The sequence below is a fragment of the Papio anubis genome, chromosome 6, assembly GCF_008728515.1.
Source record: "Papio anubis isolate 15944 chromosome 6, Panubis1.0, whole genome shotgun sequence".
NCBI classification, from domain to species: domain Eukaryota; kingdom Metazoa; phylum Chordata; class Mammalia; order Primates; family Cercopithecidae; genus Papio; species Papio anubis.
Window position 1 is genome coordinate 112,406,366 of NC_044981.1, and position 67,460 is coordinate 112,473,825.

The 67,460-nt window shown below is 48.7% G+C and overlaps 2 protein-coding genes, 2 long non-coding RNA genes and 1 pseudogene across 4 annotated transcripts; 4 read left to right on the forward strand and 1 right to left on the reverse strand.

Moving 5' to 3' along the window:
- Window positions 1-15,786: 15,786 nt before the first annotated feature.
- Window positions 15,787-31,170, reverse strand: LOC110743144 (annotated as a pseudogene).
- LOC103883946 lies at window positions 15,975-21,758 on the forward strand. Its single transcript, XR_646345.4, has 3 exons — window positions 15,975-16,087; window positions 18,309-18,435; window positions 20,430-21,758. It is a non-coding gene; the product is annotated as an uncharacterized LOC103883946 (long non-coding RNA).
- On the forward strand, window positions 30,426-33,249 carry LOC101018783 (UL16-binding protein 6-like). Its single transcript, XM_021937732.2, has 4 exons — window positions 30,426-30,918; window positions 31,148-31,429; window positions 32,087-32,297; window positions 32,980-33,249. The coding sequence occupies exons 1-3, from the start codon at window positions 30,426-30,428 to the stop codon at window positions 32,287-32,289; spliced, it is 978 nt and encodes a 325-aa protein (XP_021793424.2). The 3' UTR covers window positions 32,290-32,297; window positions 32,980-33,249.
- A 9,418-nt stretch (window positions 33,250-42,667) lies between these two features.
- LOC110740452 (UL16-binding protein 3-like) lies at window positions 42,668-47,018 on the forward strand. The gene is made up of 3 exons (XM_031667718.1): window positions 42,668-42,803; window positions 46,056-46,316; window positions 46,542-47,018. The coding sequence occupies exons 1-3, from the start codon at window positions 42,716-42,718 to the stop codon at window positions 46,895-46,897; spliced, it is 705 nt and encodes a 234-aa protein (XP_031523578.1). The 5' UTR covers window positions 42,668-42,715; the 3' UTR covers window positions 46,898-47,018.
- A 56-nt stretch (window positions 47,019-47,074) lies between these two features.
- LOC103883950 lies at window positions 47,075-50,198 on the forward strand. Its single transcript, XR_001902064.3, has 3 exons — window positions 47,075-48,890; window positions 49,178-49,273; window positions 49,537-50,198. It is a non-coding gene; the product is annotated as an uncharacterized LOC103883950 (long non-coding RNA).
- Window positions 50,199-67,460: the final 17,262 nt, after the last annotated feature.

Consider the following 67,460-nt stretch of genomic DNA (forward strand, 5'->3'; position numbering starts at 1 on the left):
CCAGGGAGGAGAGCGCGGAACCAGAAGGTACGCGGCGGGACAGAACTGAAACCCCCCGGAACTAACTTTCCACGCAAGTGTTTTGCGGTTGAAATCCGGGGACGCCGAGGCGCGCAAGAGGCAAAAGGCAAAAATGACCGTAGAGCGACTCCGACCCGATTTCACCACCCACAGACACACGAAAACGAACACCACAGAGAAAGTACAAAACTCAAGCCCTGCTCTTTGTGAAACACGCATTTAAGAACATAAAGAAGCAGCGCGCAAGTGGAAGAAAAGATTTGCAAAACGAAGTGAAATGATCTCCTGGGAAGAACGGGAAGCAGGAGACAGGCGGAGTGAAACGTCGGGGCGTTTCTCTGAGCTGCGGTTCCCCCCGGGTGACCAAAGCCCCGGACGGCTCAGCGGGAGGCGCCGACATTTCCTCCGCGCGGTGAACAGCGGTGTCCTCGGCATTCCGTTGCAAGGTCCGGGTCCCAAAGGAGCTGACTGAGGGCCCCACGTTCCTTCATTACGTTCTGGCTCTGCCTCTGCTGCGGGACTGTTCCTGGACCACGCGGGCCGGTGAGTTCCAGGATTGGGTCGGAGAAAGAGGAGAGGGCGTCGGGGAGGAAGGCCTTTCTGACTGCGCCTGTGCCCTTCTCCATTCCCCACGCAGGGGCTCCTTCTGGCCACGTCGCGTCCCTGGGGTTGCTTCTCCCCGCTTGAGAAAACACAGTGGCAGAAACGAGGCCAGAAAGGAACGGCAGTAAAACAGCTCGTTGTCTGGGATAAATGCCAAGATTCTTGATCTGGCCGCCAAGGAAATCAAGGATGGGGACGTGCATCACCTAGTGAGATTGGAGCAGGAGTTTCATAGGCGAAAGGAAAGAAGAGCTGTCTGTCACAGAGAGGGGTCCCGAACGATTTGCCAGGTTATAGAAACAAACGTCAGGGTTTTTATAAATGGGCTAAGTAGGAGGGGGTGTCTTATCTCCATAGGGCCTGAAGAACCGGTTAGGACCAGGTGTGCCATCTGCATAGGGCAGAGTCTCTAGCAGTCCCCACCCCATTCGTTGATCATGCAGGCAGGCTCTTAGTTTGTGCTGCTCTGCGCTACTTACCTGCCTGTGATAAAAGGGGATGGTGAGTTTCTGTGCCTGTTCCCAGGCTCTTTCTTGAAGCTGGAGGCATCCCCACCCCATGCACGCTTCCGACTTCCCTATCTCAGTGTGCCTAAAGAAACGGACAGGGGCCAGGCGCAGTGGTTCATGTCTGTAATCCCAGCACTTTGGGAGGCCGAGGCGGATGGATCACCTGAGGTCAAAAGTTCCAAATCAGCCTGGCCAACATGGCGAAACCAGTCTCTACTAAAAATACAAAAATTAGCTGGGTGTGGCGGTGGGCGCCTGTCATCTCAGCTACTTGGGAGGCTGAGGTGGGAGGATTGAACCTGGGAGGCAGATGTGGCAGTCAGCCTAGATTGAGCCACTGCACTCCAGCGTGTGCGACAGAGCAAGACTCTGATTCAAAAAAACAAAAACAGAAACAAAAACGTGTTTAGGTGTTACAAAATCCAGGCCAGACAAATCTAAACTTTAATCTCACACCCAGTTCCTAGATTAGTCCCTTCTCCAGCTCAAGTTCAACCTAAACCTAAGGGGTCTTTAGCTGAGGGGGCAGGCACCATCTGCTCCCTTCTCCATCTTGGTTCCTCATTTTTCTGTGCTGGCTTCTCTGGGGTAGGATGCGTTAAAAAGTAAGGACAGGCTAAAGGTCTTTGGCTTTTTCGTTCTGTTGATGAATGAGTTCCAAATACTAGCTTTCTCTTGTATGATATTTCATTTATTTATTTGTTAAAAATATTCATTTAGAACACACCATTCATGTGCCAGACACTGTCCCAGGGACTGAGGATAGGGTGATAAATGAGATAAACAAAAATACCTGCCCACGTTAAGCTCCTATTCTAGGGAAGACAAAGAAGAAAGAAAACACACGTGTACTTAGTAAAATAGAAGGTTCCAAGTACTGAAAAGAAAAATAAAGCAGGCGGGGCTCAGTGACTCACATCTGTAATCCCAGCAATTTGGGAGGCCGAGGTGGGTGGAATGCTTGGGCCCAGGAGTTCAAGACCAGCCCGGGCAACACAGCAAAACCCTATCTCTACAGGAAAAAAAAAAAAAAAAAAAATTTACCTGGGTGTGGTGGCATGCACCTGTGGTCCCAGCCACTGGGGAGGCTGAGGTGGGAGGATTGCTTGAGCCAGGGACTCAGAGATTGCAGTAAGCCAAGATCGCACCATTGCATTCCAGCCTGGGTGACAGAGCCAGACCCTGTCTCAAAAAATAAAATAAAAATAAAAAATAAAAAAGCGGAGATGGGGGCAAGCGGCTGGGTATGCAAGCTTCCCTGAGCTCCCACAGTTCTTTGCTGCCCCTCTCCTGTCTCACTGGGCACAGGCCACCTGGGGCTTGTGGTTGTTTTGTGCCAACCTAATATCTTGTTCTTCCCAACTGTTGAAGGCCAGTTGAGGCTTCTCTGTCCTCCACAGGGAACAGCATTGGCCTAAACCTGCAGACACCAACCATTGATTGCAAAGGGAAGTCAGCTCAGGTGAACCTGCTGGTGAAGAATGATTCCAGCGTGGGGACACAGAGGCTGACATTTCTTGCTGTAGGTGATTTAATATTGTCCCTCAATATTTCATTCTCCCTGTAAGAGTGTGACACAGCCATATCCTTGCTAGGGCCCAAGGGAGGGTGGATAGACTTACCCATCCCACAGGGCATTTCTTGTGGCTGGGTGACTTTCTTATGCCAATGAGATTTTCATAGACACGGCACAAGCAGAAGCCTGGAATGTGTCAGCGCTGCCAGGTCTGCCCTCTAATGCTCTTGATTTTTCCCACAAGATGAGCGTGCCCCAGGAAACTGCGGCTCCAACTGCAGGATGAGAGGCATGTGGAGAACACATGGTTACAACCTCAGCCTGGAGTCAAGCCCAGACTAGATCAGCCTAAGCCCAGCCAAGCCATGGGTGCAGGAGTGAAAAACAAATGCTAACTGTCCATGACATTGACTTTCAAAGGGGCGTGTCATGTTATGCAGCTCATCCCAGCAACAATGAAGATATTTCTCTATCAGTCAGTCAGTAAATAATTATTGACAAACAATGTGCTAGGAAGGTAGAGTGATTTGAGTTGATTTGGTCCCTAATCTCACAGAGCTTACTTTCTAGAAGGGAAGACAGATGATGGATGAATAAATATAAATTATTCTATTAGGTTGGTGCAGCAGTAATCCCAGTTTTTGCCATTAAAAGTAATGGCAATAAAAAGTGGGAAGGAGCTGGTGCTGCAGTTCATTAAAAGTAATGGCAAAAGCTAAGATGACTTCTGCACCAACCTGATGGAATAATTCCGAGTGTACAAAATGCTGCAATGGGAAAGTTCCAAGTGCTAGGATAGCATCTAGCTACCTGGAGTCAAGAGATAGGCGGTCAACCTAACCAAGGTTAAATCCAAGTGATGGGGGCGGGCAGGGAGCAATATTTCAGTGGAGAGTCTAAAGATGAATGGTAATTAGAAAAGTGAACCCAGATGGTGAGAGGGGAAAGTGTTTCAGGCACAGAGAGCAGCATGGGCAAAGGCCTATATGGGGAGGACATCGTATGTTCATTGATCTGAGGGGCGACCAGCAGGCTGGAGCTGAGCAGGTTGAGAAGAGGATGGGGGCCAGGGCAAGGGACCTCATGCAGAGGGTACAGAGGGTACAGCAGAGGCAAAGACCTGGAGTCAGGCCTGCGCCTGTGTGGTTTGAGGAACTGACAAAGGCCTGTCTGGCAGGAAAGTAACAGCAGAGGGGAGACCGTAAGGCCAGGGCAGCGGGCAGGGCTGTGCTGGGCACTGTGGGCTGTGGATGGGAGCTGGCACTTATGCTCAGGTGGTGGGAACATGTTAGAAGATTTTAAGGAGAGCAGTAACATTTGTGGATAATATGTATTCTGGGAACCTCAACAAACTGAATTCATAGTTTGAATGTTCATAAGACTTCTGCACAGGCAGAGAGAAATAAGATCATTTCTACAACTGTGAAATGATATAATATTTTAAAATTCCTAAGTTTTTTACATTTTTATTTATTTGAGACAGAGTCTCGCTCTGTCACCCAGGCTTGAGTACAGTGGTGCCATCTCGGTTCGCTGCAAGCTCTGCCTCCTGGCTTCACGCCATTCTTCTGCCTCAGCCTCCCGAGTAGCTGGGACTACAGGCACCCGCCACCACGCCTTGCTAATTTTTTTGTATTTTTAGTAGAGACGGAGTTTCACCATGTTAGCCAGGATGGTCTTGATCTCCTGACCTCATGATCCACCTGCCTCAGCCTCCCAAAGTGCTGGGATTACAGGCGTGAGCCACCGCACCTGGCAAAAATTACTAAGTTTTTAAAGGTCATTTCAAATGGTCGATTTCTATCTTACATTTGAACATAAGTAGATTGCAAGGTTGGGGAAAGTAGAAAAGTTTCCTGACTTGTGTGAACATAAAAGAAATATCAATTTGAAAGCAAAACATGTATTCATTCACTTCCTCTGCAGTTTTCTTGACTGCTCAACTTCATAAGAAGGGATTGTTCATGAAGGTCATGGAGCTGGGGACCTGGGGAGGACTGGTGTTCTAGTTTGAGGGTCATGGAGCTGGAGACTCGGGGAGGAGCTGGTGCTACTATTCTAGTCTGAGGTGCTGCTGTTCTAGCCCCAGGAGCCCTGGGAAGGAACCAGTGCTGCCACTGATGTATTAGGGTCTTGGAGCTGGAGATCTGGATGGAGCTGGTGCTGCTGTTCTAGTTTGAGGGTTGAGGAGCTGGAAACCCAGGGAGGAGCTGGTGCCACTGCTGTTCAAATCTGAGGGTGATGGAGCTGGTGGAGCCTTGGGGAGGCGTGGTGCTGCCTTTCAAGTCTGAGAGTCACTGAACTGGGGGTCCAGGGAGGAGCTTATGCTGCTGTTGTAGTTTGAGGGTTGTGGAGCTGGAGACCCAGGGAGGAGCTGGTGATGCTGTTTTAGTTTGAGGATTGTGGAGCTGAAGATCTAGGGAGGAGCCGATGCTGCCGTTCAAGTCTGAGGGTCCTGAAGCTGGAGGCCTGGGGAGGAGCTGGTGGTGGTGTTCTAGTTTAAGTGTCATGGAGCTGGAGCCCTGGGGAGGAGCTGGTGCTGCCACTGATGTCTTAGGGTCGTGGAGCTGAAGATCCGGGAGGAGCTGCTGCTGCGATTCTAGTTTGAGGGTCATGGAGCTGGAGACCCAGATAGGAGCTGGTGCTACCGCTGTTCAAATCTGAGGGTGTTGGAGCTGGAGTCTTGGGGAGGAGCTCAGGCTGCCTTTCAAGTCTGAGAGTCGTTGAGCTAAAGGTCCAGGGAGGAGCTGGTGCTGTTGTTCTAGTTTAAGGGTCATGGAGCTGGAAACCTGGGGAGGAGCCAGTGTTGATCTCCTTTGAGGATCATGGAGCTGGAGATCCCAGGAGGAGCTGGTGTTCTTCTAGTTTGAGGGTCGTGGAGCCGGAGACCTGGGGAGGAGCTGGTGCTGTTGTTCTGGTTTGAGTGTCGTGAAGTTGGAGACCTGGGGAGGAGCCAGTTTTGTTCTAGTTTGAGGGTCATGGAGCTGGAGACCCGGGGAGCTCCGCTGTTTTTTTAGTTTGAGGGTCGTGAAGCTGCAGACCCAGGGAGGAGCGCTGTTGTTCTAGTTTAAGGATCGTGGAGCTGGAAACTTGGGGAGGAGCCAGTGTTGTACTAGTTTTCAGGTGGTGGACCTGGAGACCTGGTGAGGAGTGGTATTGTTCTTGTTTTAAGGTCATGGAGCTGGAGACCCAGGGAGGAGCCGTTGTTTTTTGTAGTTTTAGAGTCGCGGAGCTGGAGACCCAGGGAGGAGCCGGTGTTATTCCAGTTATAGAGTCGTGGAGCTGGAGACTTGAGGAGGAGCTTGTGTTGTACTAGTTTGAATGTTATGGAGCTGGAGATCCTGGGAGGAGCTGTGTTGCCCTTGTTTAAGGGTTGTGGAGCTGCAGACCCAAGAAGGAGCAGTGTGGTTCTAGTTTGAGGATTGTAGAGCTGAAGAACCAGGGAGAAGCTGGTGGTGTTCTAGTTTGAGGATTGTGGAGCTGGAGACCTGGGAAGGAGCTGGTGTTTTTGTTCTACTTTGGAGTTCATGGAGCTGGAAACCTGGGGAGGAGCTGGTGCTGCTGTTGTAGTGTGAGGTGAATGGAGTGGAGACCTAGAAACGAGCATTATTGTTTTAGTTTGAGAGTCGTGGAGCTGGAGACCCAAGGAAGAGCTGGTGGTGTTGTTTAAATTTTAGTTTATGGAACTGGAGAACTGGGGACGAGCCGGTGCTGCTGTTCTAGTGTGAGGGTCATGGAGCTGGAGACCCGGTGAGGAGCTGGTGCTTCTGTTGTTTAATTCAAAGGGTGGTGGAGGTGTAGAACAAGGGAGGGGCCGGTGGTGTTGTTCTAGTTTGAGGCTCGTGGAGCTGGAGACTCAGGAGGAGCTGGTGCTTCTGTTCCAGTGTGAGGGTTGTGGAGGTGAAGACCAGGGAGGAACTTTGCTGTTCTAGTTTGAGGGTTGTGGAGCTCGAGACCCAGGAGGAACTGGTGCTTTTGTGGTTTAAGGCTGAGGGTCATGGAACTGGAGACCCAGGGAGGAGCTGCTGCTGCTGTTCAAGTCTGGGGGTCGTGAGCTGGAGAGCGGGGAGGAGCTAGTTCTGGTGTTCTAGTGTGAGGATCGTGGAGCTGTAGACCCAGGGAGGAGCCACTGTTGCTGTGTAGTTTGAGGATCGTGGAGCTGGAGACCTAAGGAGGAGCCGATGCTGCTGTGTAGTTTGAGGGTCGTGGAGCTGGAGACCTAGGGAGGAGCTGGTGCTACCACTGTTTAAGTCAGGGGGTCATGGATCTGGAGGTTGTGGGAGGAGTCCATGCTGCTCTTCATCTGTGGGTAGGATCCGGTGCTTCAGTTGAAATTTGAGGGTTTGGGAGCTGGAGATCCAGGAAGGAGCTGGTGATGCTGTTCTATTTTTAGGGTCGTGGAGTTGGAGACCGGGGGAGGAGCTGGTGCTGCTGCTGTTCATGTTTGGGGGTTGTATAGCTGGAAACCCAGGGAGAAGCCAGTACTACTGCTTTTAAATTTTGAGGGTCGTGGAGCCTGAGACCCGGGGAGAAGCCAGCGCTGCTGTTCAAATGGCTCCTCCTTGGGTCTCCATTTCCCTGACCTTCAAACTAGAACAGCAGCAGCAGCTCCTCCCCAGGTCTCCAGTTCCATGACCCACACTAGAACAGCAGCACTGGCTGCACCTTGGGTCTCCAGATCCACCACCCTCAAACTAGAAGAGCAGCAGCAGCTCCTCTCTGGGTCTCCAGATCCATGACCCTCTAACTAGAACAGCAGCACTGGCTCCTCCCCGGGTCTCTAGCTCTTCCACCCTCAGACTTGAGGACCTGGAGACTCAGGGAGGAGCCAGTGCTGCTATTCTACTTTGAGGGTTGTGGAGCTGGAGACCCAGCGTGCAGCTGCTACTGCTGTTCTAGTTTGAGGGTCTTGGAGCTGGAGCCTTTGTGAGGAGCTGGTGCTGCCTTTCAAGTCCGAGAGTCGTTGAGCTGGAGATCCAGGAAGGAACTGGTGTTGCTGTTGTTGTCTGAGGGTTGTGGAGCTGGAGGCCCGGGGAGAGGCTGGTGCTGCTGTTCATGGCTAAGGGTCATGGAGCTGGAGATCTGGGGAAGAGCTGTTGCTGCCGTTCAAATCTGTGAGTCCTGGAGCTGGAGCCCTGGGGAGGAGCCTGTGCTGCCATTCATGTCTTAGGTTCATGGAGCTGGAAACCCAGGGAGGAGGCGGTGCTGCTGTTCTAGTTTAAGGATCATGGAGCTGAAGACCCGGACAGGAGCTGGTGCTAACCGCTGTTTAAATCTGAAGGTCATGGAGCTGGAGCCTTGGGGAGGTGCTGGTGCTGCCTCTCAAGTCTGAGAGTCACTGAGCTGGAGATCTAGGGAAGAGCCACTGCTGCTGTCATAGTTTGAGGATCTTGGAGCTGGAGACTGGGGAGGAGCTGGTGCTGCAGTTCAAGTTTTATGGTTGTGGAGCTAGAGACCTAGGGAGGAGCTGGTGCTACCACCATGTAAGTCTGAGGGTGGTGGAGCTACTGGCCCTGGGCAGGAGCCAGTGCTACAGTTGAGGTTTGAGGGTCAGGGAGTTGGAGACTTAGGGAGTAGCCGGTGCTGCTGTTCTAGTTTGAGGGTCTTGAAGCTGGAGCCTTGGGGAGGAGCCACTGCTGCCTCTCAAGTCTGAGAATCATTGAGCTGGAGGGGGGGAGCTGGTGTTGCTGTTGTAGTTTGAGGATAGTGGAGCTGGAGACCCGAGGAGGAGCTGGTGCTGCAGTTGAAGTTTGAGGGCTGGGGAGCTGGGGAGCTGGAGATCTTGGGAGGAGCCAGTACTGCTGTTTAAGTCGGAGGGTCATGGAGCTAAACATGGAGCCAAATTTGGGGAAGTAGAGAGAGAGAGGATCACAGGATGCCACTTGAAACTTTAGATGTAGCTGTACCCCAAGCAAGTTAAGCTTGGGAGCTTCTCAATTCCAGTGATTAATACATTCTTTTTCCTCTTACACAGTTTGGATTTGTTTTCTGTCTCATGAGACAGAAAGACAATGATTAATACCCTTAGGGTAGGAATCAAAAAGCTTAAAAAAACTAAATGATGTTGGTAATAATAATAATAGAAATTAAACCATCATTATCCTGACTGACAGAGACAAAATTACACACACACTATATATATTTTTTCAATCAGTTATTAAAATTAAAAATGAATTGAAAAATAGACCCAAGCAAAGCTGTAAAATCTTGTTTCATGGAGAAGCAATGGAGGACAGAGATTAATCTGAGAGTTGCTGTTAATGGAGAAACTGAGAACTTACCATTTTTCCTGTGAGGTTTTGGTGCAGAATGATATTCTATGTGTTCTGGCAGCTGAGTCACTTTGCATGGCCTGGTGATGCAGTAGGTGTCACAGAAGGACCCTGTCCCAGCTGATCCTGCCTCTCTGCTATGATGAGTGTGGCCTCTGATCCCCGACAACTGACCAACTGACCGTGTCTTGAGAGGAGACCAGGCCCATGAGCACAAGGGTACCCATGATGAGGTTCCATGGATGGAACACTATGGATGTTCCTGATGTTCCTTCCTGATGTGGATCTGCCATCTTGCTATTTAATGGATCTTGTTTATTACTGTCTTCTAAATACTGAATAGAAAAATGTATTTGTATAATATGGATAAGGTATAAAGAATATTGACGTGTTGGACACCCAGGACCTCCACCAAGTTTAGGGAATAGAATCTGAAGAGACTTAACTTTGGATGCTCCCTAGAGGCCCCTCCTGAATCCCAGTCCCTTCCCTTCTACAGAGGGAATCATTTTCTGCTTTAGTCTTTATTATTCCGGTACTTTTCTTCATAGTACGTCTCTTTCACCATGTATGTGTACATCCCTAAACAATATGCCATTTAGTTTTTGAACTTTCTGTTGTCTTTGAGACAGGGTCTTGCTCTGTTGCCTCGGCTGCAGTTTTTGAACTTTGATATGAAGGAATTCTTTTGTGTGAATGCATTGGGTCTGAGCATTTGCTCGATGTCTATTTTTGTCCTCCATTCTCTTCCTGAGACCCATCAACATTGACGTGATTCATTTTCATTGCTGCGTGATCTCCTGTGCTATGAGGGGAACATGGGAAATGTCTATTTTCCTGTTGATGAGTGTTTGGCCAGGTTGGGGCCCTTAGGACTGTGTTGCTAGAATGTTCTTCAGCATTTGTTTTATACACAAGTGCAAGTTTCTTCTGGTCAGTAACTTTCAATTTTTAAAATTTCCTCCCTGGTAATAAATGTAATTTTCCTCATAACCCACAACACACATCCTTTCATATACAAGAATACAACAACAACAAAAAATTCTTAACCATTCTTAGCAGGGGCTGAATGTTCTTGTTGCTTTTCATTCTCCCCAACCATTTCATTTACTGGGTTATGGGATTTTTCCAGTTTGGTGGGTGTCATGTGATACCTCATCCTGTTAGGCTGAGACCCTCTTCATGTTTTTATTGGTCATTTCTTCACATTTCCTCTTCTATGAAGGGCTGGTTCAATTCTATTGCCCATTTTCCCTTTAGTTGTCTGAATTTTTGTCTTTTTCTTTTATTATTATGATTTGAGACGAAGTCTCACTCTGTCACCCAGGCTGAAGTGCAACGGCACGATCTCAGCTTACTGCCACCTGTGCCTTCCAGGTTCAAGCAATTGTCCTGCCTCAGCTTCCAGAGTAGCTGGGATTACAGGTGTGCACCCAAACTCTCCTGACAGCCTGTCCGTCACCCACTCCTCATTTCTAGATCACCAGGAATTCAAGACTTAGCAAATCCAGAGGCCTCCAGCAGATCAAGATGATGCCATAGAATCAGCATCTCATGAGATTTAATCCCTTTGACAATAATCCTGTCGCTGGAATTTCTTAAAATGCTTTGCCATTTTCTCTTGTGCTACCTGATGGAAGAATCCCTGCACTTAAAGTTTTAACTTAGTGAAAAAGAAATCTCAACCAAAAGAACATTTTCTGTCATCTTCTTTGGTTGTGGAAAAACAGATGCTTCTCTAAACTATGATTTTGTTCTTCTAAAGTATTGCCACTAAAATACCATGGCTGACTTCAGAACACCAGGGATTCTTTACATGTCCTGAATCAGAATTTTCTAATTTGTTCATAAGAAAATATAAAGCCATGATTCTTTCCTTTAGTAATTTATCTGCTACTGATATTTAGTTAAAAATCTCTATTTTTTTGTTTTTTTGAGGGACAGAGTCTCGTTCTGTAGCCCAGCCTGGAATGCTGTGGAGTGATCTGGGCTCGCTGCAAGCCTCCTGTGTTCCTGCCATTCTCCTGCCTCAGCCTCCCGAGTAGCTGTGACTGCAAGCGCCTGCCACCACGCCCTGCTAATTTTTTTTTGTATTTTTAGTAGAGACAGGGTTTCACCATGTTAGCCAGGATGGTCTCGATCTCCTTGATCTCATGATCCGCCTGCCTCTGCCTCCCAAAGTGCTGGGATTACAGGTGTGAGCTACCGCACCTGGCCAAAAATCCCATTTCCTAAAATATTTATTGGGTTTCAAATTTCGTGTTATAATCCAGTAGAGAATTAATGGAATTTCATTCTTTCCTCATGTGATCGAGTAATGAACTAGAGATTCCGCTAGACTATTTGGGAAGAAGGTAACCTAATGATACTTCCAAACTAGAGATTCTGCTAGACTGTTTGGGAAGAAGATAACGTTACTTCTAAATTACAGGTCCTCTGACCGTCAGTCTTGAACATTGTACTGATACCCTGGACAGACATCAATGTTCCTATTCTTAAAAAACATGACTGGCTGGGCACAATGGATCACGCCTGTAATCCTAGCACTTTGGGAGGCCAAGGTGGGTGGATCACCTGAGGTTGGGAGTTTGCGACCAGCCTGACCAACATGGAGAAACCCCGTCTCTACTAAAAATACAAAATTAGCCAGGCATGGTGGTGGGCACCTGTAGTCCCAGCTCTCCAGCTACTTGGGAGGCTAAGGCAGGAGACTCGCTTGAACCCCGGAGGCAGAGGTTGCAGTGAGCCGAGATCACACCACTGCACTCCTGCCTGGGCAACAAAACTCTATCTCAAAAAAAACAAAAACAAAAACAAAAAACTGACTTATACTGGTTTGGCTCCAGCATACTACAGCCTGGGCAGTGACGTTCCTTGTCATTCCTCAGCCCTGACCACACCTACTTCTTTTAGAAGTAATCCCCACATCAGATTAATCTCTCTTTTTAAGAGTTGTTTTATTCCCCTGTGGACAAAAGATCAGATTTGGAATGTATAAAAAACTGCCACAAATAAATAAGAATATATCTAATTCTCCTAAGATTGGGCAAATGCCATGAGCAGTTCAGAGATTCTGAAGAAGCCCATGAAAGATTTGACATGTCCCACATAATCAAGATAACACCCATGAAAGAACAATGGAATGCCCTCTCACACCCATTCTACTGACAAGTGTTTAAATCTGTCTACACCAGGTGGTGGGCGGGAAGTGGAGAGACCTCTTCCATTGTGGGTAGGAGTCTTTATTAAATCATTCCTTTGACATAGACTCAGGTGGTATTCAGGACAGTGGACGCTGTACTCATTTCACTACTCGGCAATCTGAGTCACTTCCAGGCTCCAAGGACGTTCTAGAAAGCATGAAGATATTTGGTTGTTTACTTTACTGTTGTTTTCATAATAAAAAGTTAGCAATAAAACATTCCACTGAAGTACAGCATGTTTTCTCATGTTGGTGTTCGATTTCTCTTTCTATGCCAGACTAGAACATCTGAACTAGCAAAAAATTAAGCAACCAAAATGCTGGATAAAAAGATGTTAAATCTTTCAAATATATTAATGAGGACTTCTGAGTGACACACAATAAGAAGTACTGCATCAATCCAAATCTCTCCTCGTATTTCCAGGAATACAGAGGTCAAATAATGGGGCAAATAAAACACCGTGATCTATATTTTCAGTAAAATAAGTAGATAAGAAATGCCTAAATCCATCAGATCCTTGCCTGTAAAACAGATAATCAAAACAACTGGTGAATTTTGAGTGATGTCTGAGCATGAGATGGATGTAATGTAGGGATGTGTGAAATCTGTTTTGGTGATTGTATTGTGCTTATTAGGAGAGTGTCGTGGTTTGTAGGAAGAACACTAAAGTATGGGGCATGAGGTGGTGTCATTAAAGATGAGGAATCAGCGTGGCAGCTCGCTCTCAAGTGGTGCAGGCAGAGAAGTTCTCTGGATTCTGCTTGCAAATACTTTGCAATTCTTGCTTGTTTCAAATTGTTTTGTTTTGTTTTGTGTTTTTACTAGTTGAAAATAGAAACTTAAGAAAAATGTACTTTTCAGAAACTGACGTAAAGATATACATACCTCAATAAATCCACTATGGTTTCTTCTCCTCCTCCGAAGCCAGGGCCCCCAGGTGTTTCCCTCTCACCCTCTGTTCTCTGCTTTAGGAAGCTTCTTCTGCCTTCTCCTCTCCTGCAGGCAACTCCTAGGTCCTTCTAGAGCCTGAAGCAGCTCAGCCCAAAACAGGAGCTGGGATCATTCAGGTTCACAGGCCTTGACCCTCACTTAAATGCAGAAGCTGGCAAGAAGTGAGTCAGAGAAAAGGCTTAACAGCTATTCTGAGATTAGATCAGCTGTCTTAACTGCCTAGGTGTGTGCATGTGTGTGCACTATATGTGTGCATGTGTGTCTGTATCTGTTTATGTGTGTATGTATGTTTCCATGGATTTTCTGCCTGGAACTCATGACTGTAATAGGAATTTCCCGCACATCCTCCCTGTCCCTTCTCCCTTCCTGACATCTCTTCCTCTCTGATCCTCTATGGTAAAACCCTCCTGGCCTACTCCTGGTCCTATCTTCTTGCCTCCAGGCTTTCTGTTCTGGCGCATCCTCTGGAGAGAGAGAGAGAGAGAGAGAGAGAGAGAGAGATTATTAGAAATTGCCTATCACCAGTATGCAACCGGCAAGCCAACAATCTGCAGTGTGGGCCACCCGGCTGGAGACCCAGGAGAGCTGATGGGGCACGTGCAGTCTGCTGGAGAATTTTTCTTTTTTGGAGAGGTCAATCTTTTAGATGTTTTCAAGACTTCCACTAATTAGATTCAAACTGACCTCTCTTATAGGGGTAATCTGCTTTACTCAGCATTCACCAATTTCAATGTCAATCTCATCCAAATCACCTTCCAGGTTGACACATGACATCACACCTCCCCAGGCTAAATTATTTCCCCCTCTTGTGTCCTGAACCCACAGTGAGAGGATTTCACTGTGTGAGATTGGATTAAATGAAGAAAATGTGGTCCACATACACCATGAAAATCTATGCAGCCATGAAAGACAACAAAATGAAGTTCTTTCCAGCATCATGGATGGACCTGGAGGCCATTATCATAAGCGACCTAACACAGAAGTAGAAAACCACATGCTGCATGTTCCCATTTACAAGTGGGAGCTAAACATTGAATACACATGAATGTAAAGATGGAGACACTGGAGATCACTAGACGGGAGTGGGGAGGGGAACACAGGCTGAAGAACCACCTGTTGGGTACCATGCTTACTGGCTGAGTGATGGGATCACTGGGGCCCCAAGCCTCAGCCTCCCACAATTGACCCATGTGACAAACCTGCATGTGTACCCTTTACAATAAGAATTGAAATCAAAAATGAATAAATAATTAAAATGACATGCGGCCAAAAAAGTAATTAAGTGACAGGAGCGAGAGAGCACTGCACTATGAATTCTATGCCTGCTCTAAAAATACACACTCTAGTCATTTAAAATACTTCTAAGGTGTATGATCATAATTTTATAAAACTTACATATGATTGCACCAAAATCCTAACATTGAACACTGCGTGATGGAATTTCAGATGATTTCCACCTTGTTCTTTATACCTTTCTTTTTTGTCATATTTTCCGGTGATATTGTTTATCCTCCGAAAGTCATTGCTTCCAAACGTCCCCTTCTGCACCCACCCCCTCCTTTTCTACTGTCCACATCAGCCCTTCCTCTGACCTGGGACTGTGGCTTCCTTGGCAATGAAGGCACAGGAGCTGCATTCAGCCTCGGGAGAGAGGAGGACGCAGGGCAGGTTATACAGATGGTCTCGGCATCGCAGAGGAACCTAACAGCACCCAGTCTCTGGTGCAGAGAGCTGCGTTTCTCCACCATGTTAGCTACAACCAAGCCAACCTTGCCCCTTTCCTGATTGGTTTTTTTCCTCACTCTTCCCAACTCCTACTTGAAAATTCATATGCTTCCACCTAACATTTCTTTCTACTTCTTGTTTTCACAATATATTCTGACTTACTGTGCCCAGAAAACGCTGGTCCCACCATGTCCCAAGTTACCATCTAAAGTGTAGTGAGTGAATGAGCAAGAAAGAGGCCCCTGCCCCAATCACTGCCTCTCATTTATTCACTCGCAGGGTAAGTACAGCCTCAGAACCAACAATGGACTGTGCTACAGATGCTTCCCTGAGGAAAACAGATAAAATCCCTGCTGCAGAGAAGACAGCAGGTGAACGTAATGAGCATTGCATCGGACGTAGGAAGGTGACAGATGATTCAGGAGGCAGGGAACAAGGTTGTGGGGAGGAAGACTGGGAGGGGAGCCCCCAGCTCCTCAGCAGCCTGAACAGGAAGGTCTCCCAAGAAGGTGATCTGTGAGTCCTGGCTTCAAGGAGGTGAGCATTCCCGCAGGAGGCAGAGCCCGTGAATATGGCCTGGAGTGGTCCAGGGAAAATCCAGAAGGTGCCTCCATAAGATTTTCAAGACAACCTTAAAAGAAAGTCTGGGTGTGGTGGCTCACATCTGTAATCCCAGCACTTTGGGAGGCCAAGGTGAGTGGATCACAAGGTCAGGAGATCAAGACCATCCTGGCCAACATGGTGAAACCCTGTCTTTACTAAAAGTACAAAAATTAGCTGAGCATGGTGAGGCGTTCCTGTAGTCACACTCAAGAGGCTGAGGCAGGAAAATCACTTGAATCCAGGAGATAGAGGTTGCACTGAGCCGAGATTGTGCCACTGCACTCCAACCTGGGGACAGAGCGAGACTCTCTCAAAAAAGCAAAATAAAATAAACAAAAAAGAAATACTGGAGAACATATTTTGTAAGCAATTAGGACCAAACAATCTATCACCAAGCAGTTTAATCATGATTTAAGAAAATATTTCACATGAATTGAAAAAGTGGTATGTTTATTTCATTTTTTTTAATTTTTGAGCTGAAAGGGCCAGGGGTCATTAATTGACAACAGTTTATACACATTTGCATTTGTTTCCTTCCCACAGTTGTTTCCTTCCCAGAGCAGGCACAGAGTCCTTGAGAAGGGCAGTCTCTGAACGAGGGAGCCAAGAACTCAAGTCGGACATATGCTTGGCAGCACATCTAGCCCCAACAGTACACAGTCCTTCAAGATGGAATTCCGTTGGGTATGTGAAAGGGACCAAGGTGGGGGATAGAAAGGAAGTCTTCGACAAGACTCACATCTCAGTCCAGGCCTCTTCACTGTCTGAGTCCATCCAAGTTTTAGGACCCTGGGGGGCAACAATCAGGCCCACCCACCTCAACAGGGGCAGATTCTTCCATCTGTGTCCAGTTCACACACACCCGCTTCTACTGGTTGCACAGTTCGAGAGAATCGGCCTTACAGTAAGAGAGGGACCACATCCTTTCTGCCCCTCCCCAGCATCTCTCTTCAGCAGCATCTGTGCAGGAACCACTGGGAAGATGGAGGCCTGCCTTCTCAGTTCAGCCACGTGTGCCCTCGTCTGCAAATCTTCCATCAGCAACAGGATGGAGGCCACACGTGGGCCCAGGCGGACACCTGTGTTCCCCAGTCCATCACCCACTGTCCTGCCCTGGCTGTGTGCTGCCAACTGCTGGTACCCAGGCCAGAGCTCCAGCAGGCCCTGAATTGGGACCTAAAGTCAGTTTGCATAGGCACTTGGCAATTTTTGGTAGGGAGATAGATGAAAAAGTGATGGATGTGAGAAGAATGAGTTTCATTTGATAGACTAATTAGAGATCTGAAGTGATTTTACCTTTATTTTCTTCACTTTAAGCCAATCATGAAATTTCACAGTGATTTCCAGGGAAGAGGTAGAAGGAAGGCAGTGTTAAGAATCATCGGGTCGGTGGCCCAGTTGACCCAGGGAGGCGCAGGCAGGGTGGGCCCTCACTGGGGCAGCTGGAGGAGCACGGACTGCGCTGCTGGCAGGTAGGTGATGTTCCAAGAGAGTGAGAGCTGGTACGCGGTGTCCTCCACAGCTTCCAGCTTACACAGTTCCATCAGGCCATCCCCTGCGGTGGCCAGTGAGTTGGCAATCAGCTCAGCTTCCTTGGAGTCACCCTCTACAGAGATGATGGCCACCTTTTTCTGCTGCTCAGCCTTTCCCACCACAAATCTGGCCCTCTCTGCTTCCTACTGAGCCACAAGTTTGGCTTCCACTGCTTCTGTGAACTCCTTCCCGAAGGTCAGATGGGTCCAGGACACTTCATCCAGGATGAGCCCAAAGATGACTGCTCACTCTGTATGGTCATCACTCACCTGCCTGGAGACCAGCTCTCTCTGGGTGATTAGTTCAGGAACAAAGTGAGCCACCACTAACTTGAGGATCTCGGTCCTGATGGACAGCAGCACAAGCTTATCATAGTCCTCTCTGATGCTGGTGAAGATGGGAGGAAGCTGGCTAGCAATGGGCCAGAAGAGGATGTGCAGTGTGATGTTGACATTCTGTAAATGTTTGCTACCAGTGATGACTGGCATAGTACATGGTCGAAAATGGCAGTCAAAGATCACTGGTTTCTGTACCCATGGGAGGAGAAAGTGAGTCCTTTCCCTACCACAACGTCCTGTACTCCATGGAATGGGTCAAAGATGACAGCTCTGTGCCCAGCATCCACATTATATAAGGCAGAGTTCACCACAACTCCTGCAACAGCCAAGGCCAGGCCAAACTTGCCAATGGGCTCGAACCCTTTGGCAGCCATATTTTCTTCTGCTGGACCCTCTCACACCTGTTTCCACTCTGACCTCCACATGAATTGCCCCTATTTCATTCTTAAATAAGCACAAGTGTTTACTAATGGACATGTGTGTCTGTTGGGCATTGAGCAACTTCTCAAACCTTGGAAGTAGATTGGGCACAGCCACCATCATTTCTTATTTCATACCAATTTTTGCAAGGGTTCATTTTTTTTTTTATCACAGCAACTGTTGAAATCACAGATTGTAAAAATACCATGGCATCTAAAGCAATGTTGCATAGTCTAATGTTGAAACTATAAAATACCTTGGAGTAGTACTTCCTAGCAGTGTCCAGAAGATAGCACTTCTCATCTTTCAAATAGTTCGGTAAGCCCAGAGGGATTGCTTACAGTGAATTTGTGCCCTGAGCTCCTTGGCACACAGCTTGGGATCCACAGCAAAGGGCTACAGAGAAGACAAAACTGACGTTGACATCATGGTGGAAGAGGGGTCAATAAATAGTTCCTTTTTAGGGGTTGGGGCAGTTCCTCCCACCCTGCAGATCAAGATGCTCTGACAGCAAAGAGCAGAGGGGTGTGCTCTGGTGGCCCAGGAGTTCTGCCCAAGGGGAGAGGGTTCTCTTTTGCTGCAGTGAAAACCAACAGGACACTGCTTCATCACAGGACCAAGGGGACCAGGAAGGAAGGTCAGAGTGAGGAGCTGTCTGAGTGTTTAAGATCACACAATAACATCCTGTTTGATGGCTTCAGAAATCCTTCATGAGCTGGGAGACAGCGCCCAAGGTTACAGGTGAGTGGGCAGGATGGGCCAGACATAACAACTCTTGAGATGACAACCAGGTTCTCCCTAGTGTTTATGTGTCTTTGTGTGTGCACGTGTATGTGTGTGTCTGTCTCTGTATTTCTGCATATATTTGTGTGTGTGTGTGTGTTTGTGTGAGTGTGTGTGTGCATGTGTGGTGGGGGGGTGAGAGACTGTGCATGCATGTCTGTGTGTGTGTGTGATAACATGCATGCATGAATGGTGAATTGATTTCCTGGTTGATTTGCTGTGGATGGAGACAGGGACTCCAGGGAGGTTCCTGCCCACCTCGCCTTCCCTATCTTCTCTCCTGACATTCCCTCCTCCCTGTGGGAAGAGTCTCCTTCAGGAACTGAGGGTTTTTTACTGCAGACTTCTCACAGCTCCGCAAATTTCCATGATATTTGCATCCCCCGGCCTCCCGCTCATGCTTATCCCTCTGCCATGTGTCCTGTCTTCTCCTCCCACCTGGCCGCACTGTATTCTTCCTATTCCTATAAGAACACTCTGAAATGCCACCTCTCGAGAAGCCTCCATGCAACTCCCCAGGCAGAATGAGTCACCCCCTCTTCTGCCCTCTGATAGCCCCAACCAACTCAAGGACATCACATCAGCAGCAGCCGCATGGGTGTTTGTTTCTGTCCCTGGATTCTACATGCCTTGAGGACTGGACACATCCATCACCCACGTGTAAACCCAGCACCTAGCACAGTGGCTGCCTTATGATAGGATTTAAGACACATCAGAGGAATCTAATAATCAGACTATCCCAGGGCTGCTAGAACTCAGAAAGGGATCCCCATAGCTCAGGGGATTGGACAAAGGTCTTCATTTCTGTTCTTTCCAGCACCAACCCTCATGGCTCCACTCATCCCTACTCCTTCCTCCTATTAAGATTGGCTGATCAGGAGAGGGGTAGGGGCAGGAGCAGCTACACCTGGTCTCTTCCACCTCCTGTGGTGGGGTGCACCCTTGTTGGGAACTGGTGAGCATGATAGCCCCTTGGCCTAGAGGACCTGGAGCCTAGGAGCCCCACAGAGACCAGGAAGAGCTGTGTAGCCATTTGCAGAGACAGCCAGAGAGTGCTTCAGGACTGCATGGAGATCTGGAGAAGCGGGGAGCACAGGACCCTCTTTTGTGGGTCATGAGAAATTTAGGTTGGGTCATGTCTACAAAAGAGGCTGTCACTTATCAATACTTTTACCTCCTTACCCCTTCCAGGTCAGAGTGGGTGCTTTACTTGTTTTTATGGATTACTGTGTCAATCAAAATGAGAGGTCAGAATCACCTTAAAGATTTGAAACATTTTCCAGATTTGACAAATGTACCACATTTTAATGCTACTTCTATTTTTAGGAAGCTGTGGCTGAAAAAAAAATTTTATTGTATAGCATTACCCAAATTACTTATACAGGATTTTAAAAATCTACATAATGTCTTACAATCATGTGAGAAGGAAAACCTCAAATGCAATAACTTTTTGGGCCAGGAGGGGTGGCTCATGCCTGTAATCCCAGAAATTTGGGATGCCCATGTGGGAGGATCGCTTGAGGCTATGAGTTGGAGATCAGCCGTGGCAACAGAGTGAGACCCTGTCTGTACAGAAAATTTTAAAATAGACCAAGGGTAGTAGCACATGACTGTAGTCCCAGCTCCTCAGGAGGCAAGGGTGGGAGGATCACTTGAGCCTAGGAGTTTGAGGTTGCAGGCAGTCGTGGTGGTGCCACTGCACTCCAGACTGGGTGACAGAGTGAGAGCCTGTCTCAAAGAAAACAACAACAACAACAGCAAAAACAGCAGAAGTAAGAAAAAAAGTTAAACACCAGTAAGCTAAGTTGACAGGAGACTTGTGGAACCACAATGATCAATTTATGCAATTTCTTACTTTTGAGGTATTCAGGGGTCTGCTAAGTATCAGTATTCTCAGAAAGTTCCATCTTATGAGATATAATTTGATCTGTTGAATCCACTCCTTAATCCAGGTCCTCTGAGAAGCAGATGCCTACATGGGATTCACATGAGGGGATTTCATTGGTGGAAACCCTGGGAGAACCATTCAGCAGGATGCACTTCTGAAGCCAAGTGCAGGAGGGAGGGACAGGAGGTTGCGCAAGTGCATCCTACACTACAGTGAATGGTGCTGGGACAACCAGATGGCACATGCGGAAGAATGAAGCATATCCCTTCCTTACAGCACACAAAAAAGTAGCTCTTCATGAATGCCAGATGTCCTCCTAAGACATGAAACTATGAAAGTCTCAGAAGAAAATAGAGCAGTAAATGTTTGTGACCTCAGATTTGGCAAAGGCTTCTTAAGTACTATATACCAATAGCACAAATGGCAAAATGTAGTTTAATTTCATTTCATGCAAATGCAAAACTTTTGTGCTTCAAAAAGGACTCCATTTAGAAGGTAAAAAAAAAAAAAAACTTACAGAATGAGAGAAAATATTTAAAAATCATATGTCTGGTGAGGGACTGGTATGCTGAATATGTAAAGAACTCTTACAGCTCAATGTTATGAAGTGCAATAACCCAATTTAAATATATGCAATGAATCTGAACAGACATTTCTCGAAAGTGAGTCAGGTACACTACATGATGGTCTCAAAACAATAGAAAATTTTAGGCAGCAGTTTCAGATGATGAGCAAAAAGAATCCATTGAAATATCTGCAGAGGCTCTGGACTGATAAGATGCTGAAAAACAACATGTGGACCAAGCCGACTAAGAACTAGTGGACCCAACATGGCCCTGGATTTGACCTAGGTTTCACCTAGGACCTCATCACATGCTAATTAACATACGAAACACACAACAGCCAGCTCCCTAACAGCTCTGAGAATACCCATTTTTGGTGTGAAAATGGGTTGCACCACAGTTCTGAGAAATCTCCACCTTCTTCCAGGAATTTTTATAAATATTCCACCCCTTGGTTGAAGAAACTCAGAAAGGTGACAGTCACAAACCCCCTCAACCTCTCTCTTGAGTTTCCCTGCACTCCCTTCACTGCAGTATGTACTTTTCCTTTTACAATAAATCTCTGTCCTTTCTCTATTTCCTACTGGTCTTTGAATTCACTGGCTGGAGTCGAGGCCCCACCAGTGTTTGGGGACCTCCCCTTGCCCACTGACATCAGAAGAAGAATGCAAATGGCAGTGAGCCCAGGAAACGGTTTTCATAATGCACAGCCCTCCAGGAAGTGCCAATCGCACCCAAAAGGGGACACCTCACCCCGCTGGAATGGCTGACCCCAAACACAGTAAGGGTGGAGGGGGTGGGGCCTATGTTCCTTACAGGGCAGAGAGCAGGAGATGGAGAGTCCGTGGAGTCTGGAGGTTGTGTGTGTGTCACTCTCTCCCCATTTTCAAGGCGGGGATTTTCCCTGTTCTCTGGTGCTGCCTGCTTCCTTCCTCTCCCTTTGTCCCACCCTCCCTCCCATCTTTCATTTCCAACCATCCCAAGGTTTTCTCTACCTCACGACATCAATGCTCGAGGCCTCCAGCCCAACGGAGAAACCAGGAGCCCGGGACTGCAAGCGACAGGGTCAGGGAGGTGGCAATGGGAATCCCCTGCTGGATCCTGGACACTCAGGACCTAGTGCATCGCAGCAGCCCCAGGGCAAGGAGGATGGGGGGCTCTTCACAGGGGCCACACTGTCAGATCCCCACTTACCCGAGCGGGATGGTGATGTCTCCACACTGAGCCGGTGGCAAAGTCCCCACGAGGATGAAGCAGGAACTTCTTGCTTCTCACCCCACCAGGCCCCACAATTCCTGGTTCCTGCTGTCTCAGGAACTGCCTGTTCCTTACCGTGACCGGTGAGTCCTCCTGGGTCTTCCAAAAACAGTTTCATCCTGAGGCTCCAGACCCAGAAGCCAAGGGGCATTGGCTGACAGCAGGGCACCTACTGTGCTGTCTCCACCAGTCAGGAATCAGGCCTGGAGCTCGGGGACAGTGGGGGCCCTGGGAGGAGTGCACAGAACCATACCAAGACTCAGGGCCTGTCGAGCTCCAGAGGGTTTAGCAAATTTAGGCCTGTTTCAGACGGGGTCTCTAGTCCTATGGGGCCCCTACCGTGCATGGTGTGCAGACAGCAGGAGCTCAGGCATATGCGGCCCTCACGTTTGGGTCAGGCAGCAGGTTGGTGGCTCCAGATGTGTCAAGGAGAAGGAGTTTCTATCCACTGGAGAAGAGCAGAGAAACTGGATGTAACCTGTCATGCTTTTGAGCCCAAGCCTGCATGTATACATCCAGATGGCGTGAGGCAACCAAAAAGTACAAAAGAAGTGAAACAGCCAGCTTTTGTCTTAACTGATTGACCAACCTTATGACATTCCATTATGACTTGTTCCTGCTCTGCCCCAACTCCCAACTGAGCAGTTGATCCACCTTGTAACATTGTTCTTCTGGACAATGAGTCTTATGATCTCCCCACCATGCACCTTGTGACCCCCTCCCCTTCTGACAGTAGATGACCACCTTTAACTGTAACTTTCCACTGCTTACCTCAGTCCTATAAAACTGCCCCATCCCTATCTCCCTTTGCTGACTCTCTTTTCGGACTCAGCCCACCTGCACCCAGGTAATTAAAAAGCTTTATTGCTCACACAAAGCCTGTTGGTGGTCTCTTCAAATGACGCACATGACATTTGGTGCCATGACTCAGATCAGGGGATCTCCCTTGGGAGATCAATCCCCTGTCCTTCTGCTCTTTGCTCCATGAGAAAGATCCACCTATGACCTCAGGTCCTCAGATGTTCCAACCAAGGAACATCTCACCAATTTTAAATCGGGTAAGTGGCCTCTTTTTACTCTCTTCTCCAACCTCTCTCACTATCCCTCAACCCCTTTCTCCTTTCAATTTTGGCACCACCCTTCAATCTCTCCCTTCCCTTAATTTCAGTTCCTTTCCTTTTCTGGTAGAGACAGAGGAGATGTGTTTTATCCGTGAACTCAAAACTCCGGCACCAGTCACGGACTCAGGAAGACAGTCTTCCCTTGGTGTTTAATCACTGCAGGGATGCCTACCTGGTTATTCACCCACATTTCAGAGGTGTCTGATCACCACAGGGATGCCTGCCTTGATCCTTCACCTTGGTGGCAAGCACCACCTCCCCTGAGTGGCAAGTACCACCCTCCCCCCTGGCCCACTTCCTCACCTGTGTCTCTATCCTCTCTTTTATCTGGGCTTGCCTCCTTCACTGTGGGCAACCTTCCACCCTCCATTCCTCCTTCTTCTCCCTTAGCCTATGTTCTCAAGAACTTAAAACCTCTTCAACTCTCACCTGACCTAAAACCTAAGCATCTTATTTTCTTCTGCAACACTGCTTGGTCCCAATACAAACTTGATAATGGCTCTAAATGGTCAAAAAATGGCACTTTCGATTTCTCCATCCTACAAGACCTAGATAATTTTTGTTGAAAAATGGGCAAATGGTCTGAGGTGCCTTACGTCCAGGCATTTTTCACACTTTGTTACCTCGCTAGACTCTATTCCCAATGCGACTCATCCCAAATCCTCCTTTTTTCCCCCAGTCTGTCCCTTCAGTCCCAACCTCAAGTGTCGCTGAGTCTTTTGAATCTTCCTTTTCTACTGACCCATCTGATCTCTCCCCTCCTCCCCAGACTGCTCCTCCTCAGGTTGCTCCCCGCCAGGCTGAATCAGGCTCCAACTCTTCTTCAGCCTCTGCTCCCCCACCCTACAACCCTTCTATCACCTCCCTTCCCCACACCCAGTCTGGCTTACAGTTTCATTCCATGACTAACTCTCCCCCACCTGCCCAACAATTTCCTCTTAGAGAGGTGGTTGGAGCTGAAGGCATAGTCAGGGTACATGTGCCTTTTTCTGTATCAGACCTTTCCCAAATCAGCCAGCATTTAGGCTCTTTCTCATCAGACCCACTAAATATATACAGGAATTCCAATATCTAACTCTGTCCTACAATTTAACCTGGGTGACTTAAATGTCATCCTAACTTCTACCCTCTCCCAGATGAACAGGAAAGAGTGTTTTCTCTAGCCCAATCTCATGCTGACATCTGCCAGCTTCATGAGCCAGTCCTCCAGGAAGGCATTAGAGCAGTTCCCTGAGAGAATCCCCAATGGAACTATCAGGCAGATTCCCCACATATAGCTAGGCGAGATTACATGATTTCCTGCCTAGTTGAAGAAGCCCTTTAACTTGAAGAGGCAGCGTACAAACCTGTTAATTATGACAAACTTAAATAAACTACCCAAGGAAAAGATAAAAACCCAGCCAAGTTCAATTTAGCAGCAACCTTGAGACACTTTACAGCCTTGTACCCAGAAGAGCCAGAAGGCCATCTTATTCTCAATATGCATTTTATCACTCAATCAGCTCCTGACATTAGAAAAAAGTTTCAAAAATTGGAATCTGGCCCTCAAACCCCACAATAGAGAATAATCAACCTTGCCTTCAAGGTGTACAAAAATAGAGAGGAGGCAGCCAAACAGCAATGCATTTCTGAGTTACAATTACTTGCCTCTACTGTGAGACAAAACCCAGCTGCACCTCCAGCACACAAGAACTTCAAAACGCCTAAGCCACAGCAGTAAGGCATTCCTAGAGGACCTCCTCCCTCAGGATTTTGCTTCAAGTGCCAGAAATCTGGCCACTGGGCCAAGGAACACCTGCAGCCCTGGATTCCTCCCAAGCCATGTCCCATCTGTGCAGGGACCTACTGGAAATCAGACTGCCCAGCTCACCCAGCAGCCACTCCCAGAGACCCTAAAGCTCTGGCCCAAGGCTGTCTGACTGACTCCTTCCCCAATCTGCTTGGCTTAGCAGCTGAAGACCGACGCTGCCCGATCACCTTGGAAGCCCCCTGGACCATCACAGAGCTTCAGGTAACTCTCAGAGTGGAGGGTATGTCCATCCTCTGTTTAATCAATATGGGAGCTACCCACTCCACATTACCTTATTTTCAAGGGCCTGTTTCTCTTGCCCCCATAACTGTTGTGGGTATTGACTGCCAGGCTTCAAAATCCCTTATAACTCCCCACCTTTGGTGCCAACTTGGACAACATTATTTTATGCACTCCTTTTTAGTTATCCCCACCTGCCCAGTTCCCTTATAAGGCTGAGACATTTTAACCAAATTATCTGCTTCCCTGACTATTCCTAGACTACAGCCACATCTCATTGCCACCCTTCTTCCCAACCCAAAGCCTCCTTTGTGTCTTCCTCTTGTATCCCCCAACTTTAGCCCACAGACATGGGACACCTCTACTCCCTCCCTGACAATTAATCACACGTCCATTACTATCCCATTAAAACCTAATCACCCTTACCCCACTCAATGCCAGTATCCCATCCCACAACAGGCTTTAAGAGGATTGAAGCCTATTATCACTCACCTGCTACAGCATGGGCTTCTAAAGCCTACAAACTCTCCTTACAATTCTCTCATCTTACCTGTCCAAAAACTGGACAAGTCTTACAGGTTGCTTCAGGATCTGTGCCTTATCAACCAAATTGTTTTGCCTGTCCACCCTGTGGTGCCCAACCTGTACACTCTTTTGTCCTCAACACCTCCCTCCACAACTCACTATTCTGTTCTTGATCTCTTTTTTTTTTTTTTTTTTTGAGACGGAGCCTTGCTCTGTCACCTAGGCTGGAGTGCAGTGGTGCAATCTTGGTTCACTGCAACCTGTGACTCCCAGGTTCAAGCAATTCTCTGCCTCAGTCTCCCGAGTAGCTGGGATTACAGGTGCCTGCCACCATGCCTGGCTAATTTTTTGTATTTTTAGTAGACACGGGGTTTCAGCATCTTGGCCAGGCTGGTGTTGAACTCCTGACCTCATGATCCATCCACCTTGGCCTCCCAAAGTGCTGGGATTAAAGGTGTGAGCCACCACGCCCGGCCCGTTCTTGATTTTAAAGACACTTTTTTCACTATTCCCCTGCATCCCTCATCCCAGCCTCTGTTTGCTTTTACCTGGACTGACCCTGACACCCATCAGTCCCAGCAGCTTACCTGGGCTGTATTGCCGCAAGGCTTCTGGGATAGCTCTCGTTACTTCAGCCAAGCTCTTTCTCATGATTTACTTTCTTTCCACCTCTCTGCTTCCCACCTTATTCAATACCTTGATGACCTTCTACTCTGTAGTCCTTCCTTTGAGTCTTCTTAACAAGATACCCTTCTGCTCCTTCAACATTTATTCTCCAAAGGATATCTGGTATCCCCCTCCAAAGCTCAAATTTCTTCCCCATCCATTACCTACCTTGGCATAATTCTTCGTGAAAACCCGTGCTCTCCCTGCTGATCATATCCTGCTGATTTCTCAATCCCCAACCCCTTTTACAAAACAACAACTCCTTTCCTTCCTGGGCATGGTTGGATACTTTCGCCTTTGGATACCTGGTTTTGCCATCCTAACAAAACCATTATACATACTCACAAAGGGAAACCCAGCTGACCCCACAGATCCTAAATCCTTTCCCCACTCCTCTTTTCCTTCCTTGAAGAAACTTCTAGAGACTGATCCCATACTAGCTCTCCCTGACTCATGTCAACCCTTTTCATTACACACAGCTGAAGTGCTGGGCTGTGCAGGCAGAATACTTACACATGGACCGGGACCGCGCCCTGCAGCCTTTCTGTCCAAACAACTTGACATTACTGTTTTAGGCGGCCATCATGTCTCAGTGTGGTGTCTGCCACTGCCCTGTAGTTTTAGAGGCCCTCAAAATCACAAACTATGCTCCACTCACCCTCTACAGTTCTCATAACTTCCAAAATCTATTTTCTTCCTCACACCGACACATATACTTTCTGTTCCCCAGCTCCTTCAGCTATACTCACTCTTTGTTGAGTCTTCCACAGTTACCATTGTTCCTGGTCCAGACTTCATTCCAGCCTCCCACACTATTCCGGACCTGACCTCCACATCTGACCTCCATGACTGTATCTCTCTGTGATCCACCTGACATTCACTCCATGCCAGCCGCCAAGTGATCCAGGGCTTGCTTTCCAGGTCTCCAGTTGTAGCAGGCGCCAGCCCGGCGTTCCTTCTATGCCTCCACCTCTGCTCCTGCTGTCCCCCTGGTGCGGGCAGGTGAGTTCAGGAATGGAGCCTAAACAGGGCGGGGGCCAAATCTGGGGGGCTGTAGACTGCGGGCTTCAGAAGAGGGGAGGCTTCTGGAAGAATCGGCACATCTCCCGGAACTGCACCCCCGCTCAGTTCCTCTCTGCAGCTCCTTCCCGACAGATCCACTCTCCCAGCCTGCTTCTCCCACCAGGGGAGGAGCTGGGCAGAGAGGAGGCTGGAAAGGAACCTCAGGAGGGTGGAGGGGCCAGGGGGCTGCAAGAGGGCGAAATGGGTTGGGGATCCCTAGTGCAGCCCAGCAGTCCCAATCACCCTCGGGAAGGAGAAGCCAGAGCCCCTGGAACCTGAGTTGGGGTCAGGACGGGGATGAAGGGGGGTTCCCAGGGACACAATCACGGATAGCCCCACCAGCCACAGGCTTGCTCTGCTCTCACCCGCTCTCCACCACACAAACCCTCCAGCACCCCCAGGGCTGCCTGCCCTGGAATTTTTCCATGCACTTTCCTGCAGACACTCACCTGAACCCAGGAGTTCAGCAGACACCCCTCACCCCTCCCGTCACCATCCACTGACACCACCCAGGTCACATGCTCTTACTCCCCACCTCAGCCCAGCTGGTCACCCCAGAGATCTCCCCATCCATGAAGGGACCCCCACCACCTCCTACACCATGCGGCAACTTCTGCCTCTTGCCTGAGGACACACCCCAGCAAACACACCCCAAGCTCCACACAGAACCTGTGCAGGGGGGGATGGGAATCACCATTCCCTCCAGGAGACCCTGGGAACTCTGGTGAGTAGAGGCGCCCACCTCTGTCCTTGGGGCCCAGACCCGCCTGTTCTTCCTACTGGGGAGTCAGCATCATAGAGAATAGTCACTGTGTAGACAGGGGTCAGCAAACCCTTTCTAGAAAGGGAGGAAGGATGCCCTGTGATCTTTGCAGGCCTTGGATTCTCCGTCTCTGCGTCAAGTCCTGTAACTTTGTAGAGCAACAGCAGGCAATGGTAACCTGCAAATGAGGGGGGACCAGATTCAGACCCTGTCCTAGGTTGCTGACCCCAAATGAGGGGATTACAGTGTCCCAGTGAATAATGCTCCATCCCCTATGGTGTCATCTCCAAGTGGTGTCTCAGGTATCAGTTGGAGAGTAGAAAGTGGTCCAACCTTGCCTGTGGTTTCTAGGTGGTATGGATGTGATGGGAGTGGGAGTCTCATGGTTCGGGGCCTACTCTCCCCTCCTTTGATGCTCCTATGTTCCATGGGGGCCATCAGGGACTTTCCCTGAAGCCTTCCCTGAAGCTGAGGGTGAGAGGGTGCAGCCATGTGGTGTCCTGGGGATTGGGGCCAACTGCTTGTGCAGCTTCTTGGTTCCCTGTGGCTCTGCTCCTGCCCATCCCAGGAGAACCACCTGCGTCTTCTCACTGCCGTGCCTACCTTCCTAATGACTTAGAGGGTGAGAACCATACCCGTAATGGGCAGCTCTGAGGCTGCATGGTCACCGCCCTTCCATGGCTAAAGGCCCCATCTCTGCCAAGGCACAGTACTCTACAGGAGTCATTTTTTAATGTTGAGATTTCCTTGATGTGAGTGGCGTTGCCTTGCCTCTGAACATTCACACGGAATCTATATTGCGATTTTCCAATTAGACATTGTAACCACATGTACCTCTAGGATATTCGGGGGTCTTGGGTCATTGGGCACTTAAGGTATTAATCCCTTAATCCCTCATCATCCATGGATTGTTTATGGCTGCTTTTGAGCTACACCAGCAGAGTTGAGTAGTCACAAAGGAGAAAGTATTCCCTGCACACCTTTATATATTTACAAAATTGCCCGTCACAGCAAACTCTAGTGGACATAAATATCTTTGGAGAAAGCCACAAAGAATATTTGCTCTTACTGTGGGGTTAAAGGGTCCTTCCTCACTGGAAACTGGTGTCTTCTTGTAGTCATGGGTTCAGGGTATGAGAGGTGACTTAATTATGTAAATTGGGCAAAGCAGCCTTGTTCTTGATGGACTGGCTACTTTCAGCCTCCTGGTCATCCATCATTTGTTTTATCTGTGTTTGTTGTAATTACTTAAATCCAACAGTATCCGGGTTGGGTTTCCATCTCTTTGGGATCTTGAGCTCCTTTGTTCTATGAGCCATGGGCAAAGCTTTGTATGGCTGAGGTCACCAGCTGGCATTGTGACTTCTCTAATCATTTCCATCACTGAACCCTGCTTGTTCCTGACAGTTGACAGCTTCCACCTGGAATCTGTTATTTAAGGATTTTTCATCCCATTACTACTGGGAGCCCATTTCAGGAACAGCATCTCCTACCCCCAACCCTGGCCTTCTGCAGTAGGCATCCCTGAGCTTCATCCCATTCTGGTGCCTTCTCATGGGGCCTTCTTTATACGCCAGGTAAACAGGAGTCCTCCAGGCTTCCCATGAGCACAGTGGATGGAAATTGTTCTGGATTTTCACACTCAGACCCCTCTGTCATGGGCTCTTCTCTGAGCCTGTGAGCTCCCTCTACTATCTGCTTTAGATTTTCAAATTTTCTATTTATTGCTGTGTGGACCATCTCTTTGTCCAAGGCATCCTCATTTCAGGAAGGCATCCTCATAGCAGATGAGCACTTCACCAGGGGCTTTGCCAACATGTTAAATTCTGTGACAATGAAAATTAACTCTTCTTTATCTAATTAACCCTAGTTAGTTAGATTTTTCCATCCTCAGTCCATCCCACCATGCACCAGCATCCTCAGGGGCAGCCCCCACACCCTCTCCCACCTCCCGCAGCCCACTTGGGCTGCTGCTGAAGATCCTTTGCCATCCAGACCCTTCCTCCTCTAGCAGGCCTGGCACCTCTCTAGCAAGGTCATGTGTTGACTGATGTGGACAGAGGGGCAGTGGGACATGTCTGGGGACATGTGGTTTTCTCAACAGGCAGAGACCTCCTCCTCCTCCTCCTCATGCAAGGGGGGAGCACTTACCTTAAATTTATGGACACCACAGTTCTGGAGGGGGCACTCCTTTCTGGGCCAGCCCAGCCCTCCAGAGGCATCCTCTTGTTGTCACAATGTGGAGGAGGGCTACATAGGGCTCTTTTTCTCCCCACCCAACCCTCACCTGCCTTTCTCCACAGACCCTCACTCTCTTTGCTATGACATCACCATCATTCCTAAGTTCAGACCTGGACCACGGTGGTGTGCGGTTCAAGGCCAGGTGGATAAAAAGACTTTTCTTCACTATGACTGTGGCAACAAGACAGTCACACCCGTCAGTACCCTGGGGAAGAAACTAAATGTCACAAAAGCCTGGAAAGCACAGAACCCAGTACTGAGAGAGGTGGTGGACATGCTCACAGAGCAACTGCTTGACATTCTGCTGGAGAATTACACACCCAGGGGTAAGTTTCAGATGGCCCAGGACAGGAGGGAGCAGATACAGTGGTAGGTTAGAGGCATTTATAGTTTTTATGTAAAAGTACAAATGGGAAGGTCATCTTACCCTGCAAGAAGTGTAGAGGCAAGGCCAGGATGTGGCAGAGAGTAAGGCCAGGAAATTGTAAGGGGAACAGGATGGGGCCTCAAAATGTGTCAAGACCAGACTTGATCTCTCTCTTTTGATGGGGGCAGAACCTCTCACCCTGCAGACCAGGATGTCTTGTGAGCAGAAAGCTGAAGGACACAGCAGTGGATCTTGGCAGTTCAGTTTCGATGGACAGGTCTTCCTCCTCTTTGACTCAGAGAACAGAATGTGGACAACGGTTCATCCTGGAGCCAGAAAGATGAAAGAAAAGTGGCAGAATGACAAGGATGTGACCATGTCCTTCCGTTACATCTCAATGGGAGACTGCACAAGATGGCTTGGGGACTTCTTGGCAGGCATGGGCAGAACCCTGGAGCCAAGTGCAGGAGGTAACAGCAGAAAGAAACGGGGATCTGGAATGAGATCAGAAACGGTGATCTCGAGAAACTAGTTCTTGAGTTCAGCTTCAGTCATCCCAGTGTACACATTTATGTTAAAATGACCCCCTTGTGGGGGGCTCCTCCTCGGGGTACTGGCGTGCCTGTGTTCTCCCATCCTCCTCTCCCTTCTCCCTCCTGACTCCTCTTCCTCACTGCACTTGCTTCTGCTGTCCGCACTGTGGATTTCTCACCAGCCTCAAAACTACGGGTGTCACTGTTTTAAGACCTTTTTCCTTAGTGTTCCCTCTTTTGAGAATCACTTTTCCTTTCTTCTCCCTGGTCTGGTTCTGGACATCCATCAAAGCCACCTCAAATGCCAGCCCCGAGACCCTCCCCTCCCCAGCCCTGGGGCATCACCTTCTCTTCCACCACAGCAGGAGGGTGGGCTGTGCTGTCAGCTTGCTTCCCTCAGCAGCTGTGTGAGCTCCCTGAGGACAGGGACACCCCCTCCCTTCCTACCCCAGGAACTGTCCCAGGGGCTGCCCCATAGCAGGAGGGCACCAAACCTCTGCCTTCCAGGATGACCTGGGTCAGCAGGAGCTGAGGAGGCATCTCCTCAGATTTGGGGCCTGGACAAGGGTTGTCACTCTTGTGTTTCCATTTCAGCACCACCCACTGTGTCCTCAGGCACAACCCAACCCAGCGCCATGGCCACCACCCTCATTCTTTGCTGCCTCCTCATCATGTGCCTCCTCATGTGTCCCAGGCACAGCCCAACCCACAGCCATGGCCACCACCCTCAGTCCCTGGAGCCTCCTCCTCATCTTCCCCTGCTTCATCCTCCCTGGCTGCTGAGGAGAGTCCTTTAGAGTGACAGGTATGGGGGCAGAATTGGGAGGGAAGCAAGGAGCAGGTGGGTGAGGAGGGAGGAGGAGGATGGAGAATTCCCAGAGTGCCGCCCCTCCCCATGGCCAGGATCTTCTCATCCTGACATGAGACAGGTGAATGAGACCTTGTGTTGCTAGTTGGCAATGACCTGGGAAGCTCAGCCGTAAGTTATAATGGATTCTCACCTTCAGAGGCCAGAGGGAAATGGAGGGGCCCATACCAAGGCTCAGGGTCTATTGAGCTTGAGAGGGTTTAGCAAATTCAGTTCTGACTCAGAGCAGGTTCCTATTGAGGATGGGTGGGTGTATGGCTTGCCAGCAGCAGGAATTCAGATATGAGCAGTCAGTCCTCTTAATTGGGTCACGTGCATCGTGTAGCTTTACATGAGGTGTGAAAAGGGAAGTGAGATTCCATCTCTGAGGTTGAGAGAGAGATATGGGTCTTATCCCGGGAGGAGGGGGCTGGGAGGGCCTTGGTACACCTAATTCAAAATGAGGAAGTGCAGGACTGCCTTCCCACAGGAAGTGGCTTGGGTTCAGGAATTAAGGTGGAAGGCAAAGAGTAGAGGCTTCTCTTGATTAAAAACCTTCTCAGTCAGTCCCATGGAGCCATGGGGTTCAAGTCTGGGCCGTGAAGCAGCTCCCCTGCCATCCACCTTTTGCACACCCCAGATCCTAAGCTGGCTGATGGCCATGCCTGGAGCAGAGTGGACTCAGACAAGGGGGAGCTGAGCTGCTGCTGGAGTTCCATGGGCACCGCTGGGCTGGACCAGGAATGGATAAGGTGGAACAGGGACTGTCACCTTCATAGCTATGGGTGCTTCTCCCAGTTTGAGGAGAGGCTGAGTAAGAAGGGGAAGGAAGGATGTTTGCCTGCAGGCCCACCCAAGGCCAAGGGCACAGGAATACAGAGCCCTCTCTTTAGATGGGCTCCCCCCAACCCTTGCCACGTTTTAGGCCCTCTTGTCAGACGGTAGAGAGGGCTTTGAGTGCAGGAGCAGGCCTATCACTGCCAGCTTCAGTCCTGCAGGACCCTCCACTCCATCCCCTAGTCAGGTGCAGGGCCTGGGCTGCCTCTGTGATGTGACAAAGGAGGAAGGAGGTTGGTCCAACCTGCAGGCACCAGGGTTGGGGCTCAAAGGAAAAACAAGTCCTTTAGTGCAGGGGGCTCTGACAGGTGGAGTGACTAGGGAAAGCTTGCCCTGGAAAAGTGATCCAGGTTCTCCTCCACCTCTTTAATCAACATTTGTGTCCTTTCTGAATGTCAAAGATAATACCAAAAAGCCCCTGTGGCACAGTCTTGATCAATCTTACCCTTCTGGCTGGCCACCTGCTCACCACATACTGTGTATGTCCAGAGGCCTCCAGCAGATCATGATGACACCATGGACCCAATAGCTCCTTCACTGCCTTGATTCCTTTTGCCAGCAATTTTACCAGCGGTTATTCCTATCATTTTATGCTATTTTCTCTTGGTGCTACCTGATGGAATTCCTGAACTTAACATCTGGCTAACTAAACAAGATATGTCAGCATTTTCTTTCTTCTGCTTTTGTTTGGAAAATCAAGTACTTCTTTGAGTGATGACCTCTTTCTTACAAATGATATTGTCAGTGAAACAATCATGTTATAGTTCAGACCTCCAGGGTTTCTTTCCGTGTCCTGAAAGATAATTATTTAATTATTTAATAAGCAAAAATTATATTAATGATTGTTTTCTCTAGTAATTTATTGCTCTGTACTGTATTTAAATGAAGGGTTCTATTTCCCAAAAAACTACTGAGTTTAGAATTTTGTTGTATCACCCAGTAAAGACTTAATGTTATTTCATTTTTCCTCCATGATATGGAGTAACAAATGAGTGATTCTGCTAGATTTTGTGTGGAAACAGAGAATCTACAAAACATGGCTGAATAAAATCAGAGACAGCACAAATATATGGAAAAATATTTCATGCTCATGAGTTGGAAGAATCCATATAGCTAAAATGGCCATACTTCCAAAAGCAATTTATAGATGCAACACTATCCCTATCAATACCAATGTCATTTTTCACAAAATTAGAAAAATCTAATCTAAAGGTTATTTGGAATTTTAAAAAGAGCCCAAATAGCCAAAACAATCACAAGCAAAAAGAACAAAGCCAGAGGCATGACATTGCCTGACTTCAAACTATAATATAAGGTTATGGTGATCAAAACAGAGTGGTACTGGTACAAAAATAGACACTTAGATCAGTGGAACAGAATAGAGAGTGTCTATTCACCCAAGCCTCCTTGCACCTGCCTCTCTCTTGAGTTCCCCTGCAGTCCCTTTACGTGAGTGTGTACTTTTCCTTTTACAATAAATCTCTGTCCTTTCTCTGTTTTCCCACTGGTCTTTAAATTCATTTTCCCGGGCGGTGTCTAGAGCCCGACAGCGGCTGGGGTCGCCGTCCCACTGGCGTTTGGGGCCCTCCCTTTGCCCACTGGTATCAGAAGAAGAATGCAGGCCGGGCGCGGTGGCTCACGCCTGTAATCCCAGCACTTTGGGAGGCCGAGGCGGGCGGATCGCCTGGGGTCGGGAGTTTGAGGCCAGCCGGACCAACATAGAGAAACTCCGTCTTTACTAGAAAGACAAAAAATTAACCAGGCATGGTGGCACACGCCTGTAGTCCCAGCTACTCTGCAGGCTGAGGCAGGAGAATCGCTTGAACCCGGGAGATGGAGTTTGCGGTGAACAGAGATCGCTCTACTGCACTCTAGCCAGGGCAACAAGAGCGAGACTCCGTCTCAAAAAAGAAAAAAAAAAAAAAGACGAAGAAGAAGAATGCAAATGGCAGTGACCCCAGGAAAAGGTGCTCAGTATCCGCAGTCCTCAGGGACATGCCAATTGCACCCACAAGGGGACGCCTCACCCCGCTGGAATAGCTGACCCCAAACACATTGAGGGTGGAGCGCGTGGGGCCTGTATTCCTTACAGGGCAGAGAGCAGGAGATGGAGAGTCGGTGGAGTGCGGGTGCTGTATGTGTGTCACCCTCTCCCCATTTTCGTGGCAGGGGTTTCTCCCCGTTCTCTGAGCCTACCTGCTTCCTTCCTCTCCCTTTCTCCCGCCCTCCCTCGAATCCTTCTGTCCACCCATCCCAAGTTTTCTCCGCCTCACGATGTCCATGCTCGGGGCCCCCAGCCCAGAGGAGAAACCAGGAGTCCTGGACCGCGAGCGGTGGGGTCGAGGAGGCAACAACGGGAAGCCCCGCCCGTCTCGGGCGCCCTCTCGCAGCAGCCCCAAGGCAAGGGGGATGGGGAGTACTTTTGGGGGCTACACTGTTGGAGCCCCACTAATCCGAGCGGGAAGGTGACGTCTCCACTCGGAGCCGGTGGCAAAGTCCCCGCGAGGATGAAGGGGAAACCTCCTGCTCCTCACCACACCAAAACCCCACATTTCCAGGATCCTTCCATCACAGGAACCGCCTGTCCCTTGCCGCGACAGCCGAGTCCTCCCAGGTAAGGCCGTTTTGTCCGGAGGCTGTGGACCCGGAGGCCCTGGCGCATTGGCCGGCAGCGGGGCACCCACTCCGCGGTCTCCACCGGGCAGGACCCGGGTCCAGAGCTCCGGCGTAGCGGGCGACCTGGGAGGAGGGAGCAGAGCCCAGAGGACGTGACTGGGTGGAAACTGAAACCGCTAGGTGCGAACTTTCCCCAAAATCATCTGTGGTTGAAATCAGCAATCATCTGTAATATTTCCCCTGTGACAATACCGTTGGGTAAATATCTATAACCAGTGCCTCGTCACTGCAGCAGTCCCGCATGCGCTTACCTGGGTTCCGAGTCCCTGGAACCTCGTGGCCCACAACAGATCTGGCAAGCCCACCCAGTGACTGTCCCCAGGACTCCGGGCCCCATTTTTCCTTACTTCTTTACCTCCATATAGTCACCTGTTGCAGGATGGAAACCATGAAAAGTCATGTGCAAAAGACTCCCCCACCCCTGCCTGCATCCACTCTCATTGGCCACATGCCCAGGACAAAACTTTTTTGGATTCTTCTCATCTTTCCAGGGAGTCTTTATGCCATTTCAAACGCATATTAATACATATTCTTAATTCAGACTTGGATATTTTTGACCCTTGATGAGCCCTGTCACCCTGTTCTCCAGGAAGCTTGTACTAGTTACCCCTCTCTCTACAGTGGGTGTTTCACCATCCTCTGCCCAAGCTGGGTCTTCACAATCACAGACAAGAGTGTCGCCAGCATTGCCATTCCGTGACGTGAGACGCTTTAAAGGTGCATTACTTTGCACAGCAATTCTGTGTCTGGAAATCTATTCTATACAATTGAATTGAGACTCATGCAAGCACAGTTTCTGCAGCATTTCGTTTCTGTAAAAGTAACGGACTGGAGACCATCTGGATCTTCATACATAGACACTGGTTACATTTGTTGTGATGCAGTCTTTCTACGCAATATCATGCAGAGATAAAAAGGAAAACAATCTGTATGTGCAGATCTTGGAAGATCTTCAAAGTGTGTTATTTTGAGATAGAATCTGCATGCAGCAGAGTGCCTATGGGCTTATGTTTATTTCAAAAACCAGCACTGACAGGTGTACACATCTCTATTTTTAGTAACGAAAACCGTATTTCCATAACTTATTACCAGTCTGCTTGTCTGTTTTAGGAAAAATCAATGTAGCTGAAAAGCCATGGTTGCAGGAACTGGTCATCACCCGCCAAGATTCTACAGTCCTACACATCCTCCCAGCTGAGGATGCCGGTGGAACAGGATGTGGAATGCAGTCGCGTTTCAGAGAGGAACCTAAAGTCAAACTGGATCAGGTGTCTTGTCTTGATCTCTGTCTCTTCACCCAACCCCCACCTGGTCAGGCAGTGACCCTGGAGGGGCTGGGATGATGCTTGGAGGGCAGTAAGAATGGGGAGCCAATGGTGGGAACAGGGTGAACAGGGAGAGCAGGGACCCCACAGCAATGGGGGAGGAGCTGGTGTGATGCTGGTGCAGCAGGACGAGCCACAGACAAAACTTAGACACCAGATTAAAGAAGGAAGTGGTTTTTTATTCGGCCGGGGGCATCGGCAGACTCACGTCTTAAGAGCTGAGCTCCCGGAAAAAGAAATTCTTGGCCTTTTTAAAGGCTTTTAACTTTAAGGGGTCCACGTGAAAGGGTCGTGATAAATTGAGCAAGCGTGGGAAACGTGACTGGGGGCTACATGCATCAGCTAACAGAACAAAAAGTTTTACAATGCTTTTTTCATACAGTGTCTGGAATTTACAGATAACACAAGTAGTTTAGGTCAGGGATTGATGTTATTATTATTACTTTCTTTAACTCCTAGGACCAGGTGGTGGTGCCAAGGTTGTCTAGCTATTTATCTTACTTTTGTTTCTTTCTAACTTTTTGCTTTTGTGAACTAGGCAAGGTGGGGGTAGGAGGGCTGCAGGAGTAGTAGTGGTCTCCTTCCTTAGTGGGAGAAGAGAAGACTAGCAGTAGCTGAATAAGAGAAAAACAATAAGCTTGTCTGATCTACAAGTGCATCTATGAAAAGGTAGGTTAAAGTAGAAACCATTCTCCGCCTTCTTGAGACTATGACTAACAGCCTAGAACAGTACCACTGGATGAAATAGCTCAGGAAATAAGCTCCTGAGCTTATTAAAACCTGAAGAATATTTACCTCCTGAAGATCCAAGTTGGAAATAGTTTAGAGGAAGGAACTCCAATAGCAAGAGAAACACAGAACATGTGACAAGACCACCAAGGAGGACGAGTGATCAAAGAATCTGTTCCAGATTACTGTTGTCAACAAAAAGGGAAAATGTGGGACGGGCGTGGTAGCTCACACCTGTAATCCCAGCACTTTGGGAGGTCGAGGTGGGTGGATTACCTGAGGTCAGAAGTTAGAGACCAGCCTGGCCAACATGGCGAAATTCTGCCTCTACTAAAAATACAAAAAATTAACTGGGTGTGGTGGCAGGTGCCTGTAATCCCAGGTACTCAGGAGGCTGAAGCAGGAGAATCACTTGAACCCAGGAGGTGGAGGTTGCAGTGATCCGAGATCGTGCCACTGCACTCCAGGGTAGGCGACAGAGTGAGACTCCATCTCAAAAAAAAAAAGGGTTGGTGGGGGTGGGAAATGTGAACCTAGGATCACAGAAACAAGGAAGTGTTGCTAAGAATAACCGAGAATTATAGCTATGAAAGATATTAAGAAAATGGGGCTGAAGGTGGCATACAAAAGGGATAGGAAAATGTGCTGATACTTCTAAAATTAGGAATAAAACAAAACCATTAATACCAATAAATGTGATACATATTGGTATGAGTCATAGGTAAAGGGCAGCCACCCTGAGAAGAAAACTAGAATATATAACTTTTAAACCAACAGAAAAAAACCTTCAGTATACTAAATGGAACACAGGTATGGAGGGCAAATACCAGCAATAAAAAATACAATAAATACATATGGACCAGGGAAAGTGGCTCACGCCTGTAATCCCTGCAATTTGGGAGGCCGAGGTGGGAGGATCGCTTGAGCTCAGGAGTTCAAGACCAGCCTGGGCAATATAGGCCGACTCCATCTCTGCAAACAAATATAGAAAATTAGCCCAGTGGGTGGCACATGCTTGTAGTCCTGGCTACTCGGAGGCTGAGGCAGTAAGATGGCCTGAGCTCAGGAGTTAGAGGCTACAGTGAGCTATGACCACGCCACTGCACTCCAGCCTGGACAACAAAGGGAGACCCCATATCTTTAAAAAAAAAAAAAAATAAGACAGAGCTAAATCCTAAACAGTAATAACAATGAAGGTGAATTACTAAACTTATCACATAAATCACTGAAACTCCCAGGTTGGATTTTTAAATATTGAATAATATACATTGTTTTCAAAAGGCAATGATAAATGTAAAGATTAAAAATAAAATGTGCTGTATTTGCCAAGAAAGGCTACTTTTGTGTGTGTGTGTGTGTGTATTCGTTTATTTTAGTGACTACAATATGCTTTATTGTTCTTGGAAAGGTCTCAGGGTTTGCTTTTAAATCAGACTGTGCGCTTTTCATCAGTTTCACATCTCTCTCCCCATGCCAGGCTGGCTCCAGCTAGCAATGCCACATTAAATTCCAGGGAGATCTTCAGAAACTTCCAGAAGCCTCCCCTCCTCCTGACCCCCATGTAGTCCAAGACCCCCTGTGTTTGCCCACAACCCCTGCTTAGGGTCCAGCCCCAGAACTCAACTACCCGACTCGACTCGGACCAGCCTGGCAGCAGGAGCAGAGGCTGGAGGCAAATGCCCAACTCTGCACCAGCAACTGTGCCACTGGGGACCTGAAGCCCAGGGCGTGACACACCCGGAGGAAGCAGAGGGCCCCGTGCATGAGTCACCCAGGCCCTCAAGGCTGTCACAGCTCCGTTGTCCCCGCCCCGCCCACTTGCAACTCGAGGCCATGGGGCCCTAAATGCTTAGATCCTTGCTCCCTCTCAGATCCCACCCCTTCTTTTCTCCTCTTTCCTCCTGGCCCCCTTATCTTTTCCCATCTCCATTCCCACTTTCAGACTCATTCCTTCTTTGCTTAAAAGGCAAGATTTTTGGCCAGGCACGGCGGCTCACATCTGTAATCCCAGCACTTTGGGAGGCTGAGGTGGGTTGACCATGAGATCAGGAGTTCGAGACCAGCCTGGCCAATGCAGTGAAACCCCATCTCTACTAAAAATACAAAAATTAGCTGGGCATGGTGGCAGGCACCTGTAATCCCAGCTACTCAGAAAGCCGAGGCAGGAGAATCGTTTGAACCCAGGAGACAGAGGTTACAGCAAGCCAAGATCGCGCCACTGCACACCAGCCCAGGCGACAGTGCAAGAGTCTGTCTTAAAAAAAAAAAAAAAAAAAAAAAAAAAAAAAAGGCAAGATTTTTCTGGCCCTGTTGCATTCTAGGCTCAATCAAACCTTAGCTGAAGACAGCAGTTTGCTGTCCACCATTACACTGTTTTCTAGAAGATTCTATCCTGATGAAGCACCCCCAGATTGGTTGAAAACTAAAATTACTTTTCCTTGGAAAATCTTTGTGGACATCCAGATGGGCATTCAAATTTCCATGTTGTGGCCGGGTGCGGTGGCTCATGCCTATAATTCCAGCACTTTTGGAGGCTGAGACAGGTGGATCACCTAAGGCCAGGAGTTCCAGCCCACCCTGGCCAACATGGTGAGACATGGTCTGTACTAAAATCGCAAAAATTAGCCTGGCACAGTGGCAGGCGCCTGTAATCCCAACTACTTAGGAGGCCGAGGCAGGAGAATCACTTGAACCCAGGAGATGGAGGCTGCAGTGAGCTGAGATCGTCCCAGTGCACTCCAGTCTGGGCGACAGCGCGAGACTCTGTACCCCGCATCCCCACAAAAAATAAATTAAAAACACCCAACAACCAAAAAGGGAAAACAGGGAAAAAAATACTACCAACTTCTGCCAGCCACGAGGTCTTCAACCTCGATGCTGCCACCTTCAGGCCCCTGGGGGTTACAACCTCCGCTCCAGCTCCCCTCTGAACCTGTGCTATTCCTCTAGCCCCATTCACTCCCACAACTGTCTCATTCATTCACTGGTTCACTCAGCCTCCAACCACCCTTAAATCATGTCAGGCTCACCAGGTGATGGAGAGAAAAATCCTCTGTGGGTCTGAAAAACACGTCTGAGTCCTGATGAATGGGCCTTGCTTTCATTTCCTCTCCCTCACAGCACCCTCAGGGCCATGAAGAGGCCTGGGCCTGGGATCAGAGCTCCAGCTCTCCTCAGGGTGGACCTGGCTTTTGCTGACTTCAGGGTGGGCCGCAGGGCTCACAACTGAAATAGGAGACCTGCCCTGGGTCCTTAGCATGTGCAAGGACAGAGTTTCTTGTAGAATTTGTCATTTTCCACATGCAGACATCCATGCCCAGAAAGCTGAAGAACTTTGCACGGGAATGCCACAATATCAGCTGACTTCCATGTCTGAATACATGGTCTCTAGATCATGGCCATTACAGTCACTTTTGAACCACTTCTGTCTCCATCCTGGGCTGGATCTTCTCACACACAGATCCCTGGACCACCAAGCTATGCCTTCACAAATCTGAGAACTGCCCACCCCCATGTGTCTGTTGTCCTCCATACCACCCTCCACATGGCCCCTCCTACACAGAGGCTCTCATGCATCAGGCCAGAACCTTCCAGGCTTCTGTGTCCCTGCTCAGTCACAGAAGCTGCTGCCATCCCATGTTTCTGTCCTGAAGCAGAGACAGGCCCTGGGCTTTGTCCGGGCCTCCTCCCCTTTCCCACAGCCTCAGGACCCTGGAGACTGATGGTCAACAGGTGCAGGTTCTCCCCACATGAAGACTGTGTAGAGTGGGAGGTCTGTGTCTATTTTTCTCATTCAATGGGGAACTGGCTGAGTGGCTGGGGGCAGAGTGGGACTCAGGGGTTCTGCCCAGTCCTCACCCCAGGCTAAGCCCTCCCTTGTGGCCAGGGGCCACTGGGCCCCCCACTTACCTCTGGCTTCTGCCCACAGATCTAGATGGTTCCACGGTGACTGAGACGAGGATGCATTCACGTTGCCCCTTTGAGGATGGCTGCAGGGACCATCCAGGGACTGAGCAGAGGTGTGGGTGCAGCCATGGATTTGGGTGTAGTTGGCCACAGATGGGTGTGCAGCAAAGTGAGCCCCATCAAGACGTAGACTCCACCCTCGGCTTCTGCTCTCCATGGAAACACAATTGATCACATAAAGATTGATCACGGTAGGCCTTTAGGGCTTTCCTTTCTTTTTTTTCCCCAAAGTCATAAAGGGATATATAATACACTCAAAGACCTCCTCATGCTTTTAGAGGTGAGGCAAAGAAGGTCCGCTCCGGACTGGGAACCTGCGGCGCCCTGGACGGAGAGGGGCGGGGATTCTGCCCTGCAGGCGGAGGCAGGGCAGGTGTCGCTGGCGCAGGCGGTGACGGAGAACACCGCCGCCACTGAATATCCCCATGCAAGTTTCTTCACCTTCCTCTGCATCAGTGTTTACACTGGGGTAATGATAAATGCTGTGTTGAAAAATTAAAAGAGGAAGGAACTGTGTCCTGGTCCGCGCGGAACCCGCGCACGCCGCCACCAAGTCGCGGGGGCGGGGTGGACGGGGAGGGTTCGCCCGACCTGGCCGCTGTCAGGCCAGGAGCCGGGGACAGGACGGAGTGGAGCGTTCCCCAGAGGAGGGCCAGCAAACGTTTCAGGTGGATCCCAGCCTTGGACTGAGCGCAGCGGCGGGGCGGGGCGGGGTCGGACGGTGGGCACGTCACCGGCCTGGGCGGGGCACCCAACAACCAATCGGCTTGGGGTTCTCTTTGCAACTCAACCGCCGATCTCCCCTGCGACAGCGATTCCGGTGCCTTGCGCTGCAGATCCCCCATGGCAGAGGCCGCCAGCCCCACGTTCCTTCTGTGCCTCCCGCTTCTGTTCCTGCTGTCCGGCAGGTTCGGGGCAGGGAGGGCCGATGAGTTCAGGGATGGAGCCTAAGCGGGACGGGGGCCAAACCTGGAGGACTGTGGACTACACCGGGTTTCAGAGGAGGGGAAGGCTTCTGGAAGGACTGGCGCGATCTCCCAGGACTGCGTGCCCCCTCAGTTCCCCTGCCAGGCTCCTTTCCTCCGGTCCTCTTTCTGTGGCTACTGCTTGCCCCACAGGCCAGGAGGGGGGCGGGGGGTCAAAGAAGGCAGACAAGGAACCGCAGGAGGGTGGAGGGACCAAAGGGCTTGCAGAGCCCACGGTGGGGCGGGGGATCCCTGGTGCAGACTCGCAGCCCCACTCACCCTCGGGAAGGAGAAACCAGAGCTCCCGGAACCCGAGCTGTGGTCAGGACAGAGGTGAAGGGGGTTCCACAGGGACGCGATCACTGACACCCCCACCAGCCACAGGCTTGCTCTGTTCTCACCCGCTCTCCACCACACAAACCCTCCAGCACCCCCAGGGCTCCTTGCCTTGGAACTTCCCTGCCCTGGAACTTCCCTCTGAGCTTTGCTGCAGACACTCACCCGCACCCAGGGGCTCACCAGACACTTCCCACCGCTCCCCTCAGCGTTCACTTACACTACCCAGGTCACATCCATTCACTACCCATCTCAGCCCAGCCCTGTCACCCCACAGGCCTCCCTCACCTCCCCATCCATGAAGGGGCCCTTAGCACCTCCCCAACCAACTAGCACCCTCTACCCTTCTCCCCAGCAAACACTCCCCACGCTTTCCACAGAACTTAGTGCAGGGGGGATGGGAAGGACCATTTCCCCCAGGATGACCCTGGGAGCGCCCGTGAGTAGAGGCGCCCACTACTTCCCGTGGGTCCCAGATCCGCCTGTTCTTCCTACTGGGGAGCCAACATCATACAGAATAGTCACTATGCAGACAGGAGTCAGCAAACCCTTTCTAGAAAGGAAAGGCTGAAGGCACTTTGGTCCTTGCTGGCCATGGGTTCTCTGTGTCAAGTCCTGTCCCTTTGTGGAGCAGCAGCAGGAAATGGCAACCTGTTAATAAAAGGGAGACCAGATGTGGACACCATCCTAGGTTGCTGACCCCAGATGAGGGTACATGCTGTGTCCTGGCAATTGCTGCCCCATCCCCTAGGGTGTCATCTCCAAGTGGTGTAAGTTGAAGAGTCACAGGTGTGTCTGACCCTGCCTGTGGCTTCTGGGTGGTGTGGATGTGATGGATGTAAGTGGAGGTTCTATGATTCAGGGTGTACTGCCCCCCTCCTTTGCTGCTGGGTGGCATCAGTCGTCCCCCAGGACCTTCAGGGACCCTCCCTGAAGCCTCAGGTGTGAGCTGAGGGTGAGGGGGTGCAGGCATGGGGTGTCCTGGGGATCAGGACCAACTGCTTGTGCAGCTTCTTGGTTCCCTGTGGCCCTGCTCCGGTCCATCCCAGGAGACCCACCTGCGTCTTCTCACTGCCGGGCCTACCTTCCTAATGGGCAGCTCTGAGGCTACCTGGTGACTGCCCTCCCATTGCTGGAGGCTATCTCCACCAGGGCCCAGAACCACACCTGGAGCCACTTTAAATGAGCCTTGCTTCTGAGCACTAGGGGACCCTGTTGTGATTCTGTGGTTGGGAATTGCCATGAAATCCACATAGCACCTTTTCCAACCACACATGTCTCTGGGATCTTAGGGACTCCAGGGTCAAATAGCCGTAGTGGCAGGTCCAGTCACACCCCTCGTTCACAGAGTGTGTATGGCTGCATTACGAGCTACAAGAGCAGAGTTGAGTAGTGACAGGGGAGGTCATATGACCAGCACAACCTCTAATAGTTACTACATTAGCTATAAACACTGTCCATTCCCGGTACGAATCCAGGAAATGTGAAATTACCATCAAGTGGGTCCATGAACCCAGCACATCCCTCTAAGCTGGACCTGACACAGGTGTCCATCCATTACTTTGCCCCATTGCACCTCATGAGTAACAGGGAAGCAAGTTAATGCTTCAGATCCCTGGGAGGGGGTCGGATCACACACTATGTTCACTAGGAGTGTCTGGGTATTTGCTGTTTCATGGTGTACAGTTACCAGAGTGAATGCCCATCTGGTTCTGTGGGGGATTCTTAAGCAGTCATTGCACTTGCTGTGGGGTCAAAGAGGCCCACCAGGGGCTCTGGGCTCTCCTTCTAGTAATGGACTTGATCTGAGATGTGGCTCAGTTCTCAAAGCTGGGCAAAGGAGCTCGGTTATTTCCTGGGGTGACAACTTTCAGCCTCCAGGTCATCTATCCTTGCGTTTTGTCTTTGTTTGTTGTAGTTATTTAAATCTAGCAGTATCCAGGTTGAGTCTCCATCTCTTTTGGATCTTGGACCACTTCATTCTATGAGCCATGGGCATAGCTTTCTATGGCTGAAGTCCCCAGCTGGCATTGTGACTTCTCTAATTATTTCCATCATTGCACCCTCCTTCCTCTTGACAGTTGATGGCCTCCACTTGAGATCTGTTATTTGAGGATTTTCCATCCCCATTACTACTGGAAGCCTATTTCAGGAAGAGCATCTCCTACCCCCAACCTTGGCCTTCAGCAACAGGCATCCCTGAGCTTCTTGACAATCGGCTGCCTTTTCCCAGGGCCTTCTTATATGCTGGGTAAACAGGAGTCCTCCAGGCATCCCTTGAGCCCAGAGGGTGGCCACTGTTCTGAATTTTCATACTGCAGCCACTCTAGCGTCTGCACTTCTCTGAGCATTTTGTTCTTTCCTCTACAACCTGCCATGTAAGAGATGGGCTTTCTGTTTCGTGCACTCTGGGTCATTCCTTTTTCCAAGGTTCCAAGGGCAACCTAGTAGCAGCTGAAAAGCATATTCCAGGAACTTACCATGTCTTCTTTCCCATAATAAATAAACTCATCCTTATCCAATTTAGACTACATTGTACCCACTACACCATGCTGCAGAATCCTCAGGGTGCTCTCCCGCCTCTTGCAGTCCACCTGGGCTGCTGCTGAAGATCCTGCCATCTAGGTCCTTTCACCTGTAGCAGGCCTGCCACCTCCCTGGCAGGGTGCTGTGCTGACAGATGTGAGTATAGGTCTGGGCAGAGTGGGGAGATGGACATGTTGGCGACACATGGTTCCTCCACAGGCAGAGACCACCATCGAGGAAGAGAAATCCATCTCTGCCAGCCCAGCCCTTCAGGAAACCCTCTTGCTGTCACAGTGTTTGGGGTCTTTCCCCCACTTCAAAATTCTCTGGTATTTTGGGTTTTTTTTCCATAGACACTCACTCTTTCTGGTATAACTTCACCATCATTCGTTTGCCCAGACATGGACAACAGTGGTGTGAGGTCCAAGGCCAGGTGGATCAGAAGAATTTCCTCTCCTATGACTGTGGCAGTGACAAGGTCTTATCTATGGGTCACCTAGAAGAGCAGCTGGATGCCACAGATGCCTGGGGAAAACAATTGGAAATGCTGAGAGAAGTGGGACAGAGGCTCAGACTGGAACTGGCTGACACTGAGCTGGAGGATTTCACACCCAGCGGTGAGTGGTGGAGACCAAGGACAGAAGGGAGCAGAGTGTGGGCTCAGGGGCTGCACTTTGTGTGGGGAGAATAAATTAGACATGGGACCTCCATGAAGCCCAGCAGCAAGGGCAGGACTTGGAGGAGACAACAGGACCAGATGAGAAGGGTCTCAGCATAGGAGGATGTAGGATAGGGAAGAGAATATGTAAAGACCAGAGCTGATCTCTTTCTGATTGGGGCAGGACCCCTCACGCTGCAGGCCAGGATGTCTTGTGAGTGTGAAATTGATGGACACATCCATGGATCTTGGCAGTTCGGCTTTGACGGACAGAAGTTCCTCCTCTTTGACTCAGACAACAGAAAATGGACAGTGGTTCAGGCTGGAGCTAGGTGGATGAAAGAGAAGTGGGAGGACAGTGGACTAACAATGTTCTTTCAGGTGTTCTCAATGGGAGACTGCAAGAGCTGGCTTAGGGACTTCCTGATGCACAGGAAGACCGGCCAACACTTAGGGAAAATAGAAAGAACATATGTTGAAATATTGAGGATGGGTTCCCCTGATACCACAGGCCCCCAGCAGATGATGAGGACATTGTAGACTCAACATCTCATGCCACTCATTTCCTTTGGTGATGATCCTAGCAGCCATTTTTCTTAACATCTTCTGTCACTTTCTCTCAGTGGTAATGAAAGGAATTCCTGCACACGTTTTAACTGAACAAGAAATCCCAGCAAAAAGAGTTATTTCTGCTTCTTTGATTGTGGAAAACAAACACTTCTCTGAAGCATGACCTTATTCTTCCGAGCAGTATTGCTAGTAAAATAGCATGCTGGACTTCAGATCTCAGGGATCTTTTCCATGCACTCACCAAGAATTGTATTAATCCTTTTTACTGTTATGCTTTTTTACAGTTTCTCATTCTGTCAACCATATTGGAGTGAAGTGGCATAATCATAACTCACTGTAATCTCCAACTCCTGGGCTCAAGTGATCCTCTAGACTCAACCTCTAGAATAGCTGCAAGTACACGCGCATGCCACCATGCCTGGCAAATTGTTTGATTTTTGGGTAGAGACTGGGTCTTCCTATGTTGCCCTATATAGAGAATTAATGGGATTTCATTCTTCTGACATGTTATATTTAATAATAAAACTAGGGATGCTGCTAGATATCTTTTGGAGACAGAGATTTTAAAGATCACTCTTAATTTATAAGCAGTCTGGCTGTCAGTCTTCACCACTGTCCTGATGTCCTGGGCCAGCAGATATTCCTGCCTCTATCCCTGCTTCCAGAATGTGATGCTTTCTGGTTTGTCCCTAGCCCACTCCAGGCTTGGCAGTGGCTTTTCTCATCATTCTTCAGCCCTGATCATGCTCACTTCTAGTGAAAGAAATCCCCACAACAGATACATCTCTATTTGTAAATGTTATTCTATTCCCCCATAGACAAAAGATCAGAAGCAGAATATATAAAGAACTACTAGAAACTAATAAAATGCACCTAATTCTTCAGGAAATGCTGTGAGCAATTCAGAGATCCTAAAGAAACCTGTGAAAGCTTTTATAGCTCTAATACAATCAAGAAAACGATGGTCTACCCCTGTATACTCATCTAACCAACAAATTTTTTTAGTCTGTCTCTACCAATTGGTGGACAGGAAATGGAATATCAGAGACTTCTTACATTGTGGGTAAGAGTCCAGATTGAATCACTTTTTTGATGTCTACTTAGGTAGTATCCAGGAGAGTGGACGCTGTGCTCATCCCACTAATCAGCAATCCCAGAGTCAGTTCTGGGTTCCAAACATGTTCCAGAGAACATGGAGATACTAGGATGCTGACTGTGCTGTCCTTTGTCGTAGCGAAAAGTTAGCAATGAAATATTCAAGTATAGTACAGAATGTTTTTCAATGTTGATGAAAGATTCCTGTTTTGCTCTACATCAGACTACAAAATCCAAACTAGCAAAAATGAAACAATTCAAATGCTGGATGAAAATGTTAAACTTCTCCAACATGTTAGTGAGCATTTGTGATTTACACACAATAAAAATAACCACATCAATCCAGATCACTTTCCATATTTCCAAAAATATACAGATCAATCAGTGGGACAAATACAACACCATAGTGTAGATATTTAGGAAAATAAAGGGGTAGGAAATGCCTGCATCCATCAGGTCCCTGGTGATGAAAGACATTCTTAGAACAATTGCTGAACCCAGAGTGGCGTCTTAGCATGAGATGGTCGCAATGTCTGCAGTGAAATCTAATTTGGAGTTTGTACAGTGGTTATCTGGAGAGTGTCCTGGTTTGCAAGGAAACCATAGTAAAGTATGGGGCATGAGGTGGCATCTCTAAGATGGGGCGTCAGCGTGACAGCTCACTCTCAAGTAGTGCAGGAAGAGAAGTTCTCCGTAATGTGCTTGTGACCACTCTGTTCATTCTGCTTGTTTCATTTTTTTTTTTTTTACTAGTTGAAAATAGAAATTTAAGAAAAACTTACTTTTCAGAAATTGATGTGAAGGAGTGAATACCTCCATAAATGCAGCAGAACTCCTTCTCCTCCTCCTGCAAAGCCAGGGCCTGCAGGTATTTTCCTCTTAACCCTCAGCCTCAGGCAGCTTCTCCTGCCCCCTTATCCCCTGAAGGCAACACCCAGGCCCCTCTAGAGACTGAAGCAGCTCAGGCCCAGGGTCCCTTCATCACTTTCTAAATACATGGCCTGATCCAGATGAGACTCAGATCTGTGAAGTGTTGGATTTCCATGGGCACAGGAGCTGAGGGAGGGTTCTCCTTCCATATAGGGCTCACTTTACAACACAGCCATCAGTGGTCGCCCAGGTCTGAGTCGCTGGCTACACCCTTTCTCCATTCAGCTCATCCCTGTGGTCACTTCATCCACCCACAACTGAGGAACCCCCAGCACATCCTCGTCTCAGTAACCATGGAGGCATCTGGAACCGTGGGCAGAAGTAAGAAGGAGGTGGGGGGCTTTGTCCTTTTTGCTTAGTATTGTTTCAACAGCTTGAACTTTGTTTTTTCCTTTTAGTTCCAAATAAGTTTTAGAATGGATTGTTTTAATTCTGTGAAAAACAATATTGGTATTTTGACAGAGATACCTTTGCATCTATAAATTGTTTTGGGAAGTATGGCCATTTTAGCTATATTGATTCTTCCAACCCATGTGCATGAAATATTTTTCCCATTCATTTGTGTTGTGTCTTATTCTTTTTAGCAGTATTTTTTAGTTCTCCTATAAAGATCTTTCATCCCTTCGGGTCAATGAACTACTAGGTACTTCATTTTCTTGTCACACATTGCCGGACTTCAAACTATATTATAATGCTACAGTGACGAACACAGACCAACGCTGGCACAAAAATAGATGCTTAGAACAGTGGAACAAAATAGACAGCCCAGAAATCAACCTGCACCCCTACCGCTATCTAATCTTCAACAGAAATGAGCAATGGGGGAAAGATCCCCTATTCGAAAAATAGTGCTGGGATATCTGGCCAGTCATATGCAGAAGAATGAAACTGAACCCCTACCTCTCACCATATATGTAAAATAACTCGATATGGATGAAAGATTTAAATATAAGTATTAAAACTGTAAAAATCTTGGAACATAATCTAAGAAATACAAATGTGGACATAGGGCCTGGCAAAGATTTCATGGAGAAGACACTAAAAACAATTGTACCAAAAACAAAATTGACAGATGGGATCTCATTAAAGAGCTTCTGCACAGCAAAAGAAACTAGTAACACAGTAAACAGCCTGTAGAATGGGGGAAACTATTTGCAAACTCTGCATCTGATGAAGGTCTAATATCCAGAATCTATAAGGAATTTAAACAATTTGACAAGCAAGAACAAAAAATCCAATTAAAAATGTGCAAAGACATGAACAGACACTTCAAAAGGAGACATACAAGTGGTCAAGAAACATAACAAAATGCTCAATATCACTATTCATGAGATAAGTGCAAATCAAAACCACAATGAGTTACCATCTCTTACCAGTCAGAAAGTCGGAGATGGTGGTGAGGCTGCAGAGAAAAGGAAACAGACACTGTTGGTGGGAAAGCAAACGTGTTCAGCCACTATGGAAAGCAGTTTGGAGATTCCTCCAAGAACTTAAAATAGAACTACCATTCAATCCCACAATCCCACTGCTGGGGATATACCCAAAGGAAAAGAATTCATTTTATCCAAAAGACATCTGCACCAATATGTCTATTGCAGTGCTATTTTCACTAGCAAGGACACAGAATCAATCTAAGTACCCAACAACACTGAATTGAATGAAAAAAACAAATGTGGTACATAGACACCATGGAAATCTATGTAGCTACGAAACACAGCAAAATCACGTCCTTTTCAGCAACGTGGATGGAACTAGAGGCTATTATCCTAAGCAACCTAAGGCAAGAACAGAAAACCACATACTGCATGTTCCCATTTGAAAGTGGTGGCTAAGCATTAAATTCACATGAACCACAGATGCTGGAGATTACTAAACGGGGGAGAGACGAGGGGCACCTGGGCTGAAAAACGACCTGTGGGGCACCATGCTTACTGTTTGGGTGATGGGATCACTGGGACACAAAGCCTCAGCCTCCCAAAATCTACCCATGTAACAAACCTGTATGTGTACCCTTTAATGTATAATACAGTTTGAAATTAAAGATGAATAAATAAAATAAAACGACATAAGGTCAAAAAACTGGGGTTAACTGACCAGAGTGAGAGGATTCTGCACTAAGAACCCTAACCCAGCTCAAAAAAATAAACTCTATCATTTAAAATAATCGTAAGTTGTATGATGATAATTGTATAAGAATTATACATGAAAGTGCCAAAACCCTAAAATTAACACTATATAATGGAATTACAGATGATTTCCATCTTGTTCTTTATACCCTTCTTTTCTTTCCATTTACAAGTGACATTTTTTGTTTATCCTCAGGAAATCCTTGCTGTCAGCCTTCTCTTTCTGCACCCACCCCCTCCTGTTGCACTGTCCACCTCAGCCCTTCCTCTGTCCTAGGACTGTGGCTTCCTTGGCACTGAAGGCACAAGAGCTGCATTCAGCCTCGGGAGAGAGGAGGATGCAGGGCCGGTTGTGGAGGTGCTCTTGGCATTGCAGAGGAACCTAAGAGCTCAGGCCCTCTATCACAGATGGCTGCGTTTCTCCACCAGGTTAGCTACAACCAAGCCAACCTTGCCCCTTCCTCATCGTTTTTTTTTCTAATTCTTACCAAGTACATACTTGAAAATTTTTATTCTTCCTCCTACCATTTCTTTCTATGTGTGGTCTGCACAATATATCCTGATTTATTGTGCGCAGAAAACACTGGACTCACCATGTCAGTGACAGCTGCAAGGCCACAGTCTCCACTCGCTGGAGGGGCACCCTGGGCTTGGAGCCCCTCAAAAGCCCCAGCCCCAGAGAACTCTATTTGGCCTGTCTGGGACTCACTGGAAAAACCCCATTCACTGGGTTTGTCATTGTTTGACCCGCTGAGGTCTCTCTCTAGGGGAAAAGCCAGAGCCTCAGAGCACTGGCTAGAAGCAATCATTGAAAGTGTACAACCCCACCGTTTGCATGTGGGGCAAACAAGTGGCTACTGGGGGAAATTGAGAGAAAGACTTGGGAAATGAGATGTGCATAGCGGCTGGCATGTGCCCAGGAAGCACCTGAGAAGGCCACATCTCTGACCTTCAGCTGATCTGGAGGTTCTGTGCAGGCAGGAAGTAGAGCTGCAGTGGTGACATCAGCTGCCCGCCTGAGTGTGGCAGGGGTAGGAGTGCACCACACACACAAAGCTCTCCACACCAGGGAGTGTCACTCAGTGTCACTCCGAGGGGATGACAGTCAAGAGGAGACTGTGGGGAGAAAGCTATCCAGCCTCCTCATTTCCATGGAGACAATACTCAGCTGAGGTGGTACTGGTGACTGAATGTCTATGTCCCCCCAAACCTAATCCCCAACATGTGCTAGGAGGGGGAGGCTTTGATAGGTCATTAGGTTACCAGAGAAAAGCCCTAAAGAATGGGGTTGGAGGGCCAGGCACGGTGGCTCACACCTGTAATCCCAGCACTTTAGGAGGCTGAGGTGGTCAGATCACTTGAGTTCAGGAGTTCAAGACCAGCCTGACCAACATGGTGAAACCCCGTTTCTGCTAAAAACTAGCCGTGTGTGGTGGCAGGAGCTTGTAATCCCACCTACCCGGGAGGCCAAGGCAGGAGTAGGGTTTGAACCTGGGAGGCAGAGGTTGCAGTGAGCCAACACTGCACCATTGCATTCCAGCCTGGGGAAGGAAGGAAAGAAGGGAGGGAGGGATGAAGGGAGGAAGGAAAAAGGAAAGGAAAGGAAGGAAGGGAAAGAAAGAAAAAAGAAAGCATGGGCGTAAATCTGTATGACTTTGGGTCTGGCTAAGGCTACTTAAGCACTGTATGCCAAAGCACTATTTTTTCTTTTTTCTGTTTCTTGTTTGTTTGTTTGTTTGTTTTGGAGCTGGAGTCTCGCTCCATCGCCCAGGCTGCACTGCAGTGATGCGATCTCAGCTAACTGCAACCTCCACCTCCCAGGATCAAGTGATTCTCCTGCCTCAGCCTTCGGAGTAGCTGGGACTACAGGCACACACTACTACTCCCGGCTAATTTTTTGTATATTTAGTAGAGACGGGGTTTCACCGTGTTGCCCAGGCTGGTGTCAAACTCCTGAGTTCAGGTGATCCACCCATCTTGGCCTCCTGAAGTGTTGGGATTACAGGCGTGAGCCACAGCGCCCGGCCCCTGCCAAAGAACTATTGACAAAAGAAAAATAGTTTGATTCGATTTATTCCAAAGGTAAAACCTCTGTGCTTCGAAAAGAATGCCATTTAGAAAGTGAAAAGACAACTTACAGCTTGGAGAAAATATGTGCAAATTATATATCTGGTAAGGGACTGGTATCCCGAATATATAAAGCACTCTTACAACTCAATATTGTAAAGAGAAATAATGCAATATAAATATGTGGAAAGGTTTTGAATGAACATTTCTCCGGCGAAGTATACATTGGTCACTAAGCCCATGAAAAGAGGCTCAACATCCATAGCCGTCAGGGAAATGCAAATCACAGCCACAAGAAGATGCCACCTCACACCCAGAAGGAAGGTTGTCATCAGAATCACAGGGAGGACATGGAGAGACTGGATCCTTCACTCCTTCCAGGTGTAGAGCGCAGAGAGATGGAGTCCAGATTGAGTGTGGGCGAGAGTGTGGCCTGCAGAACTGTGATGCTGACCGCAACCCGCTCCAGGCCCTGTCCCTCCTGCTGGGACGGCGGCGGCGGCGGCCGAACGACCCTGCGGGGCATCGGGCAGGCGGAACCTAGCCTGAGCTCTGGCGCAGCGGGCGCGGCTGGAGCGCCAAGAACCCGGAGGGACGGGGCGGGACGGAACTGAAACCCTCGGAAGGAACTTTGACAAAAGGTTTTTGCGGTTGAAATCCACAAAAGCCTTTAATATCCTCCCTGAGGCGAGCAAGAGGCAAAAATGACTTTAGAGGGACTCCGACCCGATTTCACCACCCACAGACACACAAAAATGAACAACACAGCAAAAGTACAAAACTCAATCCCTGCTCTTTGTGAAACACGCATTTAAGAAAATAAAGAAGCAGCGCTCGAGTGGGAGGAAATGTTGCAAAACAATGAAGTGAAATGATCTCCTGGGAAGGATGGGAAGCAGGAGACAGGCGGAGTGAAACGTCAGGGAGTTTCTCCCCGCTTCGGCTCCACCCGGGTGACCAAAGCCCTGGACGACTCAGCGGGAGGCGCCCACATTTCCTCCGCGGTGAACAGCGGTGTCGTCTGCATTCAGTCGCCACGTCCTGGTCCCAAAGACGCTGGCTGAGGGCCCCACGTTCATTCATTGCATCCTGGCTCTGCTTCTGCTGCGGGACTGTTCCTGGATCCCGAGGGCCAGTGAGTTCCAGGAATGGGTCGAAGCAAGAGGAGAGGGCGTCCGGGAGGAGGAACTATCTGACCGCTCCATGCCCTTCTCCATTCCCTGGGCAGGGCTCCTTCTGGCTCTGTCGCGTCCCTGGAGTTGCTTCTCCCCGCCCGTAAAAGCACAGTAGCAGAAATGAGGCCAGAAAGGAACGACAGTAAAACAGCTGGTTTTCTGGAAGAAATGCCAAGATTCTTGGTCTCACGACCAAGGAAATCAAGGACGGGGATGCACATCCACGGAGTGAGATTGGAGCAGGAGTTGTATAGGCGAAAGGAAAGAAAGCTCTCTGTCACAGAGAGGAGTCCCGAATGGGTTGCCAGGTTGTAAAAATGTCAGGGTTTTTATAAATGGGCTAGTGAGGAGTGGGTGTCTTATCTCCATAGGGCGTGAAGAATCGGTTAGGACTAGGTGTGCCATGTGCATACGGCAGAGTCTCTAGCAGCCCCCACCCCATTCGTTGATCATACAGGCCAACTCTTAGTTTGTGCTGCTCTGTGCTAAGTACCCGCCTGTGATAAAAGCGGATGCAGAGTTTCTGTGCCTGTTCCCAGGCATCTTCTTGCAGCTGCAGGCATCCCTACCTCATGCACGCTTCCGGCTTCCCTATCTCAGTGTGCCTAAAGAAATGGACAGGGGCCAGGTGAGGTGGTTCACATCTGTAATTCCAGCACTTTGGGAGGCCAAGGCGGGTGGATCATCTGAGGTGAGGAGTTCGAGATCAGCCTGGTCAACACGGCGAAACCCCGTCTCTACTAAAAATAACAAAAAGGCCTGGTGGCGGGCGCCTGTAATCCCAGCTACTTGGGACGCTGAGGCAGGAGAATCGCTTGAACCCGGGTGGCGGAGGCTGCAGTGAGCCGAGATCGCGCCATTGCACTTCAGCCTGGGCGACAAGAGCGAAACTCGGGGGAAAAAAAAAAAAAAAAAAGACAGAAAGAAGGAAGGCAGGAAGGAAGGAAGAAAGAAAGGAGAAAGAAATGGACAGGAATGTGCTCATTGAGACCCACTGTTTTTGCGGGGGCCCACTCTATGTATGTGAAGTTTGGTCATTACCCAGCAAGCTCCTCCTTCCGTGCCCGAGTCGCTGATCTGCGTTTTATAGCCTGATCTTCTAGGCTCTCTTTGTAAGAAGAGAAGTGACTTCTTTGAAGTGCTTGAGGTTAGAAAGGGAGCAATTTCTGAGCTTCTTTTTGTTAAAAGGAAGTTTTTTTTGCCTGGGACTCTCTTTACCCTATCTACCTAAATGAGTTCTTTCTATCTCCTATAACAGAGGTTGGGAGGGAAGAGGATTAGAGGGGAGGAGAGGGCGTGGCGAGACTCTCTGGTGAGGCTGGCACCTCCACTGCACCCTGGGGCGGAAGGAGCCTGAGCTACCAGGCCACAGACATGGTCAGGACCAGAAGTGAGGCAGGGGATCTTGCAGAAATGCAAGCATAGACATCCCAGACAAACACAGATGCTCTTTTCTCACTGGCTCTCCACCACACAAACCCTCCAGCATCCCCAAGGCTCCCTGTCCTTCAACTTCCCCCTGCACTTTGCTGCACTCGCTGGCAACCAGGGTCTCAGCAGACACTTCCCTCCCAATCCCCTCACCATAACTCCAACTTTTGAGAATGCAAACGACATCATTTAAGAGCTATTAATGCACAAATTAAACCGATGGGTGCAATAAAAACTCATCACCCTTCAGACAAAGTTTTACAATTTTATAAAGTTCACCCCTTTATCCTCCTTCCAGGTGGCCAGACTTATTTTACTGATGGCTCTTCCAAAGGCTGAGCAGCTATTTATGGACCTAAGCATACTCAAACAATAGAAACCGCTAGAGTAGCAGCTCAATGCTCAGAATTCATGGCAGTTATTCAGGTTTTATAGCTCACCGCTTCAACTCCTATTAATATTGTCTGTGATTCAGCTTATGTTGTAAATGTAGCCAGTCACATTGAGAATGCCACTGTTGAAAGCACCCTAGACCCAGAACTGTTTAACTTGTTTTTAAGGCTTCAGCATGCTGTTCACTCTCCTGCTGCTCCTTTCCATATTTCTCATATTCACTGTCACACACAATTTTCTGGGACTCTATCTCTAGGTAATGAGAGACCAGATGCATTGATTAGCTCTGTATTTCAACAAGCTCAAGCTTCTCATGCATTACTGCATCAAAACACTTCTGCCCTTACTTGTATGTTTCATCTGCCTCACAGCCAGGCTGGAGCTATAGTGCAAGCCTGCACCACTTGTCAACATGTCCCTGCTGTTATACCTGTGGAAAGATGTAATCCACGAGGCTTAGCTCCAAATGAAATCTAGCAAATAAATGTTACACACATAGCAACCTTTGGAAAACTTAGTTATGTTCATGTGAAAATAGACACTTACTCTCATGCCACATGCCAAAGGAAAGAGGTGGCCATATCTGACAACACTATTTGTCATCAGTTGCCCATATGGAGGTCCCTAAACAAATAAAAACTGACAATGGACGTACTTATGTTAGTGATACTTTTCAACATTTTTTAGTTATGGGCAATCACTCATAAACAAGAATACCTTATAATCCTAAAGGAAAAGACATCATAGAGCAAGCACATCAAACATTACAACGTATGTTAAATAAACAGAAAGGGGCAGTAGGAGACCAGCTGTTACCTCAAACAAAACTACATTTAGCTTTATTTACTTTACATTTTTTAACCCCTGGTACAGATAATAAGACTCTGGCAGAATGACATTGGCAAATGTTAGAGGAAAAAAAGAAAGTTTACCCAAAGGTATTATGGAAATACTCAGAGGAAGAACAATGAAAAGTCCCGGTGGATTTACTGACATGGGGATAAGGGTATGCTTGTGTTTCATAGATCAAAAAAAACCACACGGGAAACTGAGAAACTACTGGAGCATCAGAGTCAGGCCAAAACTCCTGACTCCAGGTTTATGGCCATGCTAGCAGTAATATCCTGTGCGGTATGTTTTCCCTGTGCAGAGGCAAAGACATATTAGGCATATATGTTCCCAACCCCCCAGTAGTACGACCTGTACTGTGGAGTGACATTCATCCAGAGCTATATCATGATCAAGGAGCATGGGCACCAGGACCCTAACACAGAGCAATTAGACTCTCAGAACAGTGGTATTAATTACACCGCTCCATTGGAAGGACTTCCTATATGCATCACCTAGAATACATCACTCAACTGCAGTTGTCTTACAATTCAATCCCAGGCATGGTTGAGTTACCACGAAAAGTGTATGTACCTATTGGGCCTTAGCTCTATTAATATTACTGGTGTAGCTACTAATCACTCCTGGCCCAATCGCCCAAATTGTATTAATTATACAGAGTGGGCTCCCTCTAATAATTCTAACCCTCCTCCTTGGACCCAGTGTCTTGGCTCCCTAGCTAGACAACAGTCCATGCCAATAGGAGACATTATTGACTGGGGTCCCTGTGGTTATTTTGTTGGGGGAGATGAGCATCAAACCTCATGACATGAACTTTGCTGGCACCAGTGGCAAAACTCTGACATCTCTTTGCCCCATCGCATTGGGAGTCAATCCCGATCTGCCCCACAAATTGCTCGGTACAGTACAGGCTTTAGCCCACCTTTACCTCAATGGCATTATCAAGGAAAAAGAGGTCCAATTCAGAAATCGATTTGGAAAGCAGCACTCCCATTTATGGATGGCAGCATTTAAGTTGAAGCATTATTCAGTAATAGTGACAGAGCTAAACGCAGTTTTAATGTTACTCTTGTAGAAAATATTACCACTCAATTTACAATTTGTGTTTTTAATCCCTATGTTTTTCTAATAGCAAAAGAGGACCAACTCCAGATGGATGATGCCCAGTTGACTTGTGATTCCTGTCAACTGTATCATTGCCTTAATACTAGCACCATACAAACACACAGTATATCTACCCTAATAATTCTAGGTCACATTCCTGGCTTATGAATTCCTATAATTTTGTCTGAGCCTTGAGCGGCCACTCCCACTTTAGGTCTTATAAAACTCCCTTTTACTCAGTTTACTCATCATGCTCGTAGAACCTTGGGCGTGATAATTTTTGCTATAGTCTCCTTAGTTACATTAATAACCTCTGTTGTGGTGTCTTCAGTAGCAAGGCACAATCTCCGTTCAAACAGCTCAATATGTAGAAAACTGGACACGTACAGCCGACCAGGCATGGCTATTTCAAAATAAAATTAACACTGAGATACAAACAGAAGTGGCAATGTTAAAGACTACTGTTCTGTGGCTAAGAGAACAAGTACGAAGTTTGCAGTTACAGCAGCAGCAACTGTGTTGTCATTTTAACCATACCCATATTTGTGTATTTGAAATATAATCAAGGTGAATATCCATGGAGCCTTGTAAAAGCCCATTTACAGGAAGCTTTAACATCCAATGTTGCTTTTGATATTAATGATTTACAAAGTAAAATCCTTAACCTAAATAAGCAGACTCAAGCGTTTCAGCCCTCTTTAGAAACTTGGGCAGAATTTCAGCAAGATTTGGAGAGCCTTAACCCTTGGACCTACTTCAAACAGCACCTCAATGTCTTTTTTTTTTTAAATATATAACTATTGGATTAATGTTATTATGTTTCTGTTTTCTGTTCATAGTCTGCAAAATCAGCTGGACCACCAAACAGCAATTGAGAGCTACACAACCTGTGATTACCTTTATCCAATTATGCATAAACGAAAAGGTGGAGATGTTGCAGGCCCAAGAGAAAATGGGGGTCGTGACCAACTCAGTATACCACTGGAGGCTATATGAGTAAACGGAAAACTGTTCTCGTAAAAGCAGAATGTTGGAAAGCTGACAAACTGCATCTGCTGCCAGAAGGATTACGGAGGGTGCTCACTCGCCGCAGTGCAGTGTTCCTCGTGACTATCTGTAGAAACATCTGAAGCCTGTTGTACAAAGAAAACCATTTTGTATACCTGTGATAAATCAAACAGCTGACCAACTGTTACCTCTCCCTCCCTGCTCTTTCTACCTAATACAAGTGAAGGGCTGTAAAAGCTCAGGGCCCTTGTTCACTAGAGGCAAAGAGCCTGCGACCCCTTCTTCAAAACGTATCTTCTTGTCTTTGTCTTAATTTCTGCATTCGTCCCCCTTCATTCATCCAGTAATAAATGACAACAACACACTGCCACCAAATAGGTCACACACTTTTACCTTCAATCTCAGCCCAGCCCTGTCACCCCACAGGCCTCCCTCACCTCCCTATCCATGAAGCAACTCTCACCACCTCCCCCACCAACCAGCACCTTTTTCCCCTTGTTGAGGACACATCCCAGTAAACACACCCCAAGCTCCCAAGAGAACCTGTTCAGGGGGGGATGGAAAGTGCCATTTCCCTCGGGACGACCCTGAGAACGCAGGTGAGTAGAGGCATCTACTTTGGCCCTTGGAGCCTAGATTCACCTATTCTTCCTATTGGGAAGCCAGCGTCATATAGAAAGGTAGGCAGGAGTTGGCAAACCCTTTCTAGAAAGGAAAGCAGGAAGCACTTTGGTCTTTTCAGGGCATGGGTTTTCTGTCTCTGTGTCAAGTCCTATCCCTTTGTAGAGCAACAGCAGGCCAGGACAACCTGAAAATAAAAAAGGGCCCAGATTTGGATGCTGTCCTAGGTTGCTGACCCCAGATGAGGATACACATAGTGACACAATAGTTGATGGCCCATCCCCTAGGGTAACATCTCCAGGTGGGGTCTCAGCTGCAACTCCAAAAGTCAGAAGCAGGTCCTAGCCTGCCTGTGGCTTCTGGGTGGTGTGGATATGATGGCAGTGGGGGTTCCATGGTTTGGGGCCTACTCTCCCCTCCTTTGCAGCTGAGTGGCATCGATGGTCCACCAGGGCCATCAGGGTCATCCCCTGAAGCCTCGGGTGTGAGCTGAGGGTGAGGGGATGCAGCTATGTGGTGTCCTGGGGATCGGGGCCAACTGCTTCTGCAGCTTCTCGGTTCCCTGTGGCCCTGTTCCTGCCCATCCCAGGAGAAGCACCTGCGTCTTCTCACTGCCGGGCCTATCTTCCTAATGACATACAGGGTGAGGAGCCCACCCCGTAATGGGCCGCTCTGAGGCTGTGTGGTTACTGCCCTCCCATGGCTGGAGGCCCCATCTCTGCCAGGGCCTAGGATAAAACGAGAACCACTGTTGAAGGGTGTGATGTATTTCCTGCTGCCAGTGGCATGGCCTTCCTTCTGGGCACTAGGTGACCCTGTTGATTCTCCAGTGGGGAATTGTTATAGACTCTACACAAAATGTTTTTTGACCACAGATGCTTCTAGAATCTAATGTGTACTGAGTCCTAGGGCCCTAGTGACAGGTCCAGCCACATTCATCACGCATGGATTGTCTGTGGCTGCTATCAAGATACCACAGCAGAGTTGATCAGTGACAACAGGGACTATGTTGCCAGCAAGCCCCTTATATTCACAATACAGCCCCTCACAGCAAGCTCTGCGGGCCATGCGTGTATGTGGGGAAGTCGGAAAAGAAGCTTTGCACTTGTTGTGAGGTTGAAGGGTCTTTCCTCATTGGAATGTGGACTCTGCTTCTAGTAATGGATCCTGGGTCTGTCTGAGAAGTGGCTTAGTGCTGGAAACTCGGCAAAGTAATACAGTTTTCTAATGAAATGTCCACTTTCTGCCTCCCGATGATCCAGCTCTCTGTTTTGTCTTTATTTATTGTGGTTAAAGTCCAGCAGGATCCGGGTGAGTCTCCATCTGTTTTGCCTCTTGGTCCCCCTTGTTCTATGAGCCATGAGCGTAGCTCTCTGTGGCTCAGGACTCCAGCTGGCATTGTGACTTCTCTAATTTTTTGCATCATTGCATCTTCCGTGCTCCTGACAGGTGACAGCCTCCACCTGGGATCAGTTATTTCAGATCATTACTCCCGGGAGCCATTTAGGGAAGAGTATTTCCTACCCCCAACCCCGGCCTTCAGCAACAGGCATTCCTGAGCTTCTTGACAGTCTGCTGCCTTCTCCCAGGGCCTGCTTTATATGCTGGGTTAAACAGGAGTCCTCCAGGCTTCCCAGGAGCACAGAGGATGGACATTGTTCTGGATTTTCACACTCAGACCTCCCTGGCATGGGCGCTTCTCTGAGCCTGTGATCCCTTCCTCTACACCCTGCCTTAGAAGTTCTAGATTTTCAGGGCCACCCGCAGTGGCTCACGCCTGTAATCCCAGCACTTTGGGAGGCCAAGGCGGGTGGATCACGAGGTCAGGAGATCGAGACCAACCTGGCTAACCTGGTGAAACCCCCTCTCTACTAAAAAAAAAAAAAAAAAGAAGTTCTAGGTTTTCCACTTCTCGCTCTGTGAACCATCCCTTTTCCAGGGTTCCAGGAATGCATCCTCATAGCAGGTGGGCATGATGGCCAGGGGCTTTGCCAATGTGTTAAATCCTGTGACTATGACAATAACCTCTTTTTTAATTCAAGTTGGATTCTGTCTTCACCCCATCCACTGTGCTGGAGCATCCAGGGCATCCCCCACACCTTCTCCCACCTCCCGCAGTCCACCGAGGCTGCTGCCGAAGGTCATCCTCATCGAGGCCTTTTCCTGCCACAGCAGCCCTGGCACCTCCAGTGACAGGGTCATGTGCTGACTGACGTGGGCAGAGCCCAGGTGGGATATGCCTTGGGGGGACTTGTGTTTTTTTGGCTGCAGGGAGCATCCATGTCTTGAACTCACATAAGGGAGACGCTCTAGTCTTTAACTAGTTGACATGACAGTCCTGGCTGGGGCACATCTTGCTCTGCCAGCCTAGCCCCTCAGAGTCCTTCACTTGCAGTCACCATAAGGAAGAGGAGGGGTCTCAGGTTCCACTTCCCCCCACACCTCCTGTGTTTTCCTTCCACAGACACACACTGTCTTTGCTATGACTTCACCATCACTCCTAAGTTCAGACCTGAACCACAGTGGTGTGAAGTTCAAGGCCAGGTAGATAAAAGGCCTTTTCTTTACTATGACTGTGTTAACCATAAGGCCAAAGCCTTTGCTCCTCTGGAGAAGAAAGTCAATGTCACAAAAACCTGGGAAGAACAGACTGAAACCCTAAGAGACGTGGTGGATTTCCTCAAAGGGCAGCTGCCTGACATTTGAGTGGAGAATTGAATACCCAGCGGTAAGTTAAAATTGTCCAGGACAGGAGGAAGCAGACAGGATAGTAACTTAGAGGTATTTATTGGTTTCATGTAAAAAATAAACCAAAAGTTTGTTTCACCCAAGAGGCTGAGAAGCATGGGCAGGATGCAGCAGAGAGAGCAAGTCCAGGAGCCAGGAAAGGAAGCAGGGCGGGGCTCAGGACTTATCAAGATCAGAGCTGATCTCTTTCCAACGGGGCAGAGCCCCTCATTCTGCAGGCCCGGATGTCTTGTGAGCACGAAGCCCATGGACATGGCAGAGGATCTTGGCAGTTCCTCTTAAATGGACAGAGGTTTCTCCTCTTTGACCCAAACAACAGAAAGTGGACAGTGCTTTATCTTGGCGCCAAGATGAAAGAGAAGTGGGATAAGAACAAGGATGTGACCATGTTCTTCCAGAAGATTTCAATGGGAGACTGAAACTTGGCTTGAGGAATTCTTGATACACTGGGTAAAAACGCTGAAGCAAGTCAGTGAGAAGAAAACAAAGGTAGCTGTCTTGAGTTCAGATCTAATCAGCCAGGTGTGTGTGTGTGGATGTATGTGTGTGAGAGAGTGTGTGAGTGTGTGTGTGAGTGAGTGTGAACATAACCCCCTCTTGGGGGGCTCCTCCTGGGGGAGCTGGCATGCCTGTGCTCTCCCATCCTCCTCTCCCTTCTCCCTCCTGACTCCTTTTCCTCCCTGCACTTGCTTCTGCTCCCCTCACTGTGGATTTCTCACCAGCCTTGAAACTGGGCAACATGGTGTTTCCAGAATTTTATGCTTCATGTTCCCTCCTCCTGGGACCACTTTTCCTTTCCCTTCTTCTGCTCTGTTTCTAGAAATCCAACCAAACCCCCTCCAATGACAGCCCTGAGATCCTCCCTTCCCCTGCCCTGGGGCATGACCTCCTCTTCCACCACCACAGGAGGGTGGGCTGTGCTGTCACCTTGCTTCACTCAGCAGCTGTGTGAGCTCCCTGAGGACAGGGACACCCCTTCTCCCTTCCTACCCCAGGACCTGTCCCAGGGGCTGCCCCACATCAGAGGGGGACAAAACCTCTGCCTTGCAGGATGACCTGGGGTGGCAGGAGCTGTGGAGGCATCTCCTCAGATTTGAGGGCCCGGGCATGGGCAGTCCTCTTAGTTGGGTTAGGTGCATTTTGGTAGCTTTACACGGGTGTGACAAGGGAAGTGGGATTCCATCTCTGAGGCTAAAAGAGAGATCTGGGTCTAGTACCAGGAGGTGGAGTGCTGGGAGAGCCTTGGTACACCTAATTCAAAAGGAGGAAATTCACAGCTGTCTTCCCACAGAAAGTGGCTTGAGTTCAGCGATTAAGGTGGAAGGTGAAGAGTAGAGGCTGCTCATGAGAAGGTTTTTTAAAAAGTCAGTCCCATGGACCCATGGGGTTCGAGTCCGGGCCATGAGGCAGCTCCCCTGACATCCTGCCTTCTATGTACTCAAGGTCCTGAGCCAGCTGATTGCCCTGTCTGGAGCAGAGTGGACTGAGACACAGGGGAGCTGAGCTGCTGCTGGAGTTCCATGGGCACCACTGGGCTGGACCAGCAATGAATAATGTGGAACAGGGACGGTCACCTTCGGAGCTATGGGTGCTGCTCCCAGTGTGGAGAGGCTGAGGAAGGAGAAGGAGGGATGTTGCCTGCAGGCCCACCCAAGGCCAAGGGCACAAGAATACAGAGCCCCCTCTTTGGATGAGTTCCTCAACCTTTTGCTATGTTTTAGGCCCTCTCATCAGAGGGTAGAGAGGGCCTTTAGTGAGGGAGCAGGCCCATCACTACCAGCTTCAGTCCTGCAGGACCCTCCACTCCATCCCCTGGTCAGGTGCAGGGCCTGGGCTGACTCTGTGATGTGACAAAGGAAGAAGGAGGTTGGTCCAAGCTGCAGGCACCAGGGTTGGGACTCAAGGGAAAAAACAGGTTCCTTAGTGCAGGGGGCTCTGAGACGTGGAGTGACTAGGGAAGGATTGCCTGGATGGTCTGTGTTCTCCTCCACCTCTTAAACCAACATTTGTGTCCTTTCGGAAGGTTGAAGATGATACCAAAAAGCCCCTGTGAGCACGGCCTCGATCAAACTCGCCCTCTGGCTGGCCACCTGCCCACCACCTCCTGTGTATTTCTAGACCAGCAGGAGTTCCAGACTTAGCAAGTTTAGTGAAAGATTTCTGTTTTAGTCTACATCAACCTAGAAACTCTGAACTAGCAAAAATGAAACCAAAATGCTGGAAGGATTTGGAAGTCACAAATATACTAATGACTTCTGAGTGACACATAAAAATATTAACCACATCAATCTGGATTTCTCCATGTATGTTCCAAAATGTAAAGATCAACAAATGGTACAAATAAAATACCATCTCCTGTATCTTCAGCAAAATAGGGAGATAGGAAATGCCTCATCTCTCAGATCTCTGTCTGTGACAGACATGACAGAAACAATTGGTGAACCTTGAGAGGAGCATGAGTGTGAGATGGTGTCACGTGTGGATGTGAAATCTGCTTTGGCGATCATATTGTGGTTATTAGGAGAGTGTCCTGGTTTGGAGGAAAAACACTGAAGTATGGGTCATCAGATGATGTCATTAAAGATGAAGGGGGCACCAGGGCCTGAAGTGGGCAGAAAGAGAAGTTCTCTGGACTGTGCTGCAGCAACTGTGGTTCTTGCTTATTTCATAATTTGTCATACTATTTAAAAAGCACATCCAAAAATTCAAGAAAACTTACTTTTTAGAAATTGATGTGAAGAGGTAAATAATTCCATAAATGCAGCACAGCTCCTCCTCCTCCTGCAAAGCCAGGGCCTCCGGGTGTTTCCCTCTCACCCTCTGTTCTCAGCCTCAGGCAGCTTCTCCTGCCCCCTCGTCCCCTGCAGGCAACCCCCAGGCCCCTCTAGAGACTGAAGCAGCTCAGGCCCAGAGTTCCTTCATCACTTTCTAAATGTATGTCCTAATCCAGATGAGACTCAGATCCGTGAAGGGCTGGATTTCCATGGGCACAGGAGCTGAGGGAGGGTTCTCCTTTTGTCTGGGGCTCACTTTAGGGCACAGCCATTGATGGTCGACCAGGCCTGAGTCTACAGCTTCACCCCCTCTCCATGCAGCTCATCCCTGTGGTCACTCCACCCACCCACAACTGAGGAATCCCCAGCACATCCTCGTCTCAGTCACCATGGAGGCATCTGGAACTGTGGGCAGAAGTAGGAGGGAAGTGAGGGGCCCAGTGGCCCCAGCCTGCTAGAGACAGCTTAGCCTGGAGTGAAGACTGGTAGAGCCTGAGTCCCACTCTTCCCCCAGTCACTTAGCCCTTTCGCAATTAAATGAAAGAAATAGGCACAGACCTCCCACTCCACATAGTCTTCGTGTGGGGAGAACCTGCACCTGGTGACCTTCAATCCCCAGGGTCCTGATGCTGTGGGAAAGGGGAGGAGGCCTGGGCCAAGCCCAGGGCCTGTCTATGCTTGAAGACAGGGACATGGGATGGCAGCCACCTCTGTGACTGAGCAGGGACACAGGAACCTAGAAGGTTCTGGCCTGATGCACTAGAGCCTCTGTCCAGGAGGAGTCACGTGGTCTGGAGGACAACAGGCATATGGGGGTGGGCAGTTTTCAGACTTGGGAGGGGCAGAGCTTGGCAGGTCCAGGGATCTGTGTGTGACAAGAGTCTCCCATGCACAAGTCTGGGGACAGGAGCCCTGGTTAGTCCTGGGAGGAGGCCACTGGGAAGGCCTTGGTAGCACCACCCCTGAGGCTGGGTGACCTGGGCCAGTGACTGGGGGAACAGGAAGAAGGCAGAAGGCTGTCAGGAGAGTCCTGGGCAGGACAGCCAGGTGACAGGAGGAGGGGCCTCTGTGCACACCTGGGCCCTCCTGCCTCACCCCTGCTGCAGACTCCTGGCCACCAGACGCAGGCCAGCCCAGGATGGGGATAGGGTGGCCACAGGTGACTGTAATGGCCATGATCTAGAGATCACACATTCATAATGGAAGTTAGCTGACATTGTGGCTGAATATTCTTGTGTGAGGTTCTTCAGCTTTCTAGGCATGGATGTCCACATGTGGAAAATAACAAATGCTATGAATACAGATGACGAAATGAGTAGATCATGCCAGGAACCCTGTCCTTGCATATGCTGAGGACTCAGGGAAGGTTTCCTTTTTCAGTTATGAGCCCTGTGGCCCATCCTGAAGTCAGCAAATGCTAGGCCCACCCTGAGGAGAGCTGGAGCTCTGAGTCCAGGCCGTGGCCCCTTCACAAACATGGGGTCTCTTTGAAGAGGTAAAAATAAAGAGAGAGAAAAAGTAGGGAGGGAGATCCAGCAAAGATGTGACCACAGACACCGCTAACAACCACACAGTCTGCTCTCACACACTGTCTACCAAACAAGCCCTCCAGCACCCCCAGGGTTCCCTACCCTTGATCTTTCCCCTGTACTTTGCTGCAGACACTCACCTGCACCCAGGGGCTCAGCAGACGTTTTTCACCCCTCTCTTCACCATTCACTGCCACCACCCAAGTCACATCCTTTAGTTCCCCATCTCAGCCTGGCACTTTTACCCACACAAACCTCACTCACCTCCCCATCCATGAAGGGTCCTCACCACTTTCTCCAGCAACCAGGGGGATCCAGGACCCACTTACCAGGAATCCAGAGTCTTTTTCAGACCCACAGAGGATGATTCTTCTCTGTATCACCAGGTGAACCTAACATGATTTAAGTGGTGGTTGGAGGCAGAGGGAACGACTGAATGAATGAGAGAGCTGTGAGAGTGAATGGGCTCAGAAAGAAAAACCCCAGGTGCAGAAGGGGAGCTGCAGTGGATGCTGTAACCCCCAGAGACCTGAAGGTGGTGGTACCGTGGTTGGAGACCTCCAGGCTGGGCAGAATTTGGAAATATGTGTACTCGCCTGGGTGCCCAGACAGTCTTTCCAAAGAGGAGAAACCTTGGCTTGCAACAGGTATAGAGCTTCATCTGCATGGAATGTTTTAATAAA

Bases quoted from the DNA above. Each gene is read 5' to 3' on its own strand.
- LOC101018783 (XM_021937732.2), top strand. From the start codon at position 30,426: ATGTCTGGGGACATGTGGTTTTCTCAACAGGCAGAGACCTCCTCCTCC. The intron at 30,919-31,147 runs GTAAGTTTCAGA...TGATGGGGGCAG, and splicing joins GGAGAATTACACACCCAGGG to AACCTCTCACCCTGCAGACC. The intron at 31,430-32,086 runs GTAACAGCAGAA...TTTCCATTTCAG, and splicing joins CCTGGAGCCAAGTGCAGGAG to CACCACCCACTGTGTCCTCA.
- LOC110740452 (XM_031667718.1), top strand. From the start codon at position 42,716: ATGGCAGAGGCCGCCAGCCCCACGTTCCTTCTGTGCCTCCCGCTTCTG. The intron at 42,804-46,055 runs AGTTCAGGGATG...TTTCCATAGACA, and splicing joins CGGGGCAGGGAGGGCCGATG to CTCACTCTTTCTGGTATAAC. The intron at 46,317-46,541 runs GTGAGTGGTGGA...TGATTGGGGCAG, and splicing joins GGAGGATTTCACACCCAGCG to GACCCCTCACGCTGCAGGCC.